This window comes from Lynx canadensis, chromosome E2 (assembly GCF_007474595.2).
Source record: "Lynx canadensis isolate LIC74 chromosome E2, mLynCan4.pri.v2, whole genome shotgun sequence".
Lineage (NCBI taxonomy): Eukaryota > Metazoa > Chordata > Mammalia > Carnivora > Felidae > Lynx > Lynx canadensis.
The window spans coordinates 48,974,994-49,044,377 of NC_044317.1; the positions used below are offsets into that span (position 1 = coordinate 48,974,994).

Consider the following 69,384-nt stretch of genomic DNA (forward strand, 5'->3'; position numbering starts at 1 on the left):
GTATCCGAAGGAAAGATCAACTTCTCCTACCGTTATGACTAGAGGTAGTTCTGTAAGCTGGAAGGAGGTGACCACCCTACATCAGGTTCCTACCCTTCCCCGGATACTGGGGATGAACCGAGCTAGACTGAGATCATCTTAGGGTGCTATCTTCCCTGCTGATTGTATTTCAAGGAGATGGGTCCTACGTCCTTGAGAAAGGCATTCCTGAGTTGTAAAGGGGACAAGAGACCTATTTATGTTTTCAAGATTTACCTACATCCCAAAGAGAAATAATCTACTTACGATTACACATTTCCTAAAGAAAACACTTCTGAATGGGGCGCCTGGGTGGCTCAGTCAGTTAAGCGTCTGACTTCAGCTCAGGTCATGATCTCCCGGTTCATGAGTTTGAACCCCGTGTCGGGCTCTGTGCTGACAGCTCGGAGCCTGGGGCCTGCTTCGGATTCTGTGTCTCTCTCTCTCTCTCTGCCCCTCCCCCTCTCATACTCTGTCTCTCTCTCTTTCAAAAATAAATAAAACATTTAAAATATCATTAGAAGATGCTTCTGAAAGAAAGGGGGCTCTTTTTCCCTTTTTGCACCAGGGAAAATTAATTTTTCTTTTCTTTTTCTTTTCGATTTGTCACCCTGTCAGGGGGTGACTGCAGGAAAGAAGTGATGTATCATATCAAATGCCACAAAACTGGCCCGAAGAGTGGCTGGCAGGGGGTCAGCGACCTTGGTAAAAGCAATTTTAGCGAAAGGGGAAGATGGAAAGACGGATGGGTGAGTCAAAGGAGAACACATAGAAGCTAAGAAAGGTATCCAGAGAGTTGAAGATGCTTGTCTGAGAAGAGAAGAGGCGGGACAAGCAATGCAAGACCAACGAAGTGATTTTTTTAAATGGTTTTTATTCATTTTTGAAAGACAGAGAGAGACAGAGCATGAGCAGGGGAGGGGCAGAGAGAGAGGGAGACACGGAATCCGAAGCAGGCTCCCGGCTCCGAGCTGTCAGCGCAGAGCCTGTCCCAAGCTCGAACCCACGAACCGTGAGACTGTGGCCTGAGCCGAAGTCGGACGCTCAAACGACTGAGCCACCCAGGCGCCTCTGTGATTTTTTTTTTAAGTGTCTTCAGAGGATGTGTAAGTATAGGACACAGCCGGCACAGACGGGGAAGAGGAAGGCTGGCAGAGCATAGACTGCCTCCCCCACCGCTATCCCAAGAGGCACCATCTTGGGGGAATCTCTTGGGAAATGGCCATTTTAGGTTCCTTAGAGTTCAAGTCTGTGGTGCAAACAGTCAGGGTTTAGGGCCAGGGTCAGGGCTCAGCCTGGTCAGGAACTGGCTGTGAGAGCATAGTCATGGCCACAATGTGAACTTGGGTGGGGTCGGAGTTAAGGAGCTTCTGATTCTGGGATCAGATTAGAGGTCAACGTCCAGAGGACAGAGGCTGGTCTTCAGCTACTATAAACCTAAACTTCACGCTGTCGCTTTTTACTGTCTGTTTATCCTTCTCCATTCTGTAGCTAATTTTCTTTTGCTCGGATCTTTCCATTTGCTTTTTCTCTCTTCCTCTCTTTCCACCTCTTTTTCTTAACCCCTTTCTTGTCTCCTTCATCCTTTTCTTTTGCAACTCCTGTCCCACAGAATTTAAACAGCTTTAAAAGCTGGTTCTTTGTTGGGGTGCCTGGGTGGCTCAGACTCTTGATTTTGGCTCAGGTCATGATCTCATGGTTCATGAGTTTGAGCCCCGCATCGGGCTCTGTGCTGACCGTGTGGAACATGCTTGGGATTCTCTCTCTCCCCTCTCTCTGCTGCTAACCTGCTCACATCTCTCTCTCTCTCTCTCTCTCTCAAAATAAATAAACAAACAAAAAAGAATGTCCTCAGATTTAAAAACCCAAAATATTTTTCTAAAAAGTTGGTTCTTTGTTGATTGAAATTGACTTTAGACCCAATGTGAATAATTTAGAAATCAAATGACCATAATCTGGCTCAAGTCTCTGCAAATAAATAAAACCTAAATTCCAATTATTTTTTCTTCTGGTGTAGCCCACAGTTCACTTTTTTTTTTCCTTTTTCCTTTTCCTTTTTTTTTTTTTTTTGCAATGGATCGGCCACTTGCAATTGATTTTTAAAATCTTGTGACTGGTTTCACAAATCCAATTAGGCAAAAACCTTACTTCCTGTAAGGGGAAATCAGACTTGACTAATCCTCATGCTGGCGCTAAAAGAAGGAGAATTGCCATGTTCATAAGTGCAGATACATTTGAATACTAAATGGTAGGGACAGCAAACGATAAGCCATATAGGAAATAGCCATAACTTAGGAGAAGGACCAACCATTAAAAACCTCAAAGGAATTATATTAGAAATTAGACTTCGGCCACAAAAGTCTTCCAGTTGGAAATGTCAAAATAGTCTTCTAAAATAACTCCTGGGTGATTATATTTAGAAATTAATGGCAGTAAGAGCATCTGTTTCTATTTTTTTTTAATGTTTATTTATTTTTGAGAGGGAGAGACAGAGCATGAGCAGGGGAGGGGCAGAGAGAGAGAAGGAGACACAGAATCCGAAGCAGGCTCCAGGCTCTGAGCTGTCAGCACAGAATCTGACCCAGGGCTCAAACCCATGAACAGTGAGATCATGACCTGAGCCAAAGTCAGATGCTTAACTGACTGAGCCACCCAGGCGCCCCAAGAGCATCTGTTTCAAACCCAGCCCACTTTCTATGGACTATTTTACAATCTCCAATGGAAGAATCACAGTGCAGAACTCCAGGCTTTGGAGAAAATCCGTGCCTCCCTCTGCAGATACCAATCTGAAAATGAACTCCTGGCTTGTCTTTGGGCCACTGGAATCTGGATGCTGGGTGCACTGGACTAAATGTGTGGGTCCCACCCAATAATTCGTATGTTGAAACTCTAATCCCAGTGTGAAGGTGTTTAATGCTGGAGCCTTCGGGAAGTTACCAAGTCATAAGCGTGGAGTTTTCCTGAATGGGATTAGTGCCTGTATTAGTCAGGGTTCTCCAGAGAAACAAAACCAACAGGGCATATAAGAGAGAGATAGGCTAAGAATTCCCATGATCTGCCGTCTGTGAGCTGGAGGCCCTGGAGGCACTGGAGGGAGCCAGGTGGTGTCATTCCAATCCAACCTCAGGCCTAAGAACCAGGGAGCCAACGGTCTAAATCCCCAGTCCAAATCTGAAGGCCAGAGAACGGGAAAGCTGATGCCTAAGGGCAGGAGGAGCTGGATGTCCCAGCCCCTGCAGAGCTCAGATCCCTTCTTCCTCCACCTTTTTGTTCTATTCAGGCTCTCAACAGATTGGAAGAGGCCTCCTCACATCCATTCAAGTGACATTCTGAAGGCTTCTGGAAACAGCCGTGCAGAAGCACCCAGAAATAACATCTTACCAGCTATGTGGGCATCCCTTAGCCCAATCAGGTTAAAGATACAATCAACCATCACAGCGCCCTCTTAGGAAGCAAGCCCAAACTGGTTAGCTCTCCTTCAGCCCCGTGAAGATGCAGTGAGAAGTCTATCATCTGCAGCCCACAAGGGGGCCTCCCCAGAACCATGCAGGCACCTTGACCTTAGACTTCCAGCCTCCCAAACTGTGAGAAGTGAGCGTCTGTCATTGATAAGCAATGGTGCTTTGCTCTAGAAGGCCACACTGACAGAGTCACCTGGCCACGAACGCCAAGGGCATTGTGACCTGAACTGCCCATCACATCCTGGATGAAAACTACCAAGCCATGACATTGGGTGTGCACACAGCATCCATCATCCACAGAAGAGGCATGTATGAGATCAGACTCAAGCACTAATACAAGGCAAAGGCGTATGCCTCGACAGATGGCTCAGATGCCCATGGCACCTGCTCCTAATGCTTTTCCCTCCACCGACACCTATGGGCTTACGGATATTCCCTGTGATCCCAGAGAAGAGAAATAATAGACCAGGTTTATAGATAGATCTGTACGATGGGCTGGCACCAGGCAGTGGGTAGATGCTGGGTTAGCCCTGCACCCATGTGGTCCTGAAAGAATAATGTAGGGAAGTCCTTCAGGTGGCAAAACCTCAGGGCTCCACCTTACGGGACAGAAGGACGTCCTTAGGTCCACTGATGCACGGATCCATATGAGCCACCTAGCCAAGGACTTGGAAAGAATAAAAGTATATAAAAGAAAGAAAATCTAAAAGGATAAAATGGATACTGGGGAAGATACGTGGATGGTCCTCTGGGGGTAGACACGGAGCGTGAATCTTCATGACCCATGCCGATGCCCACCAGAATGCACGCACTGAGGAGCGGTCCCATGGGCAGGGGTGGAAGCTCCACACGGTTACAACACACGGGCCACCTCTCCTCAAGGCCGACCTGGGTGTTGACTGAACTCAGGGCCCAAACCAACAGAGGCAGAGGCCAATGCGAAGTGCCTCATGGTGTCGTTCTACAGCAGGACTACACAGGACATACCCCATTGTGGAGAGGGCTAAGCTTCACCCTTATAGGGACTGGCACATACCATGGGTTCCCATCTGCCTTCCTTGTACTCAGTGCTTCTGCCAACACTACCATTTGGGAACTTAGAAAATGCCTACAGGGGCGCCTGGGTGGCTCAGTCGGTTAAGCGGCTGACTTCGGCTCAGGTCATGGTCTCGTGGTCCGTGGGTTCGAGCCCCGTGTCGGGCTCTGTGCTGACAGCTCAGAGCCTGGAGCCTGCTTCAGATTCTGGGTCTCCCTCTCTCTCTGCTCCTCCCCCACTCGCGCTCTCTCTCTCTCTCTCTGTCTCTTAAAAATGAATAAATGTCAAAATTAAAAAAAAAAAAAGAATGAGGGAGGGCCCCTCCCACCAGTGCACTCGATTACCCATTTAAAGAATTCTTGCCGGGCGCTTGGGTGGCTCAGTCGGTTAAGTGTGTGGCTTTAGCTCAGGTCTCGATCTCGCGGTTTGTGAGTTCGAGCCCCGCATCAGGCTCTGCGGGGTGGTGTGGAGCCTGCTTGGGGTTCTCTCTCTCCCTCCCTCTCTCTCTGTCTCTTCCCCACTTGCGCGGTCTCTCTCTCTCAAAATAAACAAATAAATTTTAAAAAAAGGATTCTTGCTTCTGGCCTCTGTGGCCTTGGGATTGAGGTGGGCGGGGAATCCATTGTAGTTCTAAGCAACTGGAAGCCACGACTGCAGCCTCGCCATTTTGTGCTTACCCGCGCCGCTGTAACAGAAGGTGGGGTCATTCTGCTGGTCGCCAGATGGAACCTGACCACCAGAGGGTGGAAACCGGATGACAACTTCGTATTTCAGGGGCCAGTGGCCCTGCTCGATGGAAAACTGCAGACAGCCAATGAAAATGAGATCATCAGACACCCACCCCTCGTAAGAATGATCTGTGTCACACAGCAATTTGTTGCGAGTAGGCGTCGGCAGGTGGCAAGAGGATATGGAGCGTGTGGGGGGAGAAGGCAGTTCTGATCACCTCCCGCTATGCACCCAGGACCTTTGCAGCTTCGTTTTACGTGATCTTCTCCACCCGCCCCCATCTTCCTCTCCCCACGGCACTTGAAGAAACAGGTGTCTATCACTGTGAGAGTCCGACGCATCGTCATTAGCACACCGTGTTCCTGTGGTTAAGTAATGGATGGGAATTGCTTGTCTTCTAAATTGAGGGCTCTGGTTTTCACCTGGACAAAGGAAAGGAGGGAAGAGCGTGGACCGGGCTGGACACTTGGCTTCCTTCTCCAGATTCCGTCTCCCCTTCTCCCCCTGCTCTGTGCCTTGCACAGCAGATCCATGGGACCTCCTATAGGAGGGCTCAGTCAACAGAAGCCCCTAACAGGAGACCAGAGGGAGGACACTGAGTAAGGCTGGGGTGGTAATTCCTCAGCTCCCTCCCTACAGAGTGGTCCGGGTGGCTTTTTTTTTTTTTTTAATGTTTATTCACTTTTGAGAGAGAGAGAGAGAGAGAGACAGGGCACGAGCGGCGGACGGACAGAGAGAGAGGGAGACACAGAATCTGAAGCGGACTCCAGGCTCCAAGCTGTCAGCTCAGAGCCTGACGTGGGGCTCAAACTCATGAACCGGGAGAGATCGCGACCTGAGCCAAAGTCGGCCGCTTAACCGACTGAGTCGCCCAGGCGCCCTTTTAGCCTGAGATCACAGCGCCTACAAGGCAGCCCTCTCTCGACCTCCCCCACCTACCCTTCTCCCTACAGAGCCCAGTAATGGTAATGACTTCTCCTCGCCCTTCTCGGGGCCCAGGGGGACGACAGAGACCCAGTGAGATCAGCCTCAGGAAACCGCACCAACCTTTTGTTTCTCTACTCCGCACAAACCCTAAGTCAAGTTCCTCAGGCGGGCTGAGCCCCCTTTGTGCTGAGGCCCTGCCTGCTCAGAGAGAAGCCTCACGGGTTGTAGTGCAACGCCTCCTCTCAGGTCATGGTGATGCCCAGATTCCTTGGGCCGGAACATCCTGACGCCCCTGCTGCCACTCAGTCTGGAATGAGGCACGGGCAGCAGGCCGGTGAAGGAAGGGCTTGAGATGGTGAATCTCTCACCGAGCTCCTGTCCTCCCCACGTCAGATCTCCGCGGGTCCTGCCCTCCCCTGTCATAGACAGACCCCAGCATTCAGGGAAAGGACGATGCCTTTATTATCGGACACAAGTGGCCACTCCTTGACTCTCCCAGAGGGCAAGTTCTGCCGCTCCCAGCGGCGTGTTGTTATCAGGTCACGGAGGTCTGTGGGGGTGTCGAGGGATGATCATTCATGGAGAGGACAAGGAAATCATTCAACGCCCAAGGCTGTTTGGTTATGAGGTCAGAGGAAAAGTTGGCTCGGGGAATCAGCAAGGAGCTGAGAATCATCGGGAAATGGGCTCAGCAGAGAGGCATCCCACACCAGAGGGCTAGGGACAAGCCAAGTCCCACCACCCAAGCCAGTAGGCGGGTGGGGACAGCTCCATCTTGGAGAAAGGGCTCGAGCGGTTCCTCCGAATTCTCAGCCACGGAGAAGATCCCAATTTTCTGTGTATGGTTCAACAAGGAGCTGGAAGCTTCGGTCACGCAGCCCTGAATATGGATCTTAGAGGTGATCCCACCTAGAGAGTGAAGATTGAGTCAGAGAGGTTTCAAAGGACCATACCCTTAAATTCCTGAGACCCACGGAATCCCAGCCCCCTCAGATCAGGAGGCCGGGCTTAGTCCCCTCCTCCCTCAGAGCTAGAAACCTGAGTTCCCAGGCCCCTGTACCCTCAGACCCATGAGGCAGGGCCTCAAGCACCCTCCCACCTCGGAACCAAGGAATCCAGGCCCTCAACCCTGCATGCTTGGGACCTGGCCATCAGGACTCACCTCCATAGAGCCTAATGTAACCGCTGTAACAGTGAGTCGTGCCGTTAGGGCATGTAACGTTTTCCGGGTTTTCTGGGCACGGGGCAGAGCCCTGCACACAGATGGGACACTGCAAGTCTCCCGGGGTGGGGGCAGCTGAAAAGTAGAGAGAAGGTTGGGGCGCACGGCTCTGCTCCTAGCTGTAGCCACCCTCCTCGATCCCCAGAGTCTCTGTGCCTCCCCATCTCTCAGTGTCCCCAGTCCCACCCGACCCCCTAGGATTCCATACCTGGACGAGGGAGAGAGTTCAGTAGGACACTGGTACTCCTGGCCCTGTTGCACCTGTCGGAGGAGCAGAAATGGGCATAGGAGGCGACCAGCACTCCGGGGGGCCCCGAGTGTATGGAGACAGTCGGGGCATCCTGCGTCCTGCCCTTGGTGCAGCCTTTGCTTCCCGCTATGACTGAGCTCTGTCCTGAGGGGTGAGAGAGAGCAGAAGCTGGGCTGGGGGAGTCGGGCTCTGATGAGCCAGGGGCTCCCTGACGCCCGGCAGGCGGGTGGAGGGGGAACGCCAGTGCCTGATTACAGGGCACACGGAGTGTAGGGTGGAGGCTGGGGCCGGAGTCAGCTCTGTGGCGTTTTCGTTCTTCCTCGGATGTCACTCGCTCGGTACGGCCTCCCGAGAGCACCCGTTTTCCGACGGCAGCCTTCACCTCGCTCTCCCTGCCTCCTTTCCCGGCCGGGTTGCTCTTGTCTTCACCCCCATACCTTACCCTGCTGCGTCTGTATTTCTCGCTGCTTCCCCACTGGCACGTAACGCTGGAGGAAGGAGGATACGAAGGGTCCACGGTGCCACCAACAGTGCCCGGCACACGGCAGGCGCTCGACAGATCTCGAGTGAGACCGGCGAGGCCACTCTGTGCCCGCTCCGTTCTCCGTCTCCCTCACGTGGCCTCTCGCGAGGTAGCAAGGGCGGTACTATCGCTGCTGTCACTTTGCCCCGTTCCCAGAAGGGGGAACCCAGGCACGGAAAGAGGAAGGCAGGCCTGAGCGTGAGGGGAACCAGGCAGGAAGCTGGGGGACCCGACCCAGGGCGGGGAGACTCGGGAGCCCAGACTCGCCCTCTGCCGCAGCCCACGCACCTGCCTCTACCAGCAGAAGAGTCTCCTCACACACCTCCCCAGGGTCACAAATCTTGTGAGTTGCGGTCCACCTGATGGGCATCCGAGACAGGTTTCGGCCAGTGAGTAACTCGCTCCCCCATTCACAGGTCAGAAAAGCTGCAGAGAAGGAGATGGCAGGGTCCGTGTAAGCCAGGGAATCAGCCACACCTTCCCTCCGGGTCCCATGCGTCCCCGAGGCATTCTCCAGGTGACCCGGCCACAGAGTCCTGCCACCTTAGATTTAGGAGGGACCTTGGAAGTCGGAGTCCCATCCACATCCTTCGCCCTGTTTTTGCCCGAACGTCTGCAGGAGCCTTTCTCCACGATCCTTGAGGAAGGCTATTGGGCGTGACGGGGACAACGGCTCCACTTCCTGTGTGGCACTCAGGGCTCTCACCTGGATGAGGAGGGGAGCCTGCCCCCATAGATTTCTTTCAACTGAGAAACCCTGTGTTCCAGAGCAAAATACTCAGAATGCCTAGGGCGTACGGAGCCTTTACTCTGCGTCTGAGCCACCCCCCCGCCCCCCTGCGGCCACCGGGATTACCTCAGGTCCTCACAGCCACCTCCAGCCACCATCATCGCCCCATTGTCCAGGTGGGAAAGAGGGCGCCTGGGTGGCTCAGTCGGTTAACTGTCTGTCTCTCGGGTTTGGCTCCGGGCGCGATCTCACGGTTTGTGGGATCGAGCCCCGCGTCGGACATCACCGAACCCGCTTGAGATTCCCTCTCTCCTCTTTCTCTGCCCCTCCCCAGCTCCCTCTCAAAAATACACAAATAATCATTAAAAAAAAAAAAAAAAAAAAGATGGGAAACAGAGGCAGAGGACTCGTTAAGTAGCTTGCCCCGTGTCCCACCACAGATCACTGGCAGAGCTGAGCTGGGAACTCAGGTGTTCTGGCTCCTCGGGGCGGGGGGTGGGGGGGGTGACGGCCGTCCTCGGCTACTTCGGCCCCTGTGCCCTCAGGAGTCCCTTTGAAAACCATGAGCCTAGACCTTCTCTTTGGCCCTCATGTGGCCAGGAGGGATGTGTCCCTTGAAACACCCGGGCTGGCGAGGCAGCATCCACACATGTGACCTTCGCCACAAGCCCACGAGGGAGGCCTGCTCATCTTCCCACCACGCAGACGACCCAATCACCCTCTGCTGCCTGCCCCGAGCCCGGACCCGCTTCTCTGGGCCCCGTCCTCCCCATCTGGGCCAAAGGCAGCTGCTCCGGTAAAACATTGCCGTCATCCTCGACAACTGCCTTCCTCTTGGGTTGCACCCATCAGGAAATCCTGTGGCTCAAGCTGCAAACCTACCTCCAGAACCTGACGGCTTCTCACCATCTCCACTGCTTCCGCCAGGCCCGGGACCACACGCCCTCACCTGCTCCCCTACCCTGATTTCCGGCCCACGCCCCCCAGCAGCACCCCTCGTAAGGGGAAAGCCGATTCAAGCTCCTCTGCTCAGAAGGCTCCATCCAAAAAGGTCCCCATCCCTCTCCGAATAAAATCCCTAGTCCCTAAACTGTAACTCCAAAGACCCACGCAATGTGGCCTTAATAAACATTTAGAGGGGGCGCCTGCGTGGCTCGGTCGGTTAAGCATCCGACTTCGGCTCAGGTTGTGATCTCGCGGTTCGTGGGTTCGAGCCCCGCGTCGGGCTCTGTGTCGACGGCTCGGAGCCTGGAGCCCGCTTCGGATTCTGTGTCTCCCTCTCTCTCTGCCCCTCCCCTGCTCGTGCTCTGTCTCTCTGTCTGTCTCTCTCTCTCTCAAAACAAAAACAAAACCAAACATTTAGGTTACCAGCGGGTCTTCGCGCCCAAGGCTGCGCTTGTCTCGTGACACTCACCGTTAGGGCTGCAGTCCTCACTCACAACGATGGACCCGATTTCCCGAGTCCCGTTAAGCACGTTGCAGCCATCTTGGGACATGCATCCTTGGACTCTCAGAACGGTGAAGACACCCCCTGTGGACAGGGGCAGGGAGAGGGTGAGGGAGGCTTTGCCCTTGGGGGGGGGGGTGGCGCGGCTCCCGGAGGCCAGACCCACCCTTCTCAGGTCTCGGCTTCCCCTGGCACCCACCAGAGAACCAGATCTCGGTCTTCAGACCCTTCCCCCACCACCGGTTTAGCGCCCCACGGGGACCTCCTGTCCTGGCTCACCTCCCCTGAGCTGGATTGAGCCACGGTAGCAGTGCGTGCTCCCGGCCGGGCAGGTCACCTTTGTCGCAGACTCGCAGTCCCGTTTAGACAAGCAGACTGGACACCGAAGGGAGCCCGGGCCTGGGGAGGGGACGGAGGGCTCTGGATTTGGATGGGGACCTACGACTCTCCACGCTGGCTTTGCTGGGTCCCAAGGAGCGACCTCCCCAGTCTCCCACCGGTGTGCCCTCCCAGGCTCCTCTCTGCAGACACGCCGCGGAATCAGGGGCGGGTGGTAAGGGAAAGAGCAAGGAAGGAAGGGAAGGAACCAGAGGACCGTGGAGGGGCGCCTGGGCCCGAGTACAGGAGGGGGTGCGGTGGGGGAGGGGTGCCCTGGGAGGAATCCAGGTGGTTCACCCCCCGGGGTCCACGAAACAGTGCGAGAACATCAGACACCTAAGTTCACAAATGATTCCAGAGGGTAGAGAAACACAACACGTGGCCCCAGACCTCACTGGTGACACAGGGCAGGCAGGGATAGGAATATAGTCAATGGCGCTGTGATAGCGATGTACGGTGACAGGTGGGAGCTACGTTTGCGGTGGGCGCAGCGTAAGGCCCAGGGTTGTCCAATCCCTGTGCTGTACGGCCGAAACTAACGTCATGCTGTGTGCCAGCTCGACTCAAAAAAAAAAAAAATGTCACGGGCCAATTTCACTTTGGAAGAGGGAATGCCAAAAGCCTAAATAAAACGTGAGTGGACCAAATTCTGAAGAGAAAAAGAAACAAGGAGGAGAAAGGAGCGGGCACCAGGTGAAGGCCATGCTAGGTGCTCGAACACCAGGAAATGAGTGCGGTTTGCTGCTCCAGGACGGACAGGAGAAGGGGTGCTGAGGGAGGGAGCCGCAGGGGGAGCGGACAGGGAGGAGGGAGGGAAGAGGGAGCTAAATGGAGGGTCCCTCTGGGCTCACGTCTGCCCCTCAGCCCTGCTGCTCCCGGCCCCAGTGCTCCTGACAGCCCCTCTCGCCCCCTGTGCCCCCCGAGTCCCGCCTCCCCACGCAGCCCCGCACCTGCGGTGGAGGGCAGGGCCCAGAGTGGGAGGGTGGTGGACAAGTTGTTGCAGTTGTCTTCGTGGCGGCACACGTGGGTGTAGGAGAGGATGGAGAGGCCGGGGCCTGCCCTGTGCTCCGTGATGCGGGCATCCTGATTCCCCACCGGGGTGCAGCCCTTGGTGAGTACTATGTTCACTTGAAGTCCTGCACCAAGAGAGAGAGGCAGGCCCTGGACCCCTGGGTCTGAGGGAGGAGGGCCTGGGGGCCCTGGACCCAGGAGGGAGGAGGGGCCGGGGGTCTGAATCCTGGGTCTGAGGGAAGAGGGACTAGAAAGTTGGATCCCTGGGTCTGAGGCAGGAGGGGGCTGGGGGCCAGAACTCCTGGGTCTGAGGGGGGAGGGGCTGGAAACCTGGACCCCTGGGTCTGAGAGAGGAGGAGGGGCTGGGGCCCTGGATCCTGGGTCCTAGAGGGAGGGTCTGATGGTAGTCTGGGGTGAGAGGCTGGAGAGGCGGTTGGAAGTCCCAGGGGCTGTTCCTGCCAAGGAGGGGACGGCTCCTTGGCTGAGTCCCTACACAACACAGTAGGACTGGGACGGGAGGGATGTCTCTCCCAGGGAAGGGTGAGAGTCACCCTCGAGGCCCACGGGGCTCTTCTCACCGTTGTCAATGAGGATCAGCGTGTCTTGGCAGCCCCAGCCGTTGGCACACACCTCGTGGCCCACCTTCCACCGAAAGGGCATTTCCGATACATTAATCAGAAACTCACGTGTCGCCCACTGACAGGTCAGGGCCTGCGCTCCTGAGACGGGGAGAGAAATCCATCTGAGCCCATCCTCCAGGAAAACGCCCTCCCAGGTCGGGTCCTCACTCACGGGGCAACACGAGGGTGGCGCCCAGGAGAGCCAGCTGCAGCGCAGGGCTCATGGTCAGGGCAGCTGGGACTCTGGCTCCTTCTCCTTCTTCTGGGGGCCCAGACCTTTTATATCTCTTCACACCCCAGGCAGCCAGGAAAGGGCGGGAGGCAGGGCCTTGAGAGAGGAGGTCTGGGCCCACCCTCTGAATCTCACTGGATAAGAAATCCGGATCCTCCCTCCTTCCCCGGACCCAGGGGTCCAGGCTCCCTGACCCCGCCCCCCCCCCCCCCCCCCAGCAATCAGAAACATCCGGGCCCCCAGGCCCCACTGGTCCAGCCACTCCGCCCCCTTTCCTCCGAGCCCAGCTATAAGGCTGCCCTCCCCCACCCTGTCTCAGGGTAGTTTGGGAAGGCGGTTTCCTCACTGCAACCTGGCCCCACGTGGGGAAATAGCCCAACAGCCCATGAGGACGTTGTTGGGCGCGTACCGGCTCCTCTCTACTTTAACCTCTGCCCAATGCGGATTCTGGCTTCTCACTTCTTTCTTCCATTGTTTACCTTTAGGTTCCCTTCTCCATGATTTTCCCTCATGCATTTCTCTTCCGCTGTTCTCCCCACTCGTAGCAATCCAGGCCCGCGTCTCCACCTCCCGGCCACCCACCCACTGGGGAGCTGAAGTATGGCGAGTGGAGGGGTTGTAGTGGAAAGTAAATCTCTGTCCAAGACAGGATATTCCTTGACAACAACACGTTTCTTTGCCAGAGAGAGATGGGGAGGGGGGATGTGCTAGAAAAGCAGCTATTCAGAAAAACAGCCTCAACGCTGTGCCTTGTAACGTCGACCTATTTCTTTTTTATTTACTTTTTTTTTTTTTTAATTTTACAGACAGAAAGAGAGAGTATGAGCAAAGGAGAGGGGCAGAGAGAGAGAGAGAGAGACAGGATCTCAAGCAAGCTCCACGGGGAGCCCAATGCGAGGCTCAATCGCATAACCCTGGGATCAATGACCAGAGCCGAAATCGAGAGTCCCATGCTCAACCGACTGCGCCACCCAGGCGTCCCAACGTGGGCCTATTTCTGTGGTATAAATAGTTCCGCCATGTCTGATTTCAAGCTACCAGTCATTTAACACATAGCTGGAAACATTCTGAAATATTTAACAATCGGCTTTTGCAAGCCTGTACAAACCAGCTCTAGCACACTGGGTAGGAGGGGGCCGGGGAGGAATAAGGGCTATCTGCCCGTGTGTGTATGAGGAAGAGGAAAGTGGGAGGAGCGGTAGCAGAGGAGAAAGAGACTAACGTGTAACTTACAACTCTATGTTTATTTTTGACATCTTTATACATTCTATTTCACGTTTAAACTTTGCCACACAGGCAGAGTCACATTTCCCCATCTCTCAGTGCATCGACACTACCAATGGGGTATACAATGAGTGTTCAATAAATACTGATTGGATAAACGAATGAATGAATGCACGGTGAAAGATGGCGAGAGAGCCATCACTACATCTGTACGGGTTGTGGGCCTTAGAAACACCACCCCCTCCCCAATGAGTCACATTGTTGCTGTGGGAATAATGGCGCCCTCTGGAGATGTGCATGGCCTGCAGCAGTGTTTCTGAGTGAGCAGGGGAGGGGCAGAGAGGGAGGATAGAGGACCCAAAGCAGGCTCCCCACGGAGAGCGGAAGCTCGACGCCGGGCTCGAACTCACAAACTGTGAGATCATGACCTGATCTGAAGTTGGGCCCTTAACCACCTGAGCCACCTAGGCACCCCTCTGAAGCAGTGTTTCTGGAGGAAGAGAAGGAGGGGTGGGCAAAGAGGCACATAGGGTCATAGGCAGTCAATTCGATGTCTTGCTTTTAAAAATTTTTTTTTTTAAACGTTTATTTATTTTTGGGACAGAGAGAGACAGAGCACGAATGGGGGAGGGGCATAGAGAGAGGGAGACACAGAACCGGAAACAGGCTCCAGGCTCTGAGCCATCAGCCCAGAGCCCGACGCGGGGCTCAAACTCACAGACCGCGAGATCGTGACCTGGCTGAAGTCGGACACTTAACCGACTGCGCCACCCAGGCGCCCCTCGATGTCTTGCTTTTAGTCAACATATATTTATTAAAGCTGGACTCTGTGCAAGGCACCATCCCAGTTGTTGGGGATTCAGGAAGACCAACAAGAATGAGGCCCACATGGAGCAAACACATGAGCATACACACACACACGCAAATGGTGCTGGGTGCTGGGCAGGGTGAAGACCAAGTGATGTGAAAGTTAAGTGACTGAACTGGGATCAGGGAAGGTCTCCAGGAGGAGGTGGCCTGTGAGCTGAGAGCAGGATGAAAAGAAAGAGCTTACCATGGAAGACATGCACGAAATGCATTCCAGGCAGAGGCAAGAGCAGGTGCAAAGGCCCTGGGGTGGGCCCATGCCTGGTTTATGGAGAGGATTAGAAAGAAAGCAGGCGGCTAGGCTGGAGCAAGGAGGAGGTAGTGGGTGTTGAGAGTGGCAGGTTGGCAGGGGCCTGGCAAGGCAGGACCGAGTCAGGATATTAAGGCAACCTTCCTGGGAGTCCTGTGTATTTCAAGTAGCAAATGCAAGGTTGGGCGTGGAGCTATTTAGCAAAAAGGCTTACAGTTTCGGGTGTGTGAAACTCTGTTTGCTACCAGGCCGGATCTTGTCGCTCCCTGATTGTGTAGCCTTGGGTCATTCCCTTCCCCCCCTTCCAATTGCTTCACCCTCTTCTGTACAGAAAGGGTGATGATTATCCTCAGCTCATGGGTTGTTCATAGACCTGGGACTTCACAAATGAGGGGGGAGGCCGGATCCATTTGAGAAGGACCCTGCAATGACACCGCGGGTGTAGACAGTGACCGATCCCCTGTATCAGAAAGACTGGAGGCTATTTATCCGGGGCAGCTGGGCACCGGTCAAAGGCAAATAAATGCTCAGACCTTGCAGGGACTATTTGGATGATGGCTCTGGGTGGACGTTAATCCCCGCCATGAAGGAGGTCGGCTCTCCTGCTCTGTCCTATAATATGGTTCAGAGGGACCTTGATCATCTGATTTTCTACAGAACATCACACTCACCCACTGCATTGATGGATTTGTGTTATTGACTCGGACACAGTGAACAAGAGGTAGCAAACACCCTTGATGATTCAGTAAATGAGACATGTGTGTGCCAGAGGGTGAGAGATCAACGGGGCCACATCCAGCAACCCCATCATATTGGTGTAAACCCTGGGGCCCCATAGGTCTAGGGCATGTCCCCAAACAGCAGCCCCCCCGTATCCGCGGAGGATACATTCCAAAGCCCCCAGTCGATGCCTGAATGCAAGGTGGTTCCAAGCTCTCTGTATACTGTTCCTTTCCTACCCATCCATACCTATGCTAAAGTTTCATTTTTTTAAGTTTATTTATTTTGAGGGGTGGGGGAGGGGCAGGGAGAGAGAGAATCCCAAGCAGGCTCTGCGCTGCTAACCCGGAGCCCAACACGGGGCTCGAACCCACGAACCGTGAGATCACAACCTGAGCCGAAATCAAGATTCAGACGCCTAACCGACGGAGCCACCCAGGCACCCCCCACGCTAAAGTTTAATTTATAAACTAGGTGCAATACGAGATTAACAACAATGACTAATGTTTACATAGGACAATCGTAACAATATACTGTAAGAGAAGTCATGTGAACGTGTCTCTCAAAATATCTTACTGTACTGGGCTCACCCTTCTCTGTGTGATGATGTGAGATGATAACATGCCCCCGTGATGAGTCAGGGGAATGACCGGGGGACTGAGACAGGGTGTTAAGCGAGGACCGACCTTCTGACCCTGTGTCAGAAGGGGGATCAGCTGCTTCCAGACCACGGCTTACCGCAGGTAACTGAAACTGCAGCATTCTTTCTGAGACAATTTGCTACACCTTATGCGGCTGCCTTTAGAACAAAGATAGGTCCCTAAAGATTTGGGGGTGGGGGACAGAAATGTAGCACATTTTGACGCGTTACTCCTACTCACTTTTGAGGGAACCCACAAGACCGCCAGTTTTGAGTAGATCCTAGAGTAGGAAGGGTCTGGAACGAAAGTCATATGACCCAACAGACCCAACGGCTTTGAAAAGTTTCTGTGACAGAAAGAGCTAAGAGGGTAAGTGAGAAAGTCGGGGTTTGGGAGCAAAGGGTACATATGTCTCCTTTTGCAAATAACTATCCTCCGGTTAGAGAGCAGCTCCTGGCTTATTACTGTGTCCCAGGGGAGTCTGGCTACTGGCCTATGGGACACCATCGTGACCTGCACTGCACATCACCTGCCGGGTAGTGTCTGAGCTACCAAACCATGACCCCGGCCAGGCACGGGGGCAGCCACCACCCAGGGAAAAGGTGCGTATGGGATCAGGCTCTCACGGGGTGGGGGGCACAGGTGAACGCCTCGGCAGGCGGCTCAGGTGCCCACAGTACCCGCTTCTGCTGCCCGTCCCTCCACATGCACCTGCGGGTTCACGAGGCTACTCTGTGATCTGTTTACAGAGAAGGGGTAAAACAGCCCGGGTTTAAGGGCAGATCTGTACGGTGGGCCGGGGCCAGGCAGTGGGTAGCTGCTGGGTTAGCACGGCACTCGGGTGGCCCTGAAAGATGTAGGGAAATCCTGCAGGTGGTGAAATGTAGTATTCACCGAGGGCTGCGCCGTGGCAGTGGGCCAGGAGGCCCACGTCCCGGAGCCCAGGGCAGCCCCCGGCCTCTGCGTCCATGTGTCCTGACAACTCCTACAAGAAGCTGCCCACACCCTCCAGCTCTGAACCCCCCTACACACACACACACACACACACACACACACACACACACAGGTGCCTAGAGAGTTCAGCCAACATTCCTCTCTGTGGATGGGAAGTGAGTTCCAAGGTCTCCCTGATGACCCCAGAGGACTCACACCTCGTCCTTGCCCCAAAGGGGCTTCCATGAGGAGGGGAGACATCAGAGATACAGGTGGTCATAAGGCTGTGGCGAAGGGAGTCTGGGAGAGCTCAGGGGAGGAAGCTACTGATGTCCCGGGTAGGGGGGAGCATTAAGGAGGGCTTCACAGAGGAGGTGACCCGTGAGCTGTGTCTTACAGATAAGCTGCAGTTTATTGGCAGAAGAATGGATGGTAACAGGCAGAGGAAACAGCACGTCAAAGACCCGGAGGAAAGAGCAAACCTGCTGTTTTCATGAAGAGTCTGCCTGAGGGGCGCCCGGGGGGCGCAGTCGGTGAAGCATCTGACCCTTGATCTCGGCTCAGGTCATGATCCCACAGTTTGTGAGTTTGAGCCCCGCATCCGGCTCTGCGCTGATGGCACAAAGCCTGCTTGGGGTTCTGTCTCTCCTTCTCTCTGCCCCTGCCCCCCTTGTGTGCTCGCTCTTTTTCTCAAAGTAAATAAACTTTAAAAGAAAAAAAAGGGTCTGCCTGAGAAGGGATCATCAAGAGGATGGGGTGCAGCTGGAACTGGGGGTGATTACGAGTTTTCCAGGTAGACAAGGTGGGTGTGGGCAACAAAGGGAGAGCCATTCTAAGCAGAAGGAACAGCAGTGCAGGGTCAAGGAGGCGGCAACGACCTTGGGAATGGCTAGCGGCGGGGGGCCGGGGCTGGTCAAGTACCTGCAAAGCCAGACGGAGGGGTCGGCCTGTCTCCGGAGGGCAGGGAGCCATGGAGAGTTGCCGAGCAGGAAGGGACACTCCGCCAAGGAAGCTTTCTGACCGCCCATCGCTTTTCCAGTTGGACATTCTCATCTTCCGGTTGCTCCGTGTTTGCTCTGTGGGGTCATAGGAAGGAACCGGCTGACGCCTGCACCAACACATTCACCACCGTTGCCGCAGGAACGGTGCCACAGCCACCGCACCCCCCAATACTGCACTTTCCGCTTCTGTCACTGCCACCACCAAGTGATCATTTGAGCCACTGTGAAATGATCATAGGACTGGCGTTACCTGTGCTCCATCGGACCCCCGGTCGAGCTCTGCCTGTGCTTCTTCCGTGTGGTAGAATCCCCCGCCCCGAACGCGGATTTGTTTCCTGATCCTACTGATTGTTGAATCGGTCACGGTCCCAGAAGGAAATGAATGGTACAACCCCAACTTGGGTGATTTGAGCAGAATTTATTAAAGAAACTGCTGCTTACAATGGTAAGGCTGGATCCAGGGAAACACAAAGGATGGGCAAGAGTTGGGAGCAAGCCTGTATTTTAAATATGTTGTCTGCTGTGACAATATATAACAAAGAGTCAGGACCACTGAGAACGTAGGTCAAGTTGTGCACTGCACAGATGCTCTCCATCTAGGGGACGTGATGCACGTCATAGATATATAACCTGTATGAAAAGGCTCAATACTGAAACGGGGAGAAAGCTCCCTTCTACATAAATCTGCCTCTGAACATAAGGCCAAGCACCCTCATGGTGTGCTGGTAAATGTTTAACTGCTTCCCTGAGGGGAGAAATAAAAGCTCTGACTTGTAGTGTTTGCCTATTCCCATGGTGTAAATATTCCCACCATGACTGATTGCAAGTTACCACGATGTCACAGAACAGGGAGTTGGGAAGAAATGCCCCGTGGCAACCATCATATAATATTTCTACTTACAGATATAATAGATTTATAAAAATAACCTCAAGAAATAGGTAATAGGGGCGCCTGGGTGGATCAGTCAGGATCTCACAGTTTGGTTCGTGAGATCGAGCCCCACATCAGGCTTTGTGCTGTCAGGGACCCTGGGCTCATGACCTGAGCCGAAACCAAGAGTCAGATGCTCAACCAACTAAGCCACCCAGGTGCCCCTAACTATGTAAGAGTTTTAACTGAAGAGGTGAGTGTGTTTTCCGTAGCTATCTCCTGACACAGAGAGCTGGCATTTTATAGAATTCTCTTCGGCTCCTTGAGTTCCAGAGAGTTCCGGAGATTTGCGAACACTTCACTCAAAGAACGTAAAATCTGAATTACCTGAGGCCAAAGGGGAATGAATTCATTGACGCCCCTTTGCCCTCTTTGTCATCTTTACTATTAAGAATTTCCACCGAGTTTTTGATGGTTTTAAAAACTGAACCTCAGGAAAGATCTACTGTTACTTTATTGACATCAGTGAATAAAATTTTAAACCCACACTAACTCTGAATGCCTCCTTTTGTGTTCGTGATATAGAAGTGGGTCGGGGCTATCTTTACAATGCCAAAAATGAATTTAAAAAGCCACAAATAAAAATGCCATGCTACCTGACTAGGGTTAAGCAAGCGGATACATATAGGCAATTTACTTTAGAATGGGGGAGCGGGGGAAGCCCCTTATCTAAGTTTGTGAATTCTGGTACAAACCTAAAAAACCTTCCAGGGGGCTATATGTAGAACAATATCCAAAGCTCACACAGAAAGGAAAACATTCAAATTCCAATAAACCAGAGCAGACAGACCTCAATGAACATATAGGACATTCAGTAGAGAACCCAGAAAAGTTATACCTTAGGAGTAGGGCTAAACTAGTCTATATCCATGCTAAAAAAATTTAAATATTCCACACTATTCTGTATTACATATTCTTAAATATTTCCAGATAGTAGCAATGAACAACTGGAAAGTGAAATATGTATTTTTTAAATACCACTTGGAGGGGTGTGGCTGGCTGGCTTGGTTGGTGGAGCATGCTACTCTTGACCTTGGGGTTGTGAGTTCAAGCCCCACGATGGATGTAGAGACCACTTAAAAATAAAATCTTAAAATAAAATAAAATACCATTTGCAGGGTGCCCAGGTGGCTTAGGCGGTTAAGTGTCTGACTCTTGATATCGGCTCAGGTCATGTTCTCATGGTTGTGGGATTGAGCCCCACACCAGGCTCCGGGCTGAGTATGGAGCCTTCTTGGGATTCTCCCTCTCTCCCTCTCTCTCTGCCCCTTCAGGGAGTGGGGGAAGCATATGCAAAGGCCCTGAGACGGATATGTGCCTGCCATGAATCCAAGGAACAGCCCAAAGACCAGTGTGGCTGGAGCAGAATGAGGAAAAGCAGGGCAGAACATGGAGATGAGGAGGTAGGGGAGGCCAGATGTGGAGAACCTTCAAGGCCATTTCAAGTATTTAGAATCTTTCCCTCCCTCCCTCCCTTCCTTCCCTCCCTTTTCCTTCCTCCCTCCCTCCTTTCCTTCCTTCCTTCCTTCCTTCCTTCCTTCCTTCCTTCCTTCCTTCCTTCCTTCCTTCCTTCCCTTTCTGTAAAATGGGAAAATCCATTGGAAGGCTTTAAACAGAGAAGTGACACAATCTGGCTTATATTTAAACAGATCATTCTGGTACCAGGTAGGGAATAGATCACCGTGGGGCAGGGGGAGGGCCTGTTGCAATACTCCAGGTGAACAATAGTGGTGCTACATGTGTTCTTAAAAAGAGGTCCAAGTTCCCTTTTATTTTATTTTTTTTTAATATTTTTTAAAATTTCCGGGCGCCTGGGTGGCTCAGTCGGTTAAGCGTCCGACTTCGGCTCAGGTCATGATCTCGCAGTTCGTGGGATCGAGCCCTGCGTCGGGCTCTGTGTGGACAGCCCAGAGCCTGGAGCCTGCTTCGGATTCTGTGTCTCCTTCTCTCTCTGTTCCTCCCCTGCTCACCCTCTGTCTCTCTCTCTCTCTCTCTCAAAAATAAATAAAGATTAAACAAAATTTAGTATTTTTTAAAATTTTATTTATTTTGAGAGAGAGAGAACGAGCAGGGGAGGGGTAGAGAGAGAGAGAGAATCTCAAGCAGGATCCACGCTGTCATTGCAAAGCCGGATGTGGGGCTCGAACTCACGAAACCGTGAGATCATGACCTGAGCCAAAACCAAGAGTCAGACGCCCAACCGAGTGAGCCACCCAGGTGCCCCCACGTTCCCTTTTAAATCCAAGATTGAGGGACTCTGTGGTCAGGTCACCTGGACCGTGACTCAAGAATATGATCACCTTTGCAAGCCTGGAACCTGGAGGGACAGACATGGGCTGATCGCAGATGCTTCACTATGTCACGGTTCAAAGATGTCAAAGATGGGGCAGAGCTGCAGGCAGGTGAAATCCCGCAGCAGCACCCCCTCAAAATCAGACCTAGTGCCTGGAAGCTGTCTCCCGTCACTCATCTCACAATGGAATCGGGTGAAAGGCTGGGACAGGAAGGGATGATCTCTGCACAGTCACCCACTGGGAGGCACTACATACATCCTGTGTTGACAGAACCTTGAATTCAGCTCACTGCTTGCTGGCTGATTTGGGATCCCCGAGCGCAGCCCCTGGGCCCCTGACTTGCTCCAGGGATGCCCCCTTGATCCTGTGTCTTCACGCCATCCCTCACCAAGGCAGCCTCCTTGGGAGGCAAAGGCTGCATCAGGAATGATGCTAAGACAGAAGGAATGAAAAACAGCACTGGGACCCCCGTGGAGCGCTATCCCACCCTCAACCACTTCGACTGCAACACAAATCGAACAGTCTGAGATAGCTTGAACTGTGTCCCCCCTCTTCCCAAATTCATATGTTGCGGTCCTAACCCCCAGGACCCCCAAAAGTGACCTTATTTAGAGACAAGGTCTTTACAGAGGCAATCAAATTAAGATGAGGTCATTAGGGTGGGGCGCAAGCCAGTATGACTGGTGTCCTTTTAAAAAAAATTTTTTTAGGGGCGCCTGGGTGGCGCAGTCGGTTAAGCGTCTGACTTCAGCCAGGTCACGATCTCGCGGTCCGTGAGTTCAGGCTCTGGGCTGATGGCTCAGAGCCTGGAGCCTGTTTCCGATTCTGTGTCTCCCTCTCTCTCTGCCCCTCCCCCGTTCATGCTCTGTCTCTCTCTGTCCCCCAAAAAAAATAAATAAACATTGAAAAAAAAATTTTTTTTAATGTTTATTTATATTTAGAGAGAGAGAGCAGGGAGAGGCAGAGAGAGAGAGAGAGAGAGAGAGAGAGAGAGAGAGACAGAATCTGAAGCAGACTCCAGGCTCTGAGCTGTGAGCCATCAGCACAGAGCCTGATGCGGGGCTCAAACCCACGAACTGTGAGATCATGACCTGAGCTGAAGTCAGACGCTTAACTGATGGAGCCACCCAGGTGCCCCATGACTGGTGTCCTTATACAAAGGGGGAAATCTGCACACAAACACACATAGAGGGCAGAGGATGTGAAGACACAGGGAGAAGACAGCCAGCCACAAGCCAAGGAGAGAGATCTGGGACAGATCCTTCCCTCCCACCCCTCAGAAGGAACCGACCCTGCCAGCACCTTGACTGTGGGCTTCCAGACTCCAGAACTGTGAGAGACAACACCCTTCTCCAAAACCAAAGCCTCCCAGGTGGTGGCACTTAGTTACTACGACCCCAACAAACAAATTCCCAGGCCCAGAGCCAATTTAAGATGATGTTCATGACAGAAACTAGAAGCCAGCTGTGGGACCGGGACAGGAGGCAGGACAAGTGCTAGTCAGAGGGATGGGGAGGGATGAGGGCACAGAGATAAGATTCTGGAGCTCCCAACCACCCTCTCTGCCCTCTGGTTCCCTCTGACCCCACTGGTCCCATACTGGCAGTTGTGACCGAACACTGGGACCCAGCCCCTCCCCCGTAGTTACACAGTGCTGCAGGAAACCGGAGCACTGTTAGAGACCGAGAGCTGTGAGCACTGGAGCCTGAGTCCTGAAAAGATGGGAGGGTGGCTCAGACCCCCAGGGCCTAAGGGACAGGGTCCTTGGGACCAGAGCTACCTCTTCATATTTATATTCACTGTCCCTAATGTCTTCATTAATAACATATTAGTAATTATATTTAATACTAACTGCCCCCAATTGAAAGTTCTTAATATATGTTTAGATAAAATTAAGAGCTTTTACTAACACCATTCTTACTGAGGCATTTTCTCTATTAAAAATAAATATTCATGGGGCACCTGGGTGGCTCAGTCGGGTGAGCATCTGACTCTCGATTTCGGGTCAGGTCATGATCCCAGGATCGTGGGATCGAGTCCTGTGTCGGGCTCCACGCTGGATGTGGGGCCTTCTTAAGATTCTCTTTCCGTCTCCCTCTGGCCCTCTCCCCCACTCTCTCTCTCTCTCTCTCTAAAATATAATTAATTTAATTAATTAATTTAAAAAGTATTCATTTATATAGCTTTACTTCCAGAAATAGTACCAATCCTGAAAGTTCACAAAGGGTACCTTATTTTTATGTTACATTTAGATGCTGAGAGTTGAGGTGGGTAGTGGCTTGGGTTTCTGGGTCCAGGTGACAGTAGGCTGGAGGCAGGACCCCTGGGTCTGAGGGAGGAGGGGCTGGGGGCCTGGACTCCTGGGTCCAAGGGAGGAGAGGGCTGGGAATAGGGACCCCCAGAGTCCTGAGAGATGAGAAAACTCAGGGCGAGGCATCAGGGACCCCGTGTTTGAAGTGAATTTCTTGCTATCTTTTCTCTTTGCTCCTGGGGATGGGATCAAAACCACAGTAAGCACTAAAAACGGCTTATCCCGTAAGTGTGCTCCTTGTTAAAAGGCATCAACCAAGACGGTCCCTTCGTTTACTCTAAGAACCGCCAAATGTTCCAGGGTATTCCGACCAGACAGTGTGGACAGAACAGCCAGGCTCCCCACCATCATAACAGACAGACCTCCTCCCCTGAAATCTGTGGGCTGTACCCCGAGACTGGTTGCTGGGGCAAGGCTGGGACTGGCCATGGTCCTGCTGTAAGGTGCTTTATTTTTCCTGCCTCCTAATGATCCCAACCCAGCCTGTCCTGTAGTCCAGGACTTAAAGGCATCTGACACCTAATTATTTCTCATCCCATGAATCACATGCCTCTTCTTAGTGTTTTGAGCGTTAAAACATGAAATAATTAGAGCTACACTATAACCTAATTGCAGCTTTTTTTTTTTTTTGTCCTGGATTAATCTTTGAAAACATTTTTGGGGGTGCCTGAGTGGCTCAGTCGATTAAGCATCCGACTTCGGCTCATGTCGTGATCTCACAGTTGGGGAGTTGGGGCCCCACGTTGGGCTCGCTGCTGTCAGCAAGGAGCCCGCTCTGGATCCGCTGTGTCTCTCTCTCTACCCCTCCCCCACCCCCCCAAAAATAAACAAACATTAAAAAAAATTTTGGGGGGGTGGTTTCTAAAAGGTCAGAATACTCTTCCTAATCTAGACAAATTGTTTTCGCTTCACATTTGCATTAACTGTTCCCAGTTGTTTCAGTTCTCATTGTAGTATTTTCTCGATTCAAAATAAATACTCACTTACAGAAACAGCACCAAGTCGGAAAGCACAAAAAGGGCACCTTTGCTTCTTGTTACATACATATCTGGAAAGCTCACCTATAGACGAAATAGAATTTTCAGCCAGGAACAAGAAATCTGAATGAAAGGCACGTCTTAGTCGTGGCAGTGGCACGGCCACGTGGGTCGGCCATAATGGCAATCTGCGCCTTCAGAGTTGAGGCTCATGCACACATTCGGGGATGCTGGAAGGAACCCTGAAGCCGGCATTTCTCTCTTCGGCCTTCCAGAAGGCCATGGAGGGGCCGGTGCTGTGATGCGATCAGAGGGAGGCGCCCGGGCTGGGTAGGAACCACTGCAAGTGAGGGTGATGAGATCACGTTGCCTCCCCAGTGCCTATGGCCACCGGGTGGGTGCTGGGGCAGGAGCCGGACTGGGAACATGGGAGGCCATTCGGACAGGGAGAGAACTTCACTGGGTGATGGCCAAGGGTCTGACCTCCTAGCCTGGCTGGAGAAGCAGAGATTCCACAGCTCAATGAGAGAAAAGGGTCAACGAGGCCACTTGAGGACGGGCTGCCCACCTTGCCTCGCACGACGCGTACCACAAACACCGGCTACGTCCCTGGGCTCACACACCCCCACCCGCCTCCCGTTTGCTCGCCGCGCGCCAGCCTGCGCATGCGCACCTCCCAGGACTGCCTCTTCTCCGGGGCCAAGGGGGTGCGGCCTTGCTTCGGGTGCATCCAATGAGCTCATCAGATGCTTTCACATCGACCAATGGGGCTTCGAGTGACCCGCTGGGCGAAGCTGGCCCCGCCTTCCGTGCCTCCGAGAGACAAAACGAAGGCCAAGTGGAACGAGAAAGCCGTTCCGGGCCGTTCCTTCGGCTCCGTTAGGATTCTTGTGAGATTATCCAAAGCCAGGTGGAATTTGGGTCCCTTAAAGAGAAAAGGGGGGGGCTGGGGATCCTGGGTCCTGAGGAAGGAGGAGGGTGGGCGCCAGGACTCTTGGGCCTGAGAGGGGAGGAGGCTGGGGGCCCTGCGGGAAATGGCGGCGGCTGGAACCCAAACCCCTGGATCCCTAGATAGAACAGGGCGGGGATCTCAGAATTCCGAGTTCGGGGGGCGGGGACTGGGGGCTGAGAATCCCCGGCCTCGGGAGAACGTAGGTTTGAACCCGGCCTCCCCAGTGTGCGGGAGCAGGGGCCTGTGGGCCGGACTCCCGGATCCCGTGGTTGGAGGGTACTGGGTTGTTGACGTCCTCTGTCCTCAGGGGACAGGTGTTTGGGTCGGAGAGTTGCAGCTGCGGAAACTGAGGCGCAGTGAACGCGTTATGTGGTGCAAACTTGCAGGCTCGATCGGGACACGCCGACTCTGGAGGTCACGGTCTTCTGTGGCGCAGACGTGCCCGTACTTGCCACACGGTCCCTGCAATCTCGTTTTCTGTGAGGCTGAAAAGCCCCCTCGTCTCTGTCAAATCACAGATCCTGAGCCGCGCTTCCAGCCCTCTCTAAAGGACGCCATGGGTACCCGTCGTGCCCAGAGTTTGTTGTTCCTCCTCCTCCTGGGAGCCCCCTCCTTGGCCTGTAAGAACGGGGGCGGGGGGGGGGGGGGGGGGGGTGGGGAGAGCTGGTTCACAGGGGATGGATCGCTGGTAAAGGAGGGCTGACGGGGGCCCCACAGAGAAGAGCAGGCGCTCACCCAGATCTCCTTTTCTCCCCAGCGGTGCAAAACTTATATTGTCACAAGGGCGTGTTCACCAGTATAGAAGAGGACCCAAGCAGTATGTTTAACTGGACCACGGAGAAGGTTGAGAGTTGTGAGGGCGGGTCATTCTGCCAGGAATCCCTTCTGATGGTCAAAGCAGGTGAAATGAGAAAGGGCGGGAGGAGGGGTGAGTATGTCCGGGTCAGTGCTGCTCCCACCCACTCCCCGAAACCTCAGGCCCACCCTCTGCTTTCTTCCCCACCCCGTCTCCTAACAGGGGCCAAGACCGCAGTTTTGGCCACTAAGGGCTGCATCTACGATGGGACGCAGGCGGTGACGTATGTCAAGCACTCCCCACCCCCAGGCATAATCACAGTCTCCTACACCAGCTATTGTGAGGATTCCTTTTGCAACGGCAGAAAGGACCTCCAGGAGCTCTGGAGGCCGGCAGAGACCCTAGAAGCCTCGAGAGGTGAGAGATGGGGACTCGGAGAAACTATCTGAGCCCCTGCAAAGATGGTATGCCTCCTTTCTCTGTGTCCTTATTTGGCTCAGGCCCTTGGGGGGCCACACACAGAAAAAGAACCTCAGACCTTCCGCCAGGCTTTTTCTAAATGGTTACCTTGGGGTCTAAATGCCACCTGGAGCACCGGGACGTCAACGAAGGCTGGGGTATAAGTTGGCTTTTGTGTTTGTTTGTTTGTTTGTTTATTTATTTATTTATTTTTTAACGTTTATTTATTTTTGAGAAACAAAGAGAAACAGAGTGCGAGCGAGGGAGGGGCAGAGGGAGAGGGAGACACAGAATCTGAAGCAGAATCTGCAGCTGACAGCTCAGAGCCCCATGAGGGTCTCAAGCTCAGGAACAGTGAGATCATGACCTGGCTGCTTAAGCGACTGAGCCACCAGGTGCCCCATGGCTTTTGTATTTATTAAGCAATAAAGTGTCAGTGGAGGTTTCTGAGCAGGGCGGGGTGGCCTAATCAGTCTGGCAGTTACTGCTTCCCCAGTTCCCCAATGTGGCCAATGTGGCCAATGTGGCCGGGGGCCTATAGCAATCTGGCCCTGCCTGCTCTCAGCTCACTTCCTTCTCTCTCCTCCCCCTTTACTGTGGTCCAGTGGGGGGAGGGGGGCTGGTATTCAAAATGCTGAAGTGCAGATATGGTCCTGGCCCAACCAGAATGGGTGCTGGCCATAAAGACCGGCCCAGCCCTCCTGTGCCTACCAACTGAACGCCAGCCCTGCAGTGTCTCCCAGTCCCGGAAAGCCACCCGGCTGGCTCCCACCTCCGGGCCTTTGTCCTCGCCGATTCCTTTGCTACCCCACCCACCCCTCCACTTTCACGCAGCTAACTAACCTCTGTTCACCCTTCACCTCAACTCAGGTGTCCGCTCTGCGAAAATACTCGGCAAATTGTTCCGGAGAGTTAGGTTGTCCTCCACTCCTTTGCCATCATACCTTGGACGCAGTGCCTACTGAGATGTATTATAATTCCTGACACATCCTTCTCCTTCTAGACAAGGGTCCTCGATGGCAGGAACCGTGTCCTTTTCATCTCTGTCTCCACACCCAAGCACACAGTTTGGAAGTCACAATGGATGGGTTCTGACAGCAAAGAAAAACAGCTGGAGAAGCCAGCGGCGGGGCGGGGGGGGGGGGGGTACAGGGTGGGGGGAGGTGGCAGTGATAGGTCGTGACTGCTGTGGTGTCAGCAGCAAAGACTTGGGAAAGGGAGGGAAGCAAGAAGAGACAACTCCAGAGGTCGGACACACCCTGATTGTCCCTCTGTTTCCCCTCCAGCTCCCAGTACCTCAGTACCCTTCTACTGCCCAACCTGTGTGGCTTTGGGGACCTGTCTGACTGCTCCTTCCCTTCCTTGTCCCAATGATACAACTCAGTGCTACCAAGGAAGACTTCAGATCACTGGAGGTAAACTGAACATCTGGTGGTTTCAGAGGCTGGAAACCCAGACATCTGAGTGGATCCAAGAGGTTCTGATACTCAGGGTTCTAGGAATGAGGGAGGAATGATTCCTCTCTGATTTCCCAAAACATCTATGTGTCTCCCCGACCTTTCTTCTTCCACAGGAGGCATCGATTCTTTTTTGGAGGTGAAAGGTTGTACATCCATAACTGGTTGCAGGCTGATGGCTGGGTTCTTTACCATAGGACCCATGTGGGTGAAGGAAGTTTGTCCGTACCAGTCTCTCCCTCAACCCCGAAAGACTGAAAATGGGGCCACCAGGCTTCCTGTTTCAGTTTGGAGGTTCGAGCTGCTGCTGCTGCTGCTGTTACTGCAATAACTAACTTGTCCATTGTTCCTGTGGAGACACTTCTGGTCCTGGATCACAGGACACCTCTTTTGACCGGGAGCCTTCTGACTGCTAGTCACCAACAAGTTGAGATTTGAAGAAAGGAGCGTTCTTGTGGTTGTGTTTTATATTTCTAATAAAGTTTCTACTGTAATTTGTGTATACCTCAAGCCTAGAAGTGGAATTTTAGTGCTGAAAGGGCCCTTAAAATTCATCGTATCCAACCCACATGTTTTGCAGAAAGGGAGGCAGAGATCTGGAAAACTTTAGTGAGTTTCTCACACGGATGTAGCTCTGGGCAGAGCAAGACCAGAACTTTGATACTTCGACCTAAAGTCTGGTTTTGCTTTTGCTGTATTGGTCACCTTCTCTTGCTGGCTGGGCAAGAGATCGGCATCAGACTCCTCCAGAGCACTGCCGGCCCAACCTTACGGCCACGGTTGGCTGTTTTGGTTCTAACATTTCCCTGGGAGGTATAGCAGAGTTTGAAAAATCAGACTCCAAATTCTTCCGTTACATAACGGGCCCCCTCTCCTATGTCCTGTCTCTTGCCCCTTTACATCATCCCTTCCCTTCTCTGCTGCCTACGTCATCATCCTCGGTGGGCAGAGGGAACGCAGGAGGCAGCTGGGGCCCAGCAGGGTATGAGGACTGGGGGCCTGGGACTCTTAAGACTTGTTTTGAGCTTCTCATGCTTGTTTATTTATTACTCAAGAACACATAAAACCCATCTTAGAAAAGACTCCAATGACATAGGAGCTTATAGAGAAAAGTAAAAAGGTGGGGTAAGGGTAAGGAGGAACAGATATTTATTGTTTTCTTTGAATAGCTTTATCGAGGCTTAATTGACATAGTCAATTGCACCAGGGGTAGAAGGAGACTTAAGGTGAACGATTGACCCCTCCCACAAAGGACAGGGGAGTCTGGCCATAGTATAGTCCAGCCAAGTTCTTTCTAGAAAGTTCTCTGGTTCTAAACCAACTCTTTTTGAGTTAGAGCCCCACTCCAGCTAATTCTTCATCTTTGTCACTAGGCCTCCAGTTCCCCATTGTGTCAGTTTGCCAGTTTGCAGAAGAAATCACAAACAACTCAGATTTGTTCATGAGGGGACTTAAGAGTTTCTGAACGATAAGTATTCAGAGCCATGGCTGGCAAACGCCATCTAGAGCAAAAAGATAAAAATAAAGAAAACAAAAAACAAAAAAGCCAAGTAGACGTTTCCCATAGGACAATGGCTTTCTGATGGCACTGAAGACAGTGACAGGAGAAATCCCTGAGTGGATGGAAGAATGACACCATTTTCTAAAAGCAGGCCTGTGGATTATTCTGGTATCTTGCAAATCCTATGTATCATATGCCACAGAACTTCAGGCAGCATGGGCAAATTTCTCAGGGCACAAACCCAAGTGTGTAAACTTTCCAATAACATATTTAGGTAAATATACATAATATAAGAATATTACAATATATTATTTATTTTTAGGATACCTTTGTTTATCACGATCCCTCATCCAACCCAGCGGTAGGCAGAAACTCAACCAGTTTGAATAAACTCAGCCGCCCCGGGGTTTTCTCCAGTCACTTCCAATTTCAGCTCCGTCAGTTCAGGGCTTTCTCCTTTTCTACCCTCCTCACCCAGGGCGTGGCTACAGGACTGGTGACGGTCTGGTTTTCGCCTCTCTGCTGCTCATGTCCAAGTGCCTGCGGTTGCCTGGCAGCTGGCTCCCGTTCCTGTTGGTGCCCACCGGGAACCTCCAAACCTGTCTGGGCACCGATGGGCACCCACGCGGGTCCCCTCGGCTCGGTCATCCCTTTCGGCTACATCGAGGTCTCTCCCAACGGCTTTCGAGTGCCACTGCGGTGCTTCAGGAGCATAGGAAACTTTCGCAGTGGTAGGTATGTCCCTAATCTTGACTGTGGTAAGAGTAGAGCTTTCAAGGTATACACAGGTCAAAAGTCATCGAGTGTTATGCTCTGAATATATGCAGTACACTGCTTGGCCATCACGCCTCCATAAAGTTGGAAAAACCAAAAGGAAAGCAAGCACAAACCGTCACACGGTAACAGTTTGTTTCTCAGTCCTTCCTTAAATTACCATTTCTTGACGAGTGAGAGCAGAGATGGAGGAGAGGGCTGTTACACCAAGAAAATTAACTCTGTGTTCGCTGGCCTGCCAGATGCCAATCCATCCCGTTCCTTCCTACTGTCCCCTGTGAGTCAACTGGCTGCTTCGCAACACAGGAAAATCTCCCGGATGTTCTCCTCCACTTCTCTGCTCTCAAAGCCAGCGTCGGCCTGGCCTCGGGAGGCGACCACAGCTCGCTCTCCGCCGAAGGGCTCCCTTCTGTGACTCGGCAGCACTTCCTTGCGTCCATTCCTCCTTAACCTTCCGTCGGCCGTGTGGAACACTGCGCGGTATCTCGGCATTTCTTGGTGCCGTCCCAGAACTGAAGGTCCTCCAGGTGCTCCCACATCCCAGGCCAAAACCAGAATCTCAACGTGTGTCTAGCCTGAGAACGTGGAGTCTCTGGTCCTAATCAAATATCACTCGCCGGTGTTTTGCTTCTGTGCCTTCAGCATCACGCGATCACATGCTACTTTTCCTTGTCGTCAGCACCAACCAATCTCCTTTAAAAGCCCCTTCATCAGGGGCGCCTGGGTGGCTCAGTCTGTTAAGCGCGACTTTGGCTCAGGTCATTATCTCATGGCTCCTGAGTTTGAGCCCCACGTCGGGTCCTCTGCTGTCAGGGGTGGAGCCCATTTCGGATCCTCTGTCTCCCTCTCTCTGCCCTTCCCCCGCTCTCGTGTGTGCACACACAAACTCTCTCTCTCTCTCTCAAAAATAAACATTAAAAAAAATTTTTAATTAAAAAACATTGAAGTCCTTTCATCAGTTTATAACTTCACACTTGCCCACTGCCTTCTTCTCCATTATTTACTGTTACTACTCAGCTACCTGGCTCTCTCTCCTTAACCACCTCCCCTCTACTGACCTTTTTCTTTCTGTCCTCTTCCTCATTGTCATCACAAGTCCATTGAAAATACTGTACCATGGAATACTACTTGGCAATGAGAAAGAATGAAATCCTGCCATTTGCAGTAACGTGGATGGAACTGGAAAGTATTAGGCTGAGTGAAATAAGTCAGTCGGAGAAAGACGGATGTCATATGTTTTCACTCATATGTGGATCTTGAGACACTTAACAGAAGACCGTGGGGGAAGGGAAGGGGAAAAAAAATAGTTACAAACAGAGAGGGAGGGAGGCAAACCACAAGAAACTCCTAAATACAGAGAACAAACTGAGAGTGGATGGGGAGGGGGGGAATGGGTGATGGGCATTGAGGAGGGCGCTTGTTGGGATGAGCACTGGGTGTTGTATGTGGGTGACAAACCACAGGAATCTACCCCAAAAACCAAGAGCACACTTCACACACTGTATGTTAGCCAGTCTGACAATAAATCATACTAAAAAAAATAAAAATAAAAAATAAATATGGAAGGGGCTATTAAAGCAGAAAGAAAAGAAAAGAAAAAGAAAAGAAAAGAATGTACCAACCTTGGAATGTCAATTAAATGTCAATGTCAAACACATTGAACAACTATAATATAAAGGAAGAGAGTAATAGGATCTGTATGGTGGTAAAATTTCTACATTATGCTTGAAATGGTAAAATTCTGATTCTATAGAGATTGTGAAAAGTTAAGTATGAATATTACACTCCCTTGAGCAATCACTAGAAATATGACACAAGGGTAATTATTAATGACCAATTATTATAAAAGACCAGTAAGTTAAAATTACAAGAGACCTATTATTAAAAGATCAATAATCAGAATAGATTAAAAACATGAGCCAACCATAAACTGTCTATAAGAAATCATTGCAAATACAATGATGCAGGTAGGAGAGAAGCAAAATGATAAAATGCTACACTTGTACTTCTACCTCAAATGGAGTAACAGGGACTGGATTTATTTTTCCTACATAAAACAGCCAAAAAAGCAGAGAAAATACATGAAATAATAATTTTCTTTTAAAACATTTTTTTAGTGTTTATTTTTGAGAGAGAGACACGAGAGAAATGGAGACACAGAATCCGAAGCAGGCTCCAGGCTCTGAGCTGTTGGCACAGAGCCTGATGCGGGGCTCGAACCCACGAGCCATGAGATCATGACCTGAGCCGAAGTTGGACGCTTAACTGACTGAGCCACCCAGGCACCCTGAAATAACAATTTAAAAACAACAAAGGACAGTAATCCTTGAGAAATGGGAAAGGAAACAAGGCAAACCCTATCAATTACATCAACTTTCTTGAGAGTTTCCAGACCATGGTACAGGGAGCGAGAACTCAGGGGGTGCCTGGCTCCCTGTCTGAGTTGAGGATAATCCAGAACTCAGAATCTAAGGAAATCGAGGCAGCTAGAGTTTGCAGGACAGAATGCCACTGCGGAGAGAACAATGTAGAGAGAGAACTCTGGAGATCCGCAGAGGGTCCCCCTTGACCATGCAGCTGAGTGCTAATCATCACATATGTGTGAGAAAACTAGCAGGACTGGGGTGAAAACAACCTGAAAGGATCAGACATGAGTCCTGGCACTCACGTAGGGCAGGGAATAATGACTGTTGCCAGAGTATTGAATTGAATTGATTCATAACCCCTGATTTGCCAGAATTGAAATATTCATAACCCCTGGGACACTGGACTCAGGAACCTCTTGCCTCAGTAATAGAAATAATTAGCCCCAGGCGAGCAGTGTTCCAGACCTGCCTAACAAATCATAAAAGCAAGACCCAAAAGTATCAAACTGTTTCCAAATAGCTAAACCGAATTCTAGAACAAGGGTCAAGAAGACTTACAGGTACACAAAAATATTGAGCACCAAACAAAGGTAAAATTCACAATGTCCATGCTACTATTAGTTATAAGAAAGCTGGAGTGGCTATTTTACTATTAGCAAAGTGTATTTCACACCAGAGAACACTATCAAGGATAAAGAAGTTCATCTCATACGAAAAACAAGTCAATTCATCACAAGGACGTAACTATTAAAGATGTATGTCCTTGGTAATAGAGTTTTAAATCCATGAAACAAAAACTGAAGGAATCGCCGGGCACTTATCCCAGAGAAAGGAAAATTTATGTCCCTCCCAAATCCTGTACGTGATTGATCATAGAAGCTTTGCTTGTAATAGTCAAAACACCTTCTAATAGGTAGATGTTAAACAACCTCAGTAATTAAAAAGGAACTACAGAGGGGCGCCTGGGTGGCTCCGGCGGTTGAGCGGCCAACTTCGGCTCAGGTCATGATCTCGTGGTCCGTGGGTTCGAGCCCTGCGTCGGGCTCTGTGCTGACAGCTCAGAGCCTGGAGCCTGTTTCGGATTCTGTGTCTCCCTCTCTCTGACCCTCCCCCGTTCATGCTCTGTCTCTCTCTGTCTCAAAAATAAATAAACGTTAAAAAAAATTTTTTAAAAAGGAACTAAAGATACACACAACAACTTGGGTGGATCTCAAAGGCATTGGGCGGAATGGAAAAAGTCAATCTCAAAAGGTCACATGTTATACAAGTACGCTTATGTAACATTCTTGAAATGGCAAAATTGTTGAGAAGAGGTCTATTTTATTTCACTGAATGTATCCAAAATATTGCCATTTCTACGTGTCATATAAAAATTTAATGAGATGTTTTGCATCCTTGTCATACTAAGTCTTAAAAATGCAGTATTTTACATTCATCCTAATTTGGATTTGCCCACATTTCAAGCGCTCACTATCTGCAGGTAACTAGTGGCTACCACAATGGACAACAAAGGTCTAAGCAATAGGAAATATCTATTCAAATCTGTTGCCCATTCTTTACTGTGGTGCTTGTTTTATTTTATTTTTTAATGTTTGTTTATTTTTGAGGGAGGGAGGGACAGAGCACTAGTGGGGGAGGGTCAGACAGAGAGGGAGACACAGAATCCGAAGCAGGCTCCAGGTTCTGAGCTGTCAGCACAGATCCTGACTTGGGGCTTGAAACCACGAACAGTGAGATCATGACCTGAGTCGAAGTCAGACGCTTAACTGACTGAGCCACCCAGGCGCCCTGATCTACCTGTAATCTTATTGAGAATCCTTTGCATTGGTGATTTGCTTCTCTTGGTGCTTTCAAGATTTTCTCTTTGTCTTTGACTTCTGAATGCTTGGTTATAATGTGTCTCAGTGAGGGGCTCTTTAAGTCCATTGTATTTGGAGTTTATTGAGCTTCTGGGATGTTTACATTCATGTCTTTCATCAAAATTTGGAAAGTTTTCAGCCACAACTTGGAAACAACCCAAATGTCCATCAGTATTTCTTCAAATATTCTTACTACTTTCTCTCTCTCTCCTTCTTTTGGGACTCCCACAACATGTGTATTTATTCACTTGCTGGTATCCCACAGGACTCTTAGGTTCTGTTTACTTTTCTTCAACCTTTTTTTTTTTTTTCCTGTCTCAGACTTGAAAATTTCCATTATCCTACACTCAAGTTCATTGGTTCTTTCTTCTGCCTACTCAAATTTGTCTTTGAATCCTTCTACTGAATTTCTCATTTCAGTTATTGTAACTTTCAGCTGCAGAATTTCTTTTTGGTTTCTTTTTAGGTTTTCTATCTCTTTATTGATATTTTCATTTTCTTCCCATGCTCTCTTCTTGACTTCCTCCACATCCTCCTTTAATTCCTTGAGCATTTTTTTTTTTAATTTTTTTTTTCAACGTTTATTTATTTTTGGGACAGAGAGAGACAGAGCATGAACGGGGGAGGGGCAGAGAGAGAGGGAGACACAGCATCGGAAACAGGCTCCAGGCTCTGAGCCATCAGCCCAGAGCCCGACGCGGGGCTCGAACTCACGGACCGCGAGATCGTGACCTGGCTGAAGTCGGACGCTCAACCGACTGCGCCACCCAGGCGCCCCTCCTTGAGCATTTTTAAGACAGTTAAAGTCTTTGTCTAACATATCTGCCATTAGGTCCTTTTTGAAGACAGTTTCTGTTGGTTTATTGTTTCTTCTTTGAGTACCACATTATCCTGTTTTTTTGTATGCCCTGTGATGTTTTGTTGTTGTTGTTCAACACTGGACATTTGAGTCTAATAATATGGTAACTCTGGATATCAGATTCTCCCCTTTCGTAGGGTTTGTTGTTTTTATTGTTTTTGTTTATATATATTTTTATTGTTGCAGATTGTCTCTTTGCTGAGGGTCAGCCTGAGGTATAAACTCTAGGTCCTCTTGGGTCTTTTCTGAGGCTTTCCTTGGGCATGTAATAGTCCCCATATATGTAGTTGTTTTTTGAATATCCTAGTCTTTTTTTTTTTTAAGTTTATTTATTTTGAGAGAGAGAGAGAGAGAGAGAGAATGAACAAGGGAGGAACAGAGATAGAGACAGAGAGAGGGAGAGAGAATCCAAAGCTGGCTCCACACTGTCAGCTCAGGGCCCGATGTGGGGCTTGAACTCGTGAACCATGAGATCATGACCTGAGCCAAAACCAAGAGTCAAACACTTAACCATCTGAGCCACCCAGGTGCCCCTGAATATCCTAGTCTAATGTCAAACTCCCAAAGGGGAAAAAGTGAAAATGAAGGGAGGAGGAAAGGTGTCAGCCCTTCACATCCCCCAGAAGTCACTTCAGCGGGAGAGAAAGGGGCTTACGACAAAAGGGAGGTGCAACAACGATGACTGCCCGTCTCTTTTGTCTGCAATTTTCATTTTGTTCACATGCTCTCTTCCTGACTTCCTCCACATTCCCTGAGCATCTTTAAGACAGTTAAAGTCTTTGTCTAACATATCTGCCATTAGGTCTTTTTTGAAGACAGTTTCTGTTGGTCTATTTTTTCTCCTTTGACCACCACATTATCAGAAGCAGCAATCAGCGATCAGAGCACAGACCCCCAATATTTGGAGAACAGAGCCCTCATTGCCCACACTGGCAATACAAGTTGCATACAAGTTGCATACAAGTTGCATACAAGTTGCTCCAGAAACACACGCACACGCACAACAGCCTGTCACATGGCTGGGAGTGGTGGATGGGTAGCCGCGACTGTGCTGAGAACTAAACCTGGCCAAACTTAACCACAATTTACCCTCCAAGCCCTCCCCTGGAAGTTGAAAGCCTTCAACGGACTCTGCAGAGTTCCAAAATCGTATCAGACAGATTCTGCCGGCGCAATTGTAGTCTAGGTGGAGGGACAGATTCCTGGTGCTTCCTATTCTTCCATCTTCCCACTGTTAGTCTTATGTTTTTTAAGTTTTATTTATTTATTTTGAGAGAAAGAGAGGGCCCGAGCATGTGCTCAGGGGAGGGGCAGAGAGAGAGAATCCCAAGCCGGCTGGGCACTGGGCACTGTCAGTGGGAGCCTGAGGTGGGGCTCGATCTCACAAACCATGGGATCGTGACCTGAGCCAAAATCAGGAGTCAGCCACTTAACCGACTGAGCCACCCAGGCGCCCCGGTTTGTCATATTTTTGTAAGCTTAGATCAACAGTCCTAACTACCACGTTAAAGGGCATTCGTGGGGCAGAGGAATGTGTTAAGTGACACCAAATGTATACAGTCAGCAAAATCCAGACTGTGGGGACTCTGCAAGACAATTACTTGGCTTTGTAAAAAATTATGTTTACAGGAGAGAAAAAAAAAAAAAAGATGGGAAGCTATAACTTAAAAGAGACTTAAACACACAAAACCAAGTGCAATGTGTGGACCTCATTTGGAGCCTGACTTGAAAAACCAGGAAAAATATTTTTATGAGACCAAAAAGGAAATCTATTAATTGACTGGCTATTTAACCATCTTAGGTATTTTAAATTCTATTAGATGTAAGAACTGAAACCACGTATTTCAACATGACAATGGTTTGTTCCCCGAAAGTCTTGCCTAGAAGGAAAAGGCTGTAAAAGCTCACTTATCAGACAACAGCTTGTTTATCAAGACTGTTTCAAGACCCCCCATTTGTTGTGTTCACTAATCCTAAACTTTTTTTTTTTAACGTTTAACGTTTATTTTTGAGAGAGACAGAGTGTGAGAGGGGGAGGGGCAGAGAGAGAGGGAGACACAGAATCCAAAGCAGGCTCTGGGCTCTGAGCTGCCAGCACAGAGCCCGATGGGGGGCTTGAACCCACAAACCGTGAGATCATGACCTGAGTCGAGATCAAGATGCTTAACTGACCGCACCACCCAGGTGCCCCTAATCCTAAACTATTCTGTCCCAATCCTTGCCTAATCCTAGCCAGTTTCTTGCTATGAAGAGCCTGCCTCAAACAGCCTTACTTGACTTTGCCTTCTGTGGCACCACTGAGACTCTGGTGGTCTTTGTAAGAGGGTCAACTGTGAACCGGTATAATAGTTTTTTGTGCCATGTTTATTTTAAAAAGGGGAAGTTTATCTCCTTGAAGGCATATATTGAAGGATTTACATATTTAATGATAATAAGACTGAGACTTGCTTCAGTACCATATGGGAGCGAGAACGGGTGGAGCATAGAGAAAATGAAATTGACCATAAGGTGATCATTATTGAAGCTTGTTGGTAGCTACATGGGGTCTCCTACACTCCTTTTGTCTACTTATGTACATGTTTGAAATTGTCTGTAATAAAAAGGTTTTTTCAGTGTGCTACTCAGACCACAACATTGGAGTTACGCTTAATCATCTCTTCTTCTCCTATGATGTGGCCAATCCATTAGCATATCCTACAGATACTCAGAATTCCTCTAGAACCTGACCATTTCGCATTACCTCTGCTTCCCCGCCCAAGCACCACCATTTCCCCCTTTGATTATTGCAATAGTTAATGGTCTCCATGCTTTAGCCCCTGCCCTCCCTCAACCCCATTCTGTTCTCAACACAGCAGCCAGAGTGATCCTTTTAAAAAATAAGTCTAGGGGCGCCTGGGTGGCTCAGTCGGTTGAGCGTCCGTCGGCTCAGGTCATGATCTCGCGGTTCGTGGGTTCGAGCCCCGCATCGGGCTCTGTGCTGACAGCTCAGAGCCTGGAGCCTGCTTCAGATTCTGTGTCTCCCTCTCTCTCTGCCCCTCCCCCACTTGTACTCTGTCTCTCAAAAATCAATAAGCATTAAAACAATTTTTAAAACTTCTTCTCAAAACATTGCAATGGCTCTCCCTCTCACTCAAAGTTCTTACAATGGCCTACAAGGTCCTACACTCTCTGTCCCCCCACCCTTTGTCTCTCTGACTTCATCTCCTAAGTCACACCCTTTGGGCCACTTCAGTCACACTGGCCGCCGTCCTGTTCCACCAACACACTAGGCATGCTCCCCCCTCAGGACATTTGCACTTACCGCTCCTTCTGGTCTATGATGCCACCTCCTTCAGGTCTTTACACAAATGTCCCCTTCTCAATGAGGCCTTTTCTGACCCCCGCCCCTCATTTAAAATTGCAAACATCCTGTCTCCCCACCCAGACACTCCCTCTTCCCCATCTTTTTTTTTTTTTTCTTTTGTACTCCATTGCCATTATACATCATGCTTGTTTACAGTACTGTCTCTTTCCTTAAAACAAGCCCCACAAGAGCAGGGATTTCTGTCTGTTCTGTTCCCTCCTGTAGCCCCAGTGACTAGAAAGGGCCTGGAACAGAATAAGTGCCCAGTCAATATTTATCCAGTGACTTTGGTCACTAGTGTCTTCTGTACAGTGTCCTCGGCCACTGCACTATTCCTCCGGGGTTAAAAGTTAGCTGTTAGGTCCCGATGGGATAATTAGGGAAAAAAAAGTCTTGATTTTTTTTTTTTTAATGTTTATTTTTGAGAGAGAGAGAGCACAAGTGAGGGAGGGGCAGAGAGGGGGACAGAGGATCCTAAGTGAGCTCTGCACTAAAAGCAGAGAGCCCGATGCAGGGCTCAAGCTCAACTGTGAGATCATGACCTGAGCTGGAGTCAGACACTTAACCAACTGAGCCACCCAGGCATCCCGAAAGTCTTTATTAAAAAAATAATTATATATATATATATATATATATATATATATATATATATACACACACACACACACACATATACATATGTATGTATATGTATATGTATATATATGTATATATATGTGTGTTTGTATATGTATATATATATACAAACACACATATATATACATGTATAATATATACATGTATATATACGTATAAATATATATTCTAAGGGAAGAGAGGTAGGGTCCTAGCCCAGCAGTCTGTGTAAATGACGCTCTCTGGGAGCCAGAGTCTGTGAAGGGTGCCGCTGGGGCCAGGCCCTTGGACCGTGGCATCACCCGTAAATCGTCCAGTGTGCTGGGAGACTGGAAAAAGTGTGCACTTTCTCCTCCTAGGAACGCACAAAATGCAAACGAAACAATAAGTTACTTTGGCAGCTTTACAAACAAGGGAAGGCGATGGGCAAAAATGAGCAAACTTTGTTCAAGGCACACTTTTAAAGCAGCGTTTGATTTTCTGGGCACGTCTTCAGACAGATGCCTCCGATTTCTGCCTCTTTTTAAAATACCGACATACTTAACATCACGAAATCAAAAATACCAGTGTGCACTTTGGAACGACCGTTTGGCAGGACCTACCAAGACTACACATATGGGTGCCTTATGACCTACCAATTCCACATCTGGGTATATCCCCAAGAAAAGTGATTGCGTATATCCACATACAAGAATGCCCACGGCAGTTCTATTCATAATAGCTAAAAACTAGAAACAGCCCAAATGTCCACCACCAACAGACTTGGGAAATAAATGCGGTATATTCGTAAAATGAAACGCTTCCCGGCAATTTTTTAAAAATAACAGTACTGCCGTATGCAACAACATGGTGGACCCTCACGACATAATGTTGAAAGAAGCCAGAGACAGAAGAATACATAATTGTATGATTCCTTTTATATAAATGTCAGAAACAAGCAAACCCAATTCATGGTGAGAGAAATCAGAAAGTGGCTAGCTCTGGATGGTGTTGACTAGGAGGGGGCACAAGGGAAACTTCTAGAATATTAGAACATTCTAGTGGTGCCCGGGTGGCTCAGTGGGTTTTCCACTCTGGATTTCGGCTCAGGTCACGATCTCGTGGTTTGTGAGATCGAGCCCCACAGCAGTGTGGAGCCTGCTTCTGAGTCTCTCTCTCTCTCCCTCTCTCTGCCCCTCCCCCACTCACACTTGCTCTCTCTCAAAATAAATAAAATTAAATAAAAGGAAGATTCTATATCTTGACCCAGGTGGTAATTACACACACACACACACACACACATATGTATGTACATGTATACAATTACCTAAATTCCTTGAGCCGCACACCTCAGCTTTGTGCTTTAAGTCATACCCCAATAAAAAAGTTAAAATTCTTAAAAATTATAAAGAAAACAGAATAATGGCTGCTACTGTTAGTACCTTCAAGACCTGAAACGCCAGAATGCAGGGCTGGCCTGGTGAGGTGTACCCGTGGAGAACAGGGCCAGGTTCTCCACAAGGTGGCTCTCTCCCCTCAAGTCTCCTTCCCGATCCTCTGGGGAAAACTCAGGAAATCTCCCAGGAAGAGAAGGAGTGTGTGCTCTGGAAACCACAGTGTGGGACCTGGGACAAGAATGCTGTGTAATGACCCCGGCGGCCTCACTACAGAAGAGTATAGCCCTTTCAAAGCAAAGCCTCGAATCCCAGTTCCGCCATTTTCTAGCTGTGTGGCCTTGGGAATGTTCCTTAACCTCTCTATGCCTCAGTTTCCTCATTGGTACAGTGGAAATAATAATAGTGCGTACCTCGTGGCGTGGTTGGTGGTGGTGGTGCTGTTATCGTTGTCGGCGTGAAGTGGGTTCACCCTCACGGAACTCTCAGAACCTCACTCGGCACGGAAGAGGTCAATGTCATTACCTGAGTTAATATTAAGAGACAAAATGTCAGTAACGGATAGGGGAACACCTGGTATCTCACTTCCTCGGGGACCAAGCAGGTACTGGAGGCCTGGCTGAGCTGGAGATGAAGAGAGTCTGTTCTGGCTTCCATGGTCTTTTCTAGAACCTGATGACCTACTCACGGTGGCCCCAGCGAGTACCGGTCCGGATCTGTGGCTCAGAGGGTTTGGCTGGTCTTTCTGTAGCTCTCAGAGCTCTGTACCTCAGTGTGGGAAGCAGAATAACGGCCCCCCCCCCCCCGGGATTTCTACACCCCCATCCCCTCCGGACCTGTGAATATGGTACCTGACAGGGCAAAAGCGACATTGTCAGTGTCGTTAAGTACCTTGAGACGTGGAAGTTATCCTGGATTACCAAGAAAGATCCAAGGTAATCACCTGGGTCCTTATAGGAGGGAGGCAGGAGGATCAGAGTCAGAAAAGTGGAAACGAGAACAGACGCAGAAGTCAGAGCGATACGGCTAGGAGCCAGGGAACACAGGCCGATGCTGGACGCTGGAAAACACAAGGAGCGGATTCTCCCCTAGAGCCTCTGTAAGAACTGTGGGGGCCAGGCCGCCCCGAGATCTTCGCCATGAAGACTTTTTGAATTAAAAAGCAATGGAGGGGCTGCGCCTGGGTGGTTCAGTCGGTTGAGTGTCTAACTCTTGATTTCCGCTCCGGTCATGATCTCGCGGTTCGTGAGGTCAAGCCCCACATCGGGCTCTGCGCTGAAAGTGCCGAGCCTGCTTGGGATTCTCTCTCTCTCTCTCTGCCCCTCCCCCCATAGCTCGCACACTTGCTTTCTCTCTCTCTCTCTCTCTCTCAAAATAAATAAATAAAAACTTAAAAAAAAATAAAGCAATGGAAACCCAGAAGATTCAGGCTCTGTAATTTTCCCTCAGTGGACTAAAAAGAATTTAGATCAAGGACCTGATGCAGGAAGAGAGACATCAGAATAGATAATTACATTATGATATGAACTAGGTATGGTGGGCAGGAACTTACTGGCAAGGCCACTCTGATCAAAGCCCTCTCTCTGTCCCATTGTTTCCGGGTGGCCCAGCAAACATTTGTTTCCCAAACATTACTCTTTGTTTCATCGTTGTGTGAATTGCATCCCTTTCCTCTGAAATCCCAGACGTGCCTGCTCCCTTCTCCTCCATTCAAAAGGACACATAGAGGGGGGGCCCGGGTGGCTCAGTTGGTTGGGCGACTGATTTCAGCTCAGGTCATGATCTCACGGTTCGTGGGTTCAAGTCCCACGTCAGGCTCCGTGCTGTCGGCTCAGAGCCTGGAGCCTGCTTTGGATTCTGTGTCTCCCTCTCTCTCTCTCTCTCTGCCCTTCCCCTACTCACACTCTGTCTCTCTCTCTCTCTCTCAAAACTGAGTAAATATTCAAAAAAAAAAGACACACAGACCTCATTTTTGCCTGAGTGTCTGGAATCTCCATGTCTGTGTGGCTTTCCTGTATGTACACCTGTTAAATTTGATTTTCTCCTGTTAGCCTGTCTCATGTCAATTTGACTCTTAGTCCAGCTAGAAGGAGCTAGAAAGGGACAGGAATTCTTGCTCCCTGGCAAAACACAGCCTTTGACATTAGCCCCGTAAGCCCTATTTCAGATTTGGGACCTCCGGAACCATAAGGTAGCACAGCTGTGTTCGTTTAAGCCGCTAAGCTTGTGGTCAGCTTGTTACGCAGCAACTGGGAACTAATACACTCGAGTCCAAGCAATGTCTGGGCAACCCGGTGGCGTCTGTAGTTGTACATCTGAATTTCCTTCATTTATTAAAACGGCACATGCAATCGCATGGTTCAACATTCAGTAAGTACGTACAACCACCTTGGCTGACCATCTGCATACCCCCGGACCCTGCATTGCCCGTTCCGCCTACGTTCTCGGCAGAAACGCACAGGTGTGTCCACCAAAGGACCTCTACAAGAATGTTCCTAGCGCCGCTATTTGTTATTGCCAAAATTTGGAAGGGACTCAAATGCCTGTCGGCAGTGGAATAGATAAAGAAACACACTCGTCATTTAATACGTGGCCACCTTGGGCCCCGAATCTGCCTTTCTCGGTGCTCACAGCAGGGAGGGGTGCCTGGAAGGCTATGACCCTTAGTAATCACTTATAATATCAACATTCAGTATTTAGGGTGCTTACGAGCAGGGCGGAGGGGGAGGTTTGAAGCACTTTCCGGATGTCACCTGATCTCATCTTCACAGCAACACTGTAAGGTCAGTGCTTTTATTATCCCCATTTCACAGATGGGGAAACTGAGGCACAGGTCATCTAAACAAGATGCCAAGGCATGCTTACGAGGGCAGAACGGGTATTTGGACCCAAGCAGTGTGGCTCTACTGTAGGAGACATGGAAAGTCACAGCAGATGCAGCCCGGGAGCCGGAAGCTTGTCCCCTGACAGCTGGGAAATGTAGAACATTCAGGGCCCAAACCACAAGAGGCCAGCTACCTCAAGACCCTGTCTGGAAGCACTTTCTAATCCGTGGGCTGTCCCTACAAATGGGCAGCCTTCCCAGGAGGCTGGTGGGCATAGGCTGAGGGTGCCAGAGTTGGAACTCATAATGTCCATCCCAGCTCCAGACTGGGTGCAGGACCTTTGTTCCCGGTCCGATGGTCAGTGCTGGGGACGCCCTTAGGGACACAGTGATGGGCACCATGGAGCAAGGGGTAGCCAGGAGAATCTTCAATATTGCAAAAGCCTAACACTTGAGCCAGGTGGTTAGCGCTGGGGCAGAATACCATTCCTCAGTGGCCAGGACATAGCAGAAAAATCGAGTTCTGATGGGTAAAACACAGGGAAATTAATTAGCACTCCAAATGCATCAGGAGGAACGATAAATCTTCCAAATGTGGAAGACCGGGTTTGGGTTTGCCACATCAGCTGTAAAAGCTTCACTGTTATTACAGGCATGAGCCTCGAGGATAGGGAGGCCACTCCAGGAGACCAGGAACCGGGGAAAACCCACACCCAGAGTTACGGTAAGAATGACAGCTAGGGGGTGCCTGGGTGGCTCAGTCCGTTGAGCGTCTGACTCTTGATTTCAGCTCAGTCATGATCTCATGATTGGTGAGAAGGAGCCCCGCACTGGGCTCTGCATGGAGCCTGCTTGAGATTCTCTCTCTCTCTCTCTCTCTCTCTCTCTCTCTCTGCCCCTCCCCCACTTGTGCACACACACGCATTCTCTCTCTCAAAAGGAAAAAAAAAATGACAGCTCTATTCTGCATGTTGCTGAAGACATGGGCCCGGCCTCAGGCCATCTCTAATCTCTAATCTGCTGGCGACAGCCCGGCCAGCCTCACTTTACCCACAGACATTCCAGGACCATCTGGGTCCAGTTATTTTTACAAGCGGCAAAAGTCCTGGGAAACTCTTGTGCAAGCCACTAAATATCTCTCACTTGTAAACTGGAGTTAATCATAGTTCTGGCTCTACAGAGCTTCTGTGACAATTAAGCGGCCTCCTCACGTCGTGTGCACGGAACCAGGCGGGACTACAGGAAATACAGGAATACAGGAAGACCTAGATTGATGTATATTTGATAGATATAAATTAATCTAGATTAAAACTCCCAGGGGCGGGGTGCCTGGGTAGTTCAGTGGATTAAGCATCTGACTTTGGCTGAGGTCATGATCTCACGGTTCGTAAGTTTGAGCCCCACATCGGGCTCTGTGCTGTCAGCACAGAGCCCACTTTGGATTCTCTGTCTCCCTCTATCTCTGCCCCCTCCCCTGCTCTCTGTCTCTCTCCCTCTCAAAAGTAAGTAAGAACATTAAAAAGAAAAATCCCAGGAGCGCCTGGCTGGCTCAGTCGGTGGAGCATGTGACTCTTGATCTCGGGGTTGAGAGTTCGAGCCCCACAATGGGTACAGAGATTACTTGAAAAAGTAAAATCTTAAAAAGAAAAACACAAAAACAGGTAATGAAGTGACCACAATTAAATATCAAGGCAGTCACTCATCAACCAGCAAACATGGATGTTCTCAAAGCTTCCTGCCAACTTCCTGTAGACAACCACACCCAAGTAAGAAATGCACACACAACAGCCTCTTTGCCCAGCCATCCTCTCCTGCTTGGTTCCCTTCCCCCACCCAAAGCCTGTTCTCCTGGAGCCTGGGAGTTCCCTTCAAAGAAGCCCCTCACGGGAACTCCTGGGATCTTCTCTCAAATGGCCTCCCACCTCTCTCGCCCCAGAGACCCTGAGCTGATGACCAACTCTGTAGATTGCACGGCTGGCCCCGGTCGGTCCCCGTGTAACGCCAACGCCACGGTTACAGGACCCTGGCTTGGCCTTGTGACTTGCTTTTGCCAACAGCACGAGGGGGAAGTAACAGACCGCCGCTTACAATCGTAGGTGTCATGTGAGGGGCCTTGGGCGGTTCCACTCCACCTCCGGGAGGACAAGCCCAGGCTAGCCTATTGGAAGGTGACAGACACTTGGAGTAAAACCAAGTCTCCCGGCCACCCCAGCCGAGACCAAGCTAGATCAGCGAGCAGCTGACCCGCAGACATACGAGCGTCCAGGAGACCTCTCCATCCAGGCCCCGCTGAAACTGGCCACCCGTGACCTTGTGAGCTTAAATAAAGGCTACCGAGTGTGGGGGCGGTTTGTTACAGAGCATTTTACCGTAGCAACAGAGCCAGCGGCGGGAAACCTGCAGACCCTGGTCAAACCTTCAGGCCGGGCTGTTCGGATGGGAATCCCATCTCCACAAGTTAACTCTTAGCTGAGTTGCCTTAAGATTCTTCATCTCCAGGGGCACCTGGGTGGCTCAATCGGTTGAGCGTCCGACTTCGGCTCAGATCATCATCTTGCAGCTCATGAGTTCGAGCCCCACATCGGGCTCTGCACTGAGCACAGAGCCTGCTTAGGGTTCTCTCTCTCTCCCTCTCTCTGCCCCTCCCCCACCCTCGTGGGTTTTCTCTCCCCCACCCTCAAAATACATGCATAAATAAACGATGTTCTCATCTGTAAAATGGGGTAGTAGTGGTTCTAAGGGTTGTTTTGGCATTCAGGAGGCGTTCCTACCGCACGGTGTCAGGAGTAAGAGACAAGGCCCTCGTGAAGGGACACCCAAGCGGCGCATGTGCATGAAAACATCAGGTGGAGAGAACTGCTGTGTAGAGAAGTACAGCCGAGCGAAGGGATGGGGGGCTGGGGGTGAGGGAGGCAGGCTGCTTTTGACAAGGTGGTCAGGGAAGCCCACTCGGAGGAGGTGACCTGCCAGCAGACACGGGAAGAAGAGGGAGAGGAAGCGACGTGCAGCTGGAGAGGGAGAGCTTTCCAGCAGAGCGCACAGCCAGTGCAAAGGCCAGGAGGCGGGCGTGCAGGTGGTGAGCCTGAACGAGGGAGGAAGGCTGGGGTGAGGTGGGCACGGAGCAGAGAGGCAGGAGGAAGTGAGTGTCCGAGCAGCCCGAAGTGATGGGATCATGAGGAACCAGGAGCTTGCACATTGTCGTTGCAAAAGTGAAACCAGTTAATATGTGGGAAGCGCTCAGGACAGTGCCTGGGTCGTGGTGAGTGTCCAGGAAGTGACGGCCTTTACTTTCCTATCCGCACCTTATCCACAAAATGCGGTGTCTCCCTGCTCCGGGGTCCTAAGAGGAAAATCCCCGTGGGATGGTTGCCCTTTCCTGGAACTAAGGAGAAAGAGGCTCACTGAGGGAATCCTGACAAGGGAAATGCACTTTTGACTCTGAGTTGGTGCCGCTTGAGTTCCTGTAAGACTGAGTCCAGGGGTGCCTGGCTGGCTCAGTCAGTAGAGCCTATGACTCTTGATCTCTGAGTCATGAGTTCAAGCCCCACGTTGGGCATGGAGCCTACTTTAAAAAGTAAATAAGGAGGAGCGCCTGGGTGGCTCAGTCGGTTGAGCGTCCGACTTCAGCTCAGGTCCTGATCTTGCGGTCTGTGGGTTGGAGACCCGCATCGGGTTCTGTGCTGACAGCTCAGAGCCTGGAGCCTGCTTCGGATTCTGTCTTCCTCTCTCTCTGCCCCTCCCCCGCCCACGCTCTGTCTCTCTCTCTCTGTCAAAAATAAACATTAAAAAAATAAAAAATAAATTAAAATAAAGCAAAAAGTAAATAAGGAGTCAGGGAACCTGGGTGGCTTAGTCGGTTGAGCATCTGACTTCCGCTCAGGTCATGATCTCTTGGTTCATGAGTTTGAGCCCCACATGGGGCTCTCTGCTGTCAGCACAGAGCCCGCTTCCCATCCTCTTTCCCGCCCCCCTCTCTCTGCCCCTCCCCTGCTCATGCTCTTTCTCTCTGTCTCTCTCTCAAAAATAAACATTTTTTTAAGTAAATAAAATAAAATCCTTTAAGAAAGACTGAGTCCGGGGCGCCTGGGTGGCGCAGTCGGTTAAGCGTCCGACTTCAGCCAGGTCACGATCTCGCGGTCCGGGAGTTCGAGCCCCGCGTCAGGCTCTGGGCTGATGGCTCAGAGCCTGGAGCCTGTTTCCCATTCTGTGTCTCCCTCTCTCTCTGCCCCTCCCCCGTTCATGCTCTGTCTCTCTCTGTCCCAAAAATAAATAAACGTTGAAAAAAAAAATTAAAAAAAAAAAAAAAAGAAAGACTGAGTCCATGTATTATTTATGAGATTTAAAAAATAACAAAATGGGGCACCCAGGTGACTCAATCGATTAAGTGCCCAACTCTTGATTTTGGCTCAGGTCACCATCTCACGGTTCGTGGGATCGAGCCCCGCATCGGGGTCTGCGCTAACAGCACGGGGCGCTTGGGATTCTCTCTCTCCCTCTCTCTGCCCCTCCTCCACTCATTCTCTCTCTCAAAATAAACACATTAATTAAAAAGAAACAAACAGAAGGTGCTCCATAACAGCTTCTAGAATGAACAGAAATAGTCTCTTTCTTTTTTAAAGTCTGTACTGGCAGCATAAAAAGCTGATAATCCCATGTATGACCCTCCAATCTTGTCTTCGCAATTTGCCGGCTCCCAAGTTCCAAACTGGGTGACGGAACAAAATCCCAAGGCCAAGGTTCTTTGGCTAAATGGGCCGTGGCCTATTTCTGCAGCCGCATCTGGTGACTCCCTCCCACGCCAAGCTGCACACTCTTCCCAGAACAAGGCGGGTTCTCCCGCGCCTTTGCTACGTGTGGGGTAAGGCCCTGTTCCAACGTCGCCTCCTCCAAGAAGACAGCCCAGAGCCCAGGCAGAGCCACTCTCGAGTGGACACAGTGTCTCTGCCCCAGGATTTAGTTGAATGTCTTCCCCGCGTCAGCCAGAGAAGCCAGGAGCGGACAATGCTCCTCGCAGCCACCAGAGGGCGTTTTCAAAACACCAACCGGCCCTCTTGGTTTCAAAACCCCCAGTGTCTCCCAGGTGCTCTTCCGGTTACCAGTTAAGACACCTGCTGGGTTCAAATCCTGGGCGGGCCACTTATTCTGAAACTCTGAGCTAGTGACATCACCTGTCCAGGCCTCTGTTTCTACACAGTGTCGTCAGGTGGGTTAAGTGGATGGTTTCCTATAAAGCACTTGGAAAAGTGTCAGACACATAGGACGTTCTCAGCACATGCTGGCTTCTGCATCCCTAAGTTATTTACTGTTTTTAGTTATTAGTTATATGCTAATATTTTTTAGTTATACTATTTTAGCTATACTATTTTTATTTATTAGTTATATACTATTTTTCAGCAGCAAACAGCAGACTCAAGTTGAGCGACTGGGGAGAGTTAGAGGCTAACACAAGAGCAGAGGCAGTGAGCAGGGAAACCACAAAAGGTGGCTCCAAAGCCCCAGGGCTGGGAAGGAGTGATGGACAGACAGAGGGATGGAAAGAGGGGTGGATGTGATACAGCGAGCAGAGTACAATGTTAACTGTAGAATCCAAGTAATGGGTACGCAAGACTTCACTGTAAAATTATTCCGACTCCTCTGTACGTTTGAAATTTTTCATTAAAAGAGTTTGGGAAAAATGTAAAAATAAAAGCTGGGGGGGATGTTGAGTCAGCAAAGAAATGTGGACGGAATTGGTGAGAGAAGCCAAGAAAAAAAGAATTTCTCTGGGACTTTCCACAGAAACCACAGCTTGCAGCGTTCAGGAATGAATTAGGCCAACCATCAAGCCTCGGCTTCTGAGGAAGCCTGATGGCAGGAAAAACGAAGAGAAGGGGTGAAGACAGTGCTCCCACTTCTCAGGAGTCCCGCCATCACATCCTGAGGTCCGTCTCACTTCTGAGCTCATTTGTTTCTCGTTCAACAAACATTTACTGAAACCTTCCTCTGTGCCTGGCCCTGAGCTGGGCAGTGTTAACAACACAGCCCGGCGCTGCCCTCAGGAGACTCGGGGTCCAGTGGCAGAGCCAGACTCGCTCCTCTGACCATCTAGAGTGTCAGAACACCTATGGGGGAAGCCCAGGGACTGTGGGAGCCCCAGAGGAGGCGCCCGATCCAGATGGAGGTCAGAGAGGGCTTCCTGCTGGAGAGGACGTCAGAGCTGAGTCTTGAAGAAGGAGGGGGTATCGGCCAGGTAGAGAGAGGGGAGGACAAGGGAAAAGCATCCTGGGCAGAAGGAACGGCACACGGGAAAGCAGGAGGGTGCCGAAGGGCATGATGCTCACAGTGAACTATGTGTCTAGGTCTTAAATTTTTTTTTTAATGTTTATTTATTTTTGAGAGAGACAGAGCACGCATGGGGGAGGGGCAGAGAGAGAGACGGAGACAGAATCTGAAGCAGGCTCCAAGCTATCGGTCGGCAAAGAGCCCGATGCGAGGCTCGAAACTCAAGAACCGTGAGATCATGACCTGAGCCAAGATCAAGAGTCAGATGCTTCACCAACTGAGCCACCCAGGTGCCCCCCTTTTTTTCTTTTTTTAACTGAAGTATAATTAACATTCAATGTTATATTAGTTTCAGGTGTGTAATATAGTGATTCAAGATTTCTATACACACCTGGTGCTCATCACCTATTTCACCCATCACCCCCCCCTTCCCCTCTGGAAACCACCAGTTTGTTCTCTGTATTTAAGAGCCTCTGCTTTTTGTTTGTCAACGAGAGTAAATCTTTTTTTTTTGTAATTTTTTTTTTTAACATTTATTTGTTTTTGAGACAGACAGCATGAACAGGGGAGGGTCAGAGAGAGGGAGACACAGAATCCGAAACAGGCTCCAGGCTCTGAGCTGTCAGCACAGAGCCCGACACGGGGCTCGAACTCATGGACGGTGAGATCGTGACCTGAGCTGAAGCCGGTGCTCAACCGACTGAGCCACCCAGGCGCCCCAACGAGAGTAAATCTTAAATGTTCTCAGTACACATACAAAACGTGGTTAACCATGTGAGGTGACGGACGTGTTAATACTTGAACGTGGTACATTTCAAGGCACACGTGTGTCAAATCATCCTTTTGTGCACCTGAAATCTATACAAGTTTTAATCATCAACTATACCTAAATAAAGCTGGAAAAGCCAATCAGGTGGCTGTTGAAACAAAAATGGACCAGTGCTCCCCATGACAGGAGCTAAAATTGGTACACCCAGCACTTGTCTAAACCAGCGCCACCCGAAACCAACTTTAAAAACTAAAAAAATAAATAATAAAAGAGGGGCGGGGGGACCTGGATGGCTCAGTCGGTTGAGTGTCTGACTTTTGACTTTGGCTCAGGTCATGATCTCACAGTTCGTGGGTCTGAGCCCCACGTCAGCCTCTGCACTGATGGTGCAGGGCCTGCTTAGGATTCCCTCTCTCCCCTCCTCTCTCTCTCTGCCCCACCCCTATTCGTGCTCGCTCGCTCTCTCTCAAAATAAATAAATAAACTTTAAAAAATAAATAAATAGACCATCACCATCCAAGAGAAATATAATGTGAACCACATGTATAATTCTAAGTTTTCTAGTAACCACGTTAGGAAAAGCAAAGAAACAGGTGAGATTACTCACAGTTCAACCCAACATGGCCAAAATATTATCATTGTAGAATGTGAACAATATAAAAAGTATTAATGAAGTCTTTTACATTCTTTCATTTTTCCTGCTAAGTCTTCAAAATGAAATGTGGGGGTGCGCCGGGGCGGGGTGGGGGTGGGGCTCAGTCAGTTAAACGTCTGACTCTTGGTTTCGGCTCAGGTCGCGATCTCGTGGTTCGTGGGTTCAAGCCACGCGACGGGCTCTGTGTTGATGGGACAGATCCTGCTTGGGATTCTCTCTCTCCCTCTCCCTCTCTCTGTCCCTCCCCCACTCACACTGTCTTTGTCTCTCTCAAAATAAATAAATAAACTTAAAAAAAAAACAAAAACAAAAAACCACCAACCAACCTGCAGGGTATTTTACATTCACAGCACATCTCTATTCCGACCAGTCACTCTTCAAGGGCTCAGTAGCCACATGCGGCCACCGTATTGCACAGTGCAGATGTAGACACATTCGCCAATTACTGTGTCTTCACGACGGCCCAAAAAGTAGTTCCTGCTTCCATTATACAGATGAAGAAACTGAGGCACAGAAAACGCAGCGACTTGCTCAAAGTCACAAACTGGGGGAGGAGGAAGGCTTTGGACCCAGGCAATGGAGCTCCTTGTATGTGGAGCCCAGATGGGCTGGTACACAGGCTGGGTGAGCGAGAGCCCCGGAAGCACCCCCCACCCACGCTCACCGGAGGGCCCCGCAGAGAAAGAGGATGATCCTGGAGAAACCGGAAGAAACTGCACTGGACCCAAGCCTGGGGGAGTGGGTGGGATGAAGAGCCGTGAGGAAGGACTGGATCACCTGCCCCCTCACTTGCCCCAGACCTCCCAGGACTCAGGAAAATCCCCTGTGCATCTGGCTGCAGACCACGGGCTACGGTGCCACGGACCGTGGGGGATGAAGCAGAAAGTTGGAGGGAGTCCCCACGAAGGCCCAGATCCAGGAGGGTCAGGGTGGGAAGGCCTGTCTCTTCATTGGCCCACCTGGTGTACAACTCCCCGGCGAGAGCCCGGGTCTCTCATTTTAATGACCGTCTCTTTCCAAACGGGGAAACTGAGGCTCAGAAAAGCCCCACCACCCGTCCAAGATCACACAGGAAGAACGGAAAGGATGCATCAGGAAGGATGAATCCCATGGCCACCCAATTTTCCCTTTCCGGAGGCAAGGGTACTCACTGTCTTGGGGGTATCTCCTGAAATATTTTAGGCTATATAAACATTCACGCCTGGATCATCGCTTTTACACAGAAGTGGAACCCTACTCGGCATCTTCCTTATTTGTCACTGAGCGATATCATCTTCACGATCTCTCCAGATTAATACATCTAGATGTGCGGTTTTTTAATGCCCGTAGACATGAAAGAGTCTCCTCTTTTTTTTAATGTGTATATATTTTTGAGAGGGGGGTGGAGGGGCAGAGAAACAGGCTCCAGGCTCTGAGCTGTCAGCACAGAGCTGGACGTGGGCCTCGAACTCACGAACCTCGAGATCATGAACTGAGCCGAAATCAAGAGCTGGACGCTTAACCAAGTGAGCCACCCCAGAGCCCCAACAGGCGCGCTGTTAATAAACATTGAGGCTATCCCTAGTTTTCTGCCATCACAAGCCGAGCTAGAACCAGTGTCACTTGGGCAGACCTTCCGCCAGCCGCCAGCCACGAGGCCGCACCTGTAAAACAGATTCCCTGGAGGAAGACGGCCAAGTCAAAGGGATGTGCGTTTGTCATTTTGAACAACGTTTGCTAGCTACGCTCCAAATTCTCCCCTCCGCTGCTGGTTGACTGCCGGTCTCTCAAAAGGGCCTTTGGCTCTCTCTGTGTTGTTTAAATGTTTCACATGGAGAAGGTACTGTTCCACGTACTGCTTATGTAATTAAAATTAAATAAGCCCTTCATTAAAAACACAAACCTGGGAAGGAGAGAAACCAGAAGGGCCAGTCCCTTCAGAGCCTCCCACCCTGTCCCCTGTCACACCTGCCTTGTCTCCAGCAAGACCTGCCTGATGGCGAAATCCATTTCTCAAGTACAAACATGGGCCTCAAAGACCTTGGGGAAAATGCGGGGATGAGATGATGCCATTTTTGCCTCTGTTGCTTTTTTTTTTTTTTTTTTAATTAAAAAAAATTTTTTTTAATGTTTATTTTTGAGAGAGAGACACAGAGCATGAGCAGGGGAAGGGGCAGAGAGAGAGGAAGACACAGAAATCGAAGCAGGTTCCAGGCTCTGAGCTGTCAGCACAGAGCCCGACGCAGGCTTGAACCCACGAACCACGAGATCATGACCTGAGCCGAAGTCGGCCATTTAACCGACTGAGCCACCAGGCGACCCTCTGTTGCTTTTCATCCGAGCTAGATTCTTCTGCTCATGTTCTTCTTCCTTCTCCTCCCTCTTCTTCTCGCTCAAACCTCTGTTTTGGTGAGCACTGGACTGAAGACGTTTTGAAGCTATGTCCAGTTCAATAAAAGAAGGCTTAAGTTAGGCAGAATCTGGCCTTTTTTCACCAGAAAGAGGAAAGAAAAGCAGAGCGAGGAGCTTAGAAGTAGAAATCAAAGAGCAAAAACAATCATCTATTCTATTTTAAATACTTTAATCTCTTCCTTTCCCTTCCCTTCCTGCACCCAAGCAAGCAGGTCTGGAAGACAGATCAGAGCAAGGGGGCACAGGGTTCAGAACTGGGTGTCAGGGACAAGTGGGATCAGCAGGGCGTACGTCCCAGGGGCTTGGTGGCGTGGGCGGATGGCAACCACAAGAGATTAGCTACATTCAGGGGGATCAAGCAAATAAGTAAACGTATTAAGATTTCTCACTGATGGAGGGGTGCCTGGGTGACTCAGTCGGTGAAGCATCCGACTCTGGATTTTGGCTCGGGTCGTGATCTCACGGTTCGTGAGTTCAAGCCCCACATCAGGCTCTGCGCTGACAGTGCGGAGCCTGCTTGGGGATTCTCTCTCTCTCTCTCTCTCTCTCTCTCTGCCCCTCTTCTGTTCACATTCTCTCTCTCTCTCTCTCTCTCTCAAAATAAATAAAACTTAAGAAAAAGATTTCTCGGGGCGCCTGGGTGGCGCAGTCGGTTAAGCGTCCGACTTCAGCCAGGTCACGATCTCGCGGTCCGGGAGTTCGAGCCCCGCGTCGGGCTCTGGGCTGACGGCTCGGAGCCTGGAGCCTGTTTCCGATTCTGTGTCTCCCTCTCTCTCTGCCCCTCCCCCGTTCATGCTCTGTCTCTCTCTGTCCCAAAAATAAATAAACGTTGAAAAAAAAATATTTAAACAAAAAAAAAAAAAAAAAAGAAAAAGATTTCTCACTGATGGAGACATGAGCTACAATTATGCAAACAGAGAAAAGGAGAATGGACTGTGCAGTGTGGGGTTGGGATTGGAGAGAGCAGGGGACGCTCATGGCTTTCGATGTGTAAAAACAGATGCAGAAATAAACATAGACGTAAGTCTGGGTACATGTATATATGTAGGTGTATGAGTATATATTCCCTACCTCTGTCCACTGAGAGAGCCTGGGTGCAGCAAGAGCCCATGGCAACAACCCCATGTAGCAGCCAAATCCAGGTTTCTGAATCTCAGTCTCCAGCAAAATATAGCAAGGCTTCTTGGGGTGAAGGCTACTTCCGGGACTGGGCCGGGTGGGAAAGCACATCTTGTTGCGCCAGGAAGCAAAGAAATGCTCCAAGAATGAGGGGGTCAGGCCAAAAGGACACAAAAGTCAGCTCCAAGGGGCTCCCTCTGGTCCAAGTGGGGACAATTTGAACATCAAAGTAAACAATGGTTATAATACATTGGAATCCGTTGATGCTGAGTCTATTTTGAGGGGACTGAATGAATAAATCAAAAGTTTGCATGAGGAATGGGATATTTGCATAGCCCGAAAATATCTCCCTAGAGCACACATGAATTACCAAGGGAGAAAGAGTAACTTTACAGTGGGGAGGCCTGGAAGACGCCACCTTCCTGAAGTAGCAAAGCACAAGTCCCGATAGGGGTATAAGAAGACCCCACATCGCTTCTGTGTCACTCCTGCCAAAGACACTTAACCAGGCTCTGGTTGTGGGAAGATACCAGGCGAACACACATTCATGGACACCCAACCCCCAAACTGGCCTTTAATGTTGTTCACGGGAGTCATGAAGGTCAAGGAAAGAATGCAGAATGTTTCCAGACTAAAGGAAGATACAGACCACGACAAGGGAGGAGGGGCGCCTGGGTGGCTCAGCTGGTTGAGCATCCGACTCTTGGTTTCAGCTCAGGTCATGATTTCACAGTTCATGAGATGGAGCCCCACATCGGGCTCTGCGCTGACAGCATGGAACCTGCTTCGGATTCTCTCTCTCCCTCTCTTTCTGACCCCCCTCCATGCTCTCTCTCTCTCTCTCAAAATAAACTTAAAAAAAATTTTTTTTAAAGAGAGTCACGACAGGGAAATGGAAATACAAGAGTCTAGATCAGAATCTTTGCCACAGAAGCCATTATTGGGATAGCCAGCAAAAACTGGAGTGTAAGAAGTGGAAAAAACTAGAGTATAAAAATTGAGTGGCAGTAATTTAATGATGCTAACAGTTTTCATTTTTGAGGCTCTAGTTTGGTTATACAGGAGAAGGACCGGGTTCGTAGGAAACACACATTGAACAACCTATCCAGGGGTTATGGGGGCATAACACCGGCAACTCACTCTTGGACAGTTTAGGAAAGATCATTTCTTTGTACCACACAATTGCAACTTTTCTGTAATTTTGAGATCTTGCCACTGAAAAAAATATTACAGCAGTGCTTTTAAAACTTGTTTGAGCACACTGGGAGTCAGAAATAGATCCGACATCAAGACTACTGTGAAACACATTTGCAACACTGAAATAAAAATGTCACAAAATGAAACATATCCTTGCTTCGAAAGATAATATCAAATATGGGTTGTTGTTTTTTTTTTTTTTTATAAATTATTAACGTAACACAGGAAAATAATTCCAAAAGAAACCAGTGAAGAAACAAACCCCCAAAACACTGGTGGAGACTAAGTTGACTTCATGACCTACAATTTTTGTCCAGTCTTTTTGCAAGGACATTATAATAAGGACATACACGTATATAGGTTGCTTCAGGCCCCGGGCACTGTTGTAAGTACTTTGTAGCTACTGCTTACTCCTCAGGACTGTCTTACTCCCAACTTAATGAAACTAAGGCTGCAGAAAGGTTAAGTAACTTGCCCAAACTCACATTACTAGGAAAAGGTGGGGTTGGCTTAGAATTTTAGCCTGACTTCACAATACCCTGCAGAAGGGACGTCATCCCCCACTTGACAGACTGGGTAACTGAGTTTCGGAGCAACTAAATGGCCAGCCCAGAGCCATGCTGATTTTGAAAAGCATAGACTAGTCCCCAGGAACAGTCTGGCAGAGTCAGGGAGACAGGATGTCCATGTTAAATCCCAGCTCAGGAACCTCTATTTGTTTATCGAACCCAATTATGAGAAGAGAGTACGTCAGTTTCACCAATACTCAGGAGGTCAGTCTAGAGCTTTGCCATCCAATACAGTAGCCACTAGCCATATGTGGCTATGTAATTCTAATTAATTAAAATTAAAACTTTGGTGTCTCACACTCACGGCTTTTCTTTTTTTTTTTAATTTTTTTAAAAAATGTTTATTTAGTTTTGAGAGAGACAGAGCATGAACGGGAGAGGGGCAGGGAGGGAGACACAGAATCGGAAGCAGGCTCCAGGCTCTGAGCTGTCAGCACAGAGCTCAAACTCATGAAAGGTGAGATCAGGACCTGAGTCAAAGTTGGACACTTAACTGACTGAGCCCCCCCAGGCGCCCCGCTTTTCTTTTTAAAGATTTTATTTTATTTTTTAAAGTAATCTCTATACGGGGCACCTGGGTGACTCAGTTGGTTGAGTGTCTGACTTCGGCTAAGGTCATGATAGCGCAGCTCGTGAGTTTGAGCCCCGCGTCGGGCTCTGTGCTGACAGCTCGGAGCCTGGAGTCTGCTTTGGATTCTGTGTCTCCCTCTCTCTCTGCCCCAACCCACTCTCATTCTGTCTCTGTCTCTCTCAAAAATACATAAACATCAAAAAAAATTAAAGTAATCTCTATACCCAGGGCACCTGGGTGACTCAATCGGTTAAGCAACCCACTCTTGATTTGGGCTCAGGGCATACTCCCAGGGTCACGGGATCGAGCCCCGCATTGAGCTCCCCGCTGGGCATGGAGCCTGCTTGGGATTCTCTCTCCCTCTGCCACTCTTCTCCACTCCTGCTCTCTCTCTCTCAAATAAAAACACGGTGTTTTTTTTTAAGTAATCTCTACACCTAACGTGGGGCTCAAACTCACCACCCCGAGGTCAAGAGTTGCACACTCCACTGACTGAGCCAGCCAGGTGCCTCTCACTGCTTTTCAACATGCGCTCACAGCCACTGGGCTGCACATCACAGACTCCAGGACATCTTTGTCACCACAGGAAGTTCTATTAGGGTGGAATCTAGAGATTACTTTTCTTGTCTTTTTTTTTTTTTTTAGAGATTACTTTTCAAGGCCTCAACAATGATTCTTTCTAAAGGGGGGCAGGGGGATGGAGTATTCCAGATTAATTAAATGACAAATTTGATGAAATGACAAATGCAAGAGCACATTCTATCAGGCTGGGGGGTTAACAACCACATTCCATCGTGTTTGCACTGAGGTAACACTGTCAGATTTTTCACATAAACGAGTTAAGTCAGGGGACAATGCCCACTGGCTCACAAACCCCCAGTGGGTTTCAAACCATGGTCATGACACCTGATGGTACCTTTGAACGCGCACTTTGTAGATTTCTTTCCTTTTTTTTTTAATGTTTCTTTATTTTTGAGGGGGGGGAGGGGCAGAGAGAGAGGGGGACAGAGGATCTGAAGCGGGCTCCGCGCTGACAGCAGAGACCCGATTCGGGGCTCGGACCCATGACACCATGAGATCATGACCTGAGCGGAAGTCGGACGCTCGACCGACTGAGCCACTCGGGCGCCCCCCTTCCCCCACTCCTGGGAGATTTCTAATCCATTGCACCGAAACCCCGGATCTTGCCCTGGCGTTTGACATTCTGTGTCACACAAGGTACCCATTGCCTTGAAGAACTCCAAGTGGAGAAAACAGAAACAGAGTTTCAGCAGCGACCGATAACTAATCGCTCTTTCCAGCCAGGGCTGTTTACAGACCTAATCGTCATTCTCACGCTACCCCTAGGAAGCACGCGTGATCACGGCCGTTTTACAGATACGACAGGTGGCTCGCAGAAGTGAAGTCACTGCCCAAATTCACACAGGTAATAAACAGAGAATATGAGCTTGGATCGGTCCCACCTCAAACTCCACATCCTGCTTCTTCCCATGAATAGATTTACCTAATCTAAAGCAAGCCCAGGAGAGACACGGATTGCGCCACAAAAGCGATTCTGACTCAGCCCACGGGAAGGCTGGGAAAGTTCAGTCAAGACCATTGGCACAGAACACACTTGGGGCCCCCCGGGGCTGGGGGCTCAGTCGGTTAAGCGTCCAACTTCGGCTCAGGTCATGACCTCGCGGTCTGTAAGTTCGAGCCCCACATCAGGCTCTGTGCTGACGGCTCAGAGCCTGGAGCCTGCTTCGGATTCTGTGTCTCCCTCTCTCTCTGCTCCTCCCCTGCTCCCTCTCTCTCTCTCTCAAAAATAAATACACATTTAAAAAAGAAAGGATTACAGCGTGCTAACGACTGAATTCATGCTAATGATAGGTCAGAGGTAGGGTGGAAACTAGGAAAAAGTAATAGGCATATGAGGGCAGATGGAAGGTTTAAAAATAGAGTGAAGAGTGAGGGGAGGAAATGGCCAGCTGGTTAGATTTCCCCCCAGTCTGGTGCTGCCATATTCTCTAACCGATGCTCACTGCCATTACCACTGTCACGTGGGTTGAAATCACAGGTCTTTTCCACTGGAGTCCAGTGTGCTAATAATGAGAATTTTGATATCTGTGCCATCCATACGGCGGGGCTCGAACTCACAATCCACGAGATCATGACCTGAGCTGAAGTCGGACGCTTAACTGACTGAGCCACCCAGGCACCCCTAATTATTATTCTATTTTATTTTATTTGAGAGAGAGAGTGCACATGAGAGTCGGGGACAGGGGCAGAGGGAGAGAGAGAAAGAATCTCAAGCACATTCCAGGTTCAGTGTGGAACCTGAAGCGGGACTTGACCTCACGACCCTATGATCGTGACCTGAGCCAAAATCAAGTCAGACACTCAACTGACTGAGCCACCCAGGCGCCCTGAGGAACTGAATTTTAAATTGTATTTAACTTTAATGAACTTAGACTTAAAAGCATACACTGCCCGTGGCTAGTGGCCACCGTACTGAATGGTGCTGCGCTAAACAGGGAGCTGTAGAAGGTCAGGGCAGGGCCTCCCCATTTGTGTCCCGCAATGTCGAACATATCTGGGGGACACCCTCTGGGGTCAGATTCCCTGGGTCCAAATCCCAGCTCAGGAAAACCTTCAGGAAGTGACTTAATCTTGTTTGCACCTCAGTGTTTGCATCTATAAAATGGAGCATCATTAAGTGGGCCTGAAAAAAATGTTAGAAGTTACTGAATCTAAGTGAAGCGCAAAGGAATGTGCATTGCATGATCTTTCCAACTGGTCTGGGTGAGATTTTTTTTTTTATAATAAAAGTTGGAAAACCAATGCTAGCTCTATTCTACAAGACCGCGCAGGGCATTCAGTGGTGCCTATAAAATGCTTACCTCAGTGCCCGGCACGTAGAAACAATGGATGCCTTAAGGAGCAAGCATTTACCTGGCAAACATCTACTTTCTGTGATGTTCCAGAGACATAAAGATAAAAGAAATAATAGGGGCACCTGGGTGGCTCTGTCGGTTAAGCGTCTGACTTCAGCTCAGGTCATGATCTCGCAGCTCGTGGGTTCGAGCCCTGCGTCAGGCTCTGTGCTGACAGCTCGGAGCCCGGAGCCTGCTTCGGATTCTGTGTCTCCCTCTCTCTCTGCCCCTCCCCTGCTCGTGCTGTCTCTCTCTGTCTCTCAAAAGTAAATAAGCGTTAAAAAAAATTTTTTTAAGACATAATAACACGTAGCCAGCACCTTCTAGATGCCAGTTACTGTCCTAGCCATTTATGTATATGAACTTATTTTAATCCTCACAACTCTCTGAGGCAGGTACATTATTATTATTTGCTTTAGTGGGGTACTATGGTTCCCTCTTAATTTTTTTAAGTGTTTGACATCATTTCAGACTTAGAGGAAAAACTATAACAATGCAACAAAGAATTTCCACCTACCCTTCAACCACATTACCCTGAGTTAGCATTTTACCACATTTATTTTATCACTTTCACTATCTCTGTATAAATATTTTTTTTCCTGAACAGCCTGACAGTAAGTGGTAGACATGTTGCCCCTTGACCTCTAAATACAGGTTGATGTGGATTTCCTAAAAACAAGGACATTCCTCCTACATAAGCACAGTGTATCTATCTAAATCAGGCAATTAACACGGAACACAAATGATCTCATTTGTGGACTTCCTTGAGATTCTTTTCAATTGCTTAAATAATGTCTCTTGTAGCAAAAGAAAATCCTGACTCATACACGCACTCTGTTGTCAGGCCTCTTTACCCCCCTTGCATGTACAACAGGGCCTCTGTCATTCTTTGTTTCCTCCCAAGGATATTTTTGAGGAGCAGAGGTCAGCCACTTGTCAGATGTTCCTCAGTTTGGGCTCGTCTGATGCCTCCACACAGTTAGATTCAGGCTGGGCACGTTTTGCCCAATAGCACAAAAGTGAGGCCTGTCCTTTCTCGGGTATCGTATCAGGAGGTCCAAGCTGTGTGTCCGTCCCATTATTAGTGATGTTAACTCTGATCATTCGGTTAAAGTGGTGCTTCCGGGGTTTCGTTTCTTTTCTTTTCTTTTTTTAATTTTTAGACAGAGAGAGCACTTGAGCTGAGGAGAGGGGCAGAGGGAGAGAGGGAGAGAGAGAGAGAAAGAGAGAGAGAGGGAATTTTTTTTTTTTTTTAATGTTTAAGAGAGGGGAGGGGAGGGGCAGAGAGAAAGGGAGACTCAGAATCCAAAGCAGGCCCCAGGCTCTGAGCTATCAGCACACAGCCCGACGTGGGGCTCGAACCCACAAACCACGAGCTCACAACCTGAGCCGAAGTTGGACGCTTAACCAACTGAGCCACCCAGGCACCCCAAGAGAGAGAATCTTTTTTTTTTTTTTTTTTTTTTTCAAGAGAGAGAATCTTAAGCAGGTTCTATACTCAGCGTGGAGCCCAACACGGGGCTTGATCCCATGACCCTGGATCATGACCAGAGCCAAAATCAAGAGTTGGACGCTCAGCCGACAGAGCCACCGGGCACCCCCCAACCCTTTTTTTACAGATTTTATCTTTAAGTAATCTCTACATCCAGCACAGGGCTCGAACTCACAACCCTGAGATCAAGAGTCGCACTGCTCCTCAACTGAGCTGGCCAGGTGCCCTAGGGTATTTTCTTTTTATGTCAATATTCCCTCCTGTGAGGGAGATCTCACAGGGAGATCATTTGTGACCATGTAAACATCCTGTTACTTCTCCAACATAAACCCACTAAGGTCAGCATCGATCGTTTGTTTTTTTCTTTTAATTTTTTTTTTTAACATTTATTTATTTTTGAGACAGAGAGAGAGCATCAACAGGGGAGGGCCAGAGAAAGAGGGAGACACAGAATCTGAAACAGGCTCCAGGCTCTGAGCTGTCAGCACTGAGCCCGAGGCGGGGCTTGAACCCACGGACCGCGAGATCATGACCTGAGCCGAAGTCGGACGCTTAACCGACTGAGCCACCCAGGCGCCCCAATCATTTGTGTTTTTTTTTTTTAATTTTTTTTTAACGTTTATTTATTTTTGAGACAGAGAGAGACAGAGCATGAACGGGGGAGGGGCAGAGAGAGAGGGAGACACAGAATCGGAAGCAGGCTCCAGGCTCTGAGCCATCAGCCCAGAGCCCGATGCGGGGCTCGAACTCACGGACCGTGAGATCGTGACCTGAGCCAAAGTCGGACGTTTAACCGACTGAGCCACCCAGGCACCCCAATCATTTGTTTTTTTCAACATCACCAAGCAATGACCTCAATTTCGACACCAACTACCTGGAGAGCGGATCCCACAGGTGACGGACTCAGTCCCACAACCCCGCACAACCCCAGTTCAGACGCCAGTCACAAGTCCAGGCTGTCACCTGGGCTTCTCACAACTGGCTATGATGGCGGCTCCCACAACCCCCTCCTTGGGTTCAATTAATTTGCTGGGATGGCTCACAGAACTCAAAGATTACATTTTACTTACTGCATCACTGGTTTATAATAAAAAGATAGAACAGCCAGATGGAGGAGAGGCATAGGGCAAGGTAAGGGGGAGCTCCCGTAATCTCTGAGAGCACCACTCCCTCCACATCGCCATGAGATCACCAACCTGGAAGTTCTCCAAACCCTATCCTTTTTTTTTTTTTTTTTTAATGTTTATTTATTTATTTTGAAAGAAAGAAAGAGCATGCACACAAGCAGGGGAGGGGCAGAGAGAGAGGGAGACATAGGATCTGAAGCAGGCTCCGGGCTCTGAGCTGTCAGCACAGAGCCTGACGTGGGACTCGAACCCACGAACCGTGAGATCATGACCTGAGCCAAGTTGGACACTTAACCGACTGAGCCACCCAGGTGCCCCTCTGCAGTTTCTTAATAGCTGAACATACCCACATCCTCTAATGTAGCAGGTCTACTTCTAAGAAGTTATGCATGAAGAATGACAGCTTCTGTCTGTAAAAGCAAGTGTATAAGAATATTCCTAGCAGCTTTATTCATAATAGCCCCACACTGGACACGGCACAGGTATCCATCAATAGAAGAATAAACAAACCATGATATACATCCCGTTGAGTAAGTGAAGCCTTACACTTATATACAAAGTTCCAAAGCTTTCGATACTGAGCACTTGAAATGTGGCTAGTGTGAATTGAAACGTAATATAAGCATAAAATGCACACGGGATTCCAGAGGCTTAGTATAAAAAACCCCACAAAATATCTCATTAATAATGGTCTTATACTGATTAACTTTGTAAGTGATAATGTTCATATATACGAGGTTGAATGAATTACTAAAATTGGCCACATCTTTTTACTTCTTTAATGTGGATACTAGAAAAATTTTTAATTACATGTATTTTTTTAATGTTTATTTTATTTTTGAGAGAGAGAAAGAGAGCAAGCAGGGGAGGAGCAGAGAGAAAGTGAGACAGAGGATCTGAAGCAGGCTCTTCGCTAACAGCAGACAGCCCGATGCGGGGCTCGAACTCACAAACGGTGAGATCATGAACTGAGCTGAAGTCGGATGCTTAACTCCCCAGATTACATGTAGCTTATGTGTGTCTTGCAATGTATTTCTGTGGGGCAATGCTTGATCTAAAATGTATAAATTAGGCAAAAGCAGAACCTTAAAAATTTTTCACATCTTACTGGAGCGCTGTCTCACAGAACCACTCAAGGATTATCTGGTTAATGTAGCTTTGTATTTATTTATTTATTTTTTTTGAAGTTTATTTATTTTTGTAGTAGAGAGAGACAGAGCGTGAGTAGGGGAGGAGCAGACAGAGGAAGACACAGAATCCGAAGCAGGCTCCAGGCTCTGAGCTGTCAGCACAGAGCCCGATGCGAAGCTCGAACTCACAAACCATGAGATCATGACCTGAGCTGAAGTCGGACACTCAACCGACTGAGCCACCCAGGCGCCCCTGGATGTCCTATTTATTGTTGATTGGGGCCCAGACTCTGTAAAGTTTAGATTTAACTCTGCAAATGATTTTTGCTAATGATAAGGAGATTGATACACTGCAGACTATTTTTCTCGGTAAGCCACAAATGATTTTGGATGTAAATGATTTCTGCCCAACAAAAGTGCACCTGACTGCGTTAAACAGGGAAGGAGGACTTTATTGGGGGGGGGGGGGGAGGGTACTGCAGGAGGGAAAAGAAGCCAGAGCTCAGTCTGAACTCAACTGAAACAAAGAGAAGGTGGGTTTTTAAGAGCTGGAGTTAAGGGGAGATCTTAGATCATCTGCGTTTGCTAACTGGCTTTCCCCAAAGGAAAAGGAAACGTGCTTGTGTCTCTGTGACAGGAGGCAGTTTTACAACTGGGAAAAAGGTGCCCACAGAAGTTAGGCTCTCACCCCCTTAGGGCAACTGGGAGACAGGGGGGCAATCTCCTTAGATGTTTACATTCCAAAGAGATGGTTCCCAGGTCCCCTGAGACCGACATTCCCTGGATTGTAAAACTGGCTAGCGGCTTTTAAAGATATTTACATATCTCTCAAAGGGACGGAGCAAGAATTTATAATGACAAGTTTTCTAAAGTCAATGCTCTAAGAAAAGCGAGGTCTGGGACCCCTGTGGTTAGGCCATCTGGATTCGGGAATGGCCTGGGTGAGAGGGAGGTCAGCGGTTTAAAAACAGAGAGAAGTAGGGGTGCCTGGGTGGCTCAGTTGGTCGAGCATCCAACTTCGGCTCAGGTCATGATCTCACAGTCTGTGAGTTCGAGCCCCGTGTCGGGCTCTGTGCTGACAGTCTGTGAGTTCGAGCCCCGTGTCAGGCTCTGGGCTGACAGCTCGGAGCCTGGAGGCTGCTTCAGATTCTGTGTCTTCCTCTCTCTGACCCTCCCCCATTCATGCTCTGTCTCTCTCTGTCTCAAAAATAATAAACATTAAAAAAAAAACAACTTTTAAATAAAATAAAAACAGAGAGAAGACTATCTAAAGTTTAGTCGAGCTGAGGGAAAAGTCACAGCTATCTTGGTCATGCTCAGTAAAGCCAAACCACACCTCTTGGGTTCACATCTGGGTTCCAGTGACTTTTAGCTGGGTGACCTGGGGCAAGTGTCTCAACCTCTCTGGGTCTCGTCTCTTCATCTTGTAAAATGCAGATGATTAATACTTACCTCACAGAATGGCTGTACAAATTAAGTGTGTTAATGCAAGTACAGCACTTAACACAGTACCGGATACATGGATGGTCTGCTGTGGTGCTAAATCACTTTACCAATTGTGAGCTTTGGTCTCCCCAGCCATCCCTTCTGAGAATGTAAATGGAAAATAAGACTGTGGACGCAAACATCTTTGGTACAGGCCTGGCACGTGGTAAGACTTTTTAAAAAAATTGGGGCGCCTGGGTGGCTCCGTCGGTTAAGCGTCCGACTTCGGCTCAGGTCAGGTCATGATCTCACGGTGTATGGGTTCGAGCCCCGCATCGGGCTCTGTGCGGTCAGCTCGGAGCCTGGAGCCTGCTTCGGATTCTGGGTCTCCCTCTCTCCCTGTCCCTCCCCCGCTCATGCTCTTGTCTCTCAAAAATAAATAAAATAATCGTTAAAAATCTTTTAAAAAAGTAAATGATTAACATTCCGTAACTAGTTATTATTGCTGTTGCTCGTGCTCTTATTAATTTTCCATTTTGTCCCCGTAATCATTATTTACTCTTGTTTTGTCATACTACTACTCCCCATTAATAGTGATGTCGGAAATATCACTGTTACTATCTCACTCCTGCCCACATCTGGTCCCCCTTCCATCAAGCAGTTGCAAAGCCTGCCGGGGCCTCAGGCTCAAGCCAGGCTTTTCCTCCCTGGGCCCCTACACCTTCATCTGATTGGAGGAGAAGGAGGTGGAGCTTAGACGAACACAGATTGACAGCGGCACCCGTGGGACGTCTGGACAGGTGCGATGCAGTGGCTAAGCCCACCACACAATCCTTGGTGGATGACAAGGTGGGTGGGGCCTGGCAATGGGGGACAACCCATTAAGCAGAGTTCCCCTCTGAGCCCAAACCTTACTAAAAGCCCCAGGCACCCTCGCCACTGCCTAACGCTTTCACCTGGCATCCCCTTCACCAGTGGTGGGATCGCCCACAAGCTGGCTAAACCCCAGGAGAGCACAGGAGTTCCAACCCCAACCTCCCCCCTGGGCTGTGGCTCCAGGTCTCAGCTTCTCTGCGAACGGTCTTGACACTCCCGCCCTAGCTCGGCTAAGAGGCGACACTAAGAGGTCAGTGTAAGAAATGAGTCCTTCGAAACGCTTATACAAAGGAATTAAACTTTTATTGAGACCTTCATGTGCCAGAAACTGACCACACGGAGGCCTGAGGCGCGGTCCCTGCCCTTGAGGAGCTCACAGTCTAATAAGGAAGTCAGATGCTGAACCGATTCCCACAGAGAGGGGACGGGGAGCAGGGACACCAGCCAGCAGAGGAGGGAACCATTATCCTGCTCCGCGCCCCCCCCCCCCAAATTCTGGACTGGCTATAAGGTGAATAGAAAGCTTATCAGTGTTTCTCCCATCTTCCCTGTGACAGCCCTGACTTTTCTCTGCCCAGAGACACCATGAGGAGACCAGGGAGAGACAAAGAAGAGGGAGATACACCTGTTGCCTTCCAGAAGCTACAACACCCTGGCAGGATATATATACAACGGTAAATTTATTTCCCAAAGCCGCAAACCAGTGCAGCAGAAGCTGGGGATAGTGGGGAGGGGGGGGGGAGATTGGAAGAAGAGGGGCTGGGCCAGCCCAGTCCAGTGAGGAGAAAGGGAAGTCATGGGAAGAGAGGGTACCCAGGGCTGGGGAATAAGGCAAGACGGAAGTTTCTAGATGGCAAAATTCATGGTAGGGTGCCAGCAGCCAAGGCCAACACTAGAGCTGCCAACCCAGCCGAGGAAGTTGAAGAGCCTTTATTATGGGCCCCCCCTCCTGTAGGGTGCTGTCCCATATTCCTGCGGTCCTGGTGGCCAGCGGCACCTCCAGCCAAGCTAGATTCCTCTTTCTGAGAGGTCTCAGGATGTACTTCCCGTGGGGAAGTCTGGCTGGCCGTGGTGGGTTTAGTGGCAGAGACAAGAGTGGTTGGGGCTGGAGTAGAGGTTGTGACAGAGGTGGTTGGGGCCTGAGTGGTGGGCTTAGGAGGGGGCAGCAGGACAAGGGGTGGGATCCGAGGGGAGAAAAAGGTCTTGTTGTGGAGGTCCGAGTTACAGCGGGACCCCTGGCAGCAGGAGCCACTGAGTGTGAACCCTGGGCCTGTCACCGCATCCCGCGTGCAGAACTCGTCCTGGACACAACCCCGCACAGGCAAGGATACAGTCACATTAGCTGCAGGAGGGAGACACAGGGAGGTCGGTGGTTGGAGGGTTGCAGAGCCAGAATGAAACTTAAAGGCAAGACCAGGGCAAGAACCCCCAAAACAGGGGACAGGGGGCTCTACATCCATTAATCCAAAAAGCGCCACTTTGAGAAACACTGTCCCACTGTCTTTGGCACTTGGTGGACCACGTTTTCCATTTTGGAGAGGAAAGGTGTGTAGGACGAACTACAAGTCCCACAATGCCTTGGAAGAAAGTCTGGAGAGTTTGGACAGAGATACACCTCTCATGAGACCAAACAGCGAAACAAGCATCCCTCTCATCGTATTTCCCATCTCCCTCTCTCCTGCGCCTGCCAAAATTTAGTCTTAAGAATCAGAACTACATCTCCCATAATACACCTGGCAGAAGAGGCGTTTGAAGGACGTCTCCCAGGGTTCCCTGAGACAGAGGCCAGGAGGTGGCCTCTCTCCTAGGTGGCTGGGTGGGGACCCTGACCCCTTGAGTTTTGAGGAGTCACAACTAGACTCCCTGGATTCTAGAAGCTTGGAGGCTTCCATTTCCCAAAGCACGTCGTCCCACTCTGCACCAGGCAGACCTCTATGGAAATGTATTTCCCAAAAAAACCTCTAGGACAAAAGCAACCGCAGCCCCACGCTACGTTGGGGATAGGCCTGCATTTCTCACGACGCTCTAGGGTGAGACGAGAACTTTGGCCTACAATTTTCCAGAATGCGCTGGAGATGGGTCCCTCTGGGTAAAGGGACTACCCACCGCCCATGAGACCAGAGAGGGCACAACTGTAGGCCCCCTCCTCCTGGCTCGCTCACCTGCCGTCAGGGTGACGTTACCGTCGAAACAGCCCTTGTAGACGCGCTCGCTGGCGTTGTAGCAGCTCACGACAGGTGGAGCCGTGCCCCGGCACGCCTCGTGGCTCAGCCCCACGCAGCTGTAACACTCGGCACCGTTGGACGGGTACGCACTCTCATTGCCTGCGAGGGGAGCGCGACGGAAGGAAGGGGTCGAGAAGGTTCAGGCAGCACGGCTTCGCCCAAAGTCCCTCCAGCCTAGTACACCGAACTCAGGCTCTAGCCCGGCCCCAGCGCCTGGCCCGCGCTTAGCGTCCCCGCTACGTTGCCTACAGCGACGAGGCCCCGCCTGCCGCCGCGTGGCCCCGCCCCCGGCCCGTGCGCAGTTCTCCCGCCTCCAGCTGGGGATCAACCCAGTGGCTCAGCCGCGGTGTGGCTCCGCCCTCGGGCCTAGGGCCCGCCTCCACCGACCTGCGGGGTTGAGCGCTCGCGACGTGAGGTTGAGTTTGGCGTTGCAGCGGTCCTGGGCGCATTGCTGCAGCTGCATAAAGGCCAGAAGCCCGTGAAGATCCAGTCCGCGGTCATTCTTGCCCGGGAGTCCGGACCCGCAGCCCCGCACTGCCACCGAGAACTGCCCGTGGACTGCGGAGAGGAAGGGGCGGGGTGAGCGGAGGCGGGGGGCGGGGCCTCGAGTGGACTCCTCCTCCTCCCCCCTCCCCCCGCCACGGCCAGACGGTAGCCAGGCCAGAGTCGAAGGGCAGGGGCCTCAGAAAGCCGATCGCCGGGGGAAGGACGACAGACGGAGGGGCAGAACCTCAAAGAGCTGAGTCCGAGG

At 50.0% G+C, this 69,384-nt stretch overlaps 3 protein-coding genes and 1 long non-coding RNA gene across 10 annotated transcripts in view; 2 read left to right on the forward strand and 2 right to left on the reverse strand.

Moving 5' to 3' along the window:
• Nucleotides 1-6,609: 6,609 nt before the first annotated feature.
• CD177 (CD177 molecule) lies at nt 6,610-42,142 on the reverse strand. Of its 7 annotated transcripts, XM_030298422.1 has the most exons (13): nt 26,134-26,235; nt 25,407-25,658; nt 24,744-24,817; nt 18,141-18,295; nt 12,311-12,451; nt 11,672-11,857; nt 10,623-10,742; nt 10,311-10,427; nt 8,455-8,592; nt 8,086-8,131; nt 7,602-7,787; nt 7,334-7,468; nt 6,989-7,080 (listed from the first exon to the last, which is right to left on the reverse strand). In XM_030298422.1, the coding sequence occupies exons 2-12, from the start codon at nt 25,461-25,463 to the stop codon at nt 7,378-7,380; spliced, it is 1,311 nt and encodes a 436-aa protein (XP_030154282.1). In that variant the 5' UTR covers nt 25,464-25,658; nt 26,134-26,235; the 3' UTR covers nt 6,989-7,080; nt 7,334-7,377. The 7 variants fall into 7 exon arrangements, with proteins under 7 accessions (XP_030154280.1, XP_030154278.1, XP_032447241.1 ...); XM_030298420.2 differs by lacking the exons at nt 8,086-8,131; nt 25,407-25,658; nt 26,134-26,235 and adding exons at nt 41,501-41,612; nt 41,979-42,142 and having other exon boundaries at nt 6,610-7,080; XM_030298418.1 differs by lacking the exons at nt 8,086-8,131; nt 26,134-26,235 and adding an exon at nt 41,501-41,515 and having other exon boundaries at nt 6,610-7,080.
• Nucleotides 26,235-28,846, forward strand: TEX101 (testis expressed 101). The gene is made up of 5 exons (XM_030298426.1): nt 26,235-26,305; nt 26,443-26,586; nt 26,704-26,898; nt 28,227-28,355; nt 28,514-28,846. The coding sequence occupies exons 1-5, from the start codon at nt 26,242-26,244 to the stop codon at nt 28,726-28,728; spliced, it is 747 nt and encodes a 248-aa protein (XP_030154286.1). The 5' UTR covers nt 26,235-26,241; the 3' UTR covers nt 28,729-28,846.
• Nucleotides 42,143-66,692: 24,550 nt separating the features above from the next.
• LYPD3 (LY6/PLAUR domain containing 3) overlaps nt 66,693-69,384 on the reverse strand; it is a 5,141-nt gene continuing 2,449 nt past the window's right edge. The window contains exons 5-7 of the mRNA XM_030298425.1: nt 69,021-69,191; nt 68,571-68,732; nt 66,693-67,750 (exon numbers count right to left, since the gene is read on the reverse strand). Of these exons, the coding sequence (XP_030154285.1) occupies nt 67,269-67,750; nt 68,571-68,732; nt 69,021-69,191 (815 nt within the window). The 3' untranslated portion in view covers nt 66,693-67,268. The remainder of the gene's footprint in view (nt 67,751-68,570; nt 68,733-69,020; nt 69,192-69,384) is intronic.
• The window catches only part of LOC116737790, a 1,077-nt gene continuing 883 nt past the window's right edge, over nt 69,191-69,384 (forward strand). Inside the window, exon 1 of the long non-coding RNA XR_004342967.1 lies at nt 69,191-69,384. This exon is cut by the window's right edge and continues 151 nt beyond it. This is a non-coding gene — a long non-coding RNA (uncharacterized LOC116737790).

Bases quoted from the DNA above. Each gene is read 5' to 3' on its own strand.
- TEX101 (XM_030298426.1), top strand. From the start codon at position 26,242: ATGGGTACCCGTCGTGCCCAGAGTTTGTTGTTCCTCCTCCTCCTGGGA. The intron at 26,306-26,442 runs GTAAGAACGGGG...TTTTCTCCCCAG, and splicing joins GGGAGCCCCCTCCTTGGCCT to CGGTGCAAAACTTATATTGT. The intron at 26,899-28,226 runs GTGAGAGATGGG...TTTCCCCTCCAG, and splicing joins GACCCTAGAAGCCTCGAGAG to CTCCCAGTACCTCAGTACCC.
- CD177 (XM_030298418.1), bottom strand. From the start codon at position 25,463: ATGCACCCGAAGCAAGGCCGCACCCCCTTGGCCCCGGAGAAGAGGCAG. The intron at 8,593-10,310 runs GTGAGTGTCACG...CCTTCTCTGCAG, and splicing joins TGAGGACTGCAGCCCTAACG to CTTTTCTGACCTGTGAATGG. The intron at 7,788-8,454 runs GTGCGTGGGCTG...CTCACCCCTCAG, and splicing joins TCTTCTGCTGGTAGAGGCAG to GACAGAGCTCAGTCATAGCG.